The following is a 60,948-nucleotide window of genomic DNA, read 5'->3' on the forward strand; positions in this document are numbered from 1 at the left end:
AATTTGTAGAAGGTCTACTCAGCGTGGACGTCACTATTGCGGATTTTGGGGTGCTTCGGAGTAAGTACACTTGTTGACGAGAGTCTGGACTATGTGGTTCGTGACAAGATTTGTCTGTATGGAGCTCTATTTTTGTGATCGTTGTGTATAAATAGGGGTAAGGGTTACCCCAAAGAAGTGTCGAAGAGTATGTTAAGAAATTAGTCAGCTCAATAGTGTAGAGTCAGTATAACAAAAGAAGAAATTTGCCTTGGGAGAGATAATTCTCCACCGGTGTTCGTGGCAAGCCTATGAAGAGAGCAGACCAGCCAATGCAACACCATCCACTTGGCTCAGTTCTCAGAAATGCTTTTGAAAGAGTTTGTTTTCTGGACTCTCCGTAATGCGTGGCGCATAGGGTTTGAACGGTTGCGTCATGTCACCATTGACGATGTTAGAATATGCCATCAAGTTCAATAAGTTAGCCCGTCATACTCCTACTTTACTTCCTACAACCAGAGGGCGAGTCCATAGACTCATTAAAGGACTCAATTATGATCGTAAAATTTTGTATGACTCGGGAGCTACAAGCTGATACTTCATTTCTGCTAGTTGTACAAATTGCCAAGATATTAGAATGTGTTCGGGGTGAAAAAAAAGGAAACTAAGGAGACCAAGAAGTCTCAAGGTTCTAGGGGATTCAGTGGATTCTACTGTGCAAGTATAAATCATTATGGAGGGGGCTCGGGCAGTCGGCCAGCCCAGTCCACACATCGGATTACTCGGGGTGCTCCAGTAAGTTCTTTTAATGCACCACCGACATGAGTTCCTACAATGGTTATTCCAGTTATTTGGCACAGACTCAATATGAGCAGCCTAACCCGCAAAAAGGGTTGTTATGAATATGGTGATACTAGGCACATCATGAGAAAAATTGTCAAAAACTTAGAAGAGACTTATTTCATCAAAGCACTCAGGCTACGTGCCCCATTGCAGTTACTACACCACCCACACGACCAGTTAGGGGTGGAGGACAAATGGGTAAAAGGCGTCCTAGAGGTGGAGACCCAGCCGTTGATATATTTGTTTTACGGTATGGCGGAGGTCGCTACATCAGATGGTGTTGTTACAGGTACGACCTCGATTTAATATAAAGGAATAATTTTCTTAATTTGATTCGGTTCTCAATATCGAAACGAGTCTTCCTATTGTGCTCCACCTATGAGTGAGCTTCATAATTCTATAATCTACTTATGTGTTTACCCCTGATGGGAGATTTTATGGAGATAACTACGCCTATCATTTCGTGTTGGTCACTAATAAGAGCTGCGAGGCTAAATGTGGCTTTCTGTTACTCATTTCGGTAAATTTTGATGTAAATTCCGAATAATTAATTGCAAATTATGAATTATATGCCCTACCGGTGTGGGGTTCATTATGTGTTGTGATTTGGTGTAATCGAAATTATTTAAAAGGAGAAAATGGAAATTTTCAATTGGCACGATGTGCATATTACTTGTGATTCAGAACTGAGGACGACATCCTCATATTTTTATATAAATTGATATGTTTAAACCGGGCTACGAGCTGTGGTGGAAGCTATATAAGGACGAGATCCTTGTGAGGAAAATTCTTGTGTTTAAGTTCTCCCTTGTGAAATTAAATTTGTACTATAGTACTAATAGGGAGTCATGCCTGTTAGGCTTATTTGAAAATTCTTATATGAAATTCTCTATGCATAGTTGTCAAATTCGTGTTGTAATTATTAATTTTTAACCTACGAGGTAGGTGCCCGCCTAGGTAGCGTTAAATGTGACTCGTTAATTCAGGTAAATAATTATGAAATCTTCATGCCTCGCATCTAGTTATCAGTATTGTGAAGGTTTGCAACGAGATTTTTGTTAACATGAGGTTAAATGATGATTCTGTAATTGATTATGAACAACTATTAAGACCAAATTGATCCAAGAGGGTGCCCCATTTACAGGGTCAGACGAGTGTGAGTTAAGCTTTCAAAAGCTCAAGATCACTTTGACTCCGACACAAGCGTTGGTATTACTTACATGTTCAAGGTCTTATACTGTGTATTGTGACGTGTCGCGTATTGGTCTCGGCACGATGTTGATGCAAGACGGTAGGGTGATTGCCTACGCGTCCAGACAGTTAAAGGTACATGAGAAAAAGAAAAAGAAAAAAAAATTCGATCCACGGCCTTGAGTTAACAGCTATTGTTTGTGCCTTGAAGAATTTGGCGGCATTATTTGTACGGTGTCCATTGTGAGGTCTACATCGATCACCGAAGTCTACAACATCTGTTTAAACAGAAGGATCTTAATTTGCGGCAGCGAAGATGGTTGGAGTTGCTTAAGGATTATGATATCACCATTCTCTATCATCTTGGGAAGGCCAATGTATTGGCCGATGCCTTGAGTCGTAAGGCGGAGAATTGGGCAGCTTAGCATATTTACCGGTAGCAGAGAGGCCTTTGGCCTTGAATATTCAGGCCTTGGCCAACTAGTTTGTCAGATTGGATGTTTCCGAACCGAGTCGAGTTTTGGCTTGTGTGGTTTCTTAGTCTTCTCTTTATGATCGTATCAGGGAGCATCAGTATGATGACCCCCATCTGCTTGTCCTTAAGGATACAGTTCAACACGGTGATGCCAAGGAAGGCACTATTAGAGAAGACAATGTACTACGGATGCAGGGCAGGCTTTGTGTGCCTAATATGGACGGCTTGCATGAGTTGATTCTCCAGAAGGCTCACAGTTCGCGGTACTCGATTCATCCAGGTGCTGCGAAGATGTATCAGGACTTGAGACGGCACTATTGGTGGAGGCGGATGAAGAAGGACATAGTGGGGTATGTATCTCGGTGTTTAAATTGTCAACAGGTAAAATATGAGCATCAACGACCGGGTGGATTACTTCAGAAGTTAGAGATTCCAGAATGGAAATGGGAGCGGATCACTATGGATTTCGTTGTTGGGCTCCCACGGACTCAACGGAAGTTGGACGCAGTTTGGGTGATTGTGGATTGGCTGACCAAATCAGCTCATTTCATTCCGGTGATTACTACTTACTCCTCAGAGCAGCTGGCTCAGGTATATATTCGCGAGATTGTCAGACTTCACGGTGTACCAGTATCTATCATCTCTGACCAGGGTACACAGTTTACCTCACGGTTTTGGAGGGCAGTTCAACGTGAGTTGGGTACTCGGGTAGAGTTGAGTACAGCATTTCACCCTCAGACGGACAGGCAGTACGAACGCACTATTCAGATACTGGAGGATATGCTTCGTGCGTGTGTGATAGATTTTGGGGGTGCTTGGGATCAGTTCTTACCACTTGCGTAGTTTGCTTACAACAACAGTTGTTAGTCAAGCATTCAGATGGCTCTGTATGAGGCCTTGTATGGTAGGTGGTGCCAAGTCCCTAGTGGGTTGGTTCGAACCGGGTGAGGCTAGGCTATTGGGTACAGACTTGGTTCAGGATGCCTTGGAAAAGGTTAAGTTGATTCATGATTGATTTCGTACAGCCCAATCTAGACAGAAGATTTATGCGAATCGGAAGGTTCGTGATGTTGCATTCATGGTTGGTGAGCAGGTATTGCTCCGGGTTTCGCCTATAAAGGGTGTGATGAGGTTCGGGAAGAAGGGCAATTTGAGCCCTAGGTATATTGGGCCTTTTGAGATTCTTGAGAGAGTTGGAGAGGTGGCTTACAAACTTGCACCACCACCTAGTCTCTTTGCCGATCATCCGGTATTCCATATTTCCATGCTTCGGAAATATCACGGTGATCTGTCTCATGTGTTAGACTTCAGTTCGGTTCAGTTGGACAAGAATCTATCTTATGTTGAGGAACCAATGGCTATTTCGGATAGGCATGTTCGAAAGCTGAGGTCAAAGAACATTGCTTCCGTGAAGGTTCAGTGGAGGGGTCATCCGGTCGAGGAGGCAACTTGGGAGACCGAGCATGATATGCGCAGCTGTTATGCACACTTATTCACCAGCTTAGGTACTTTTCCTAACTCCGTTCGAGGACGAACGTTTGCTTTAGAGGTGGAGAATGTGATGACCCAAAATGTCATCTTTAAATTTAATAATTAATTTTGTATTCTTAGACCTCGAAAAGCACTATTTATCATTCCTCGACTTGCGTGCGCAGTCCGTAAAATTTTTTGAAAAGTTTTCAGGTGAAAAATGAATTAAAATATGAATTAGAGCTTTAAAACTCAACTGAGTTGACTTTGGTCAACATTTTGAGCAAACGGACTCGGATCAGTGTTTTGATAGTTTTGGTAGGTTCCTATCGTGATTTGGGACTTAGGCGTATGCCCGGAATCAAATTCCGAGGTCCCCAGCCCGAGATATGGAGTTTTGATGAAAAATTAAAAGTTTAAGTTCAAATAGTGATCGGATGTCAAATTATGTGCAAACGACCCCGGAATAAAATTTTGATGATTCCAACAGCTCCATATGGTGATTTTGGACTTAGGAGCATGATCGGAATTTTATTTGGAAGTCCGTAGTAGAATTAGGCTTGAAATGCCAAAAGTTAAAATTTTGGGAAGTTTGACCGGGGGTTGACTTTTTGATATCGAGGTCGAAATCTGATTCTGAAAATTTTCATAGGTCAGTTATGTCATTTATGACTTGTGTACAAAATTTGAAGTCATTCCGAATTGATTTGATACGTTTCGACACAAGATATAGAATTTGAAAGTTCAAACTTCATTGATTTTGATTTTAGGTGCGATTTGTCGTTTTGATGTTGTTTGATATAGTTTGAAGCCTCGACTAAGTTCGTATGGTATTTTGGGACATGTTGGAATAATTGGTTAAGGTCCCGAAGGTCTCGGGTGAATTTCGGAAGAGTGCTGGAAATTTCTGTTACAGAAATTTCGTGCGTGGAGCCAACTTTGGAAGCTTATATCTCGCAATTCATAAGCAATCAAAACATTTTCAAAACATGAAAGTTGTAGTCGTTTGATTATAGTTTCCATAAAGTTAAACCATTCATTATTTGGACATTTGTACAGAAAGTGATGACGGATTGATTGAAGGCTGGTAGAGCAGTTTCGCTAGAAATTTCTGATGCGTGGAGCCGATTTTGGAAGCTTATATCTCGCAATTCATAAGGAATCAGAACATTTTCAAAACATGAAAGTTGTATTCGTTGGATTATAGTTTCCAGAAAGTTAAATCATTTATCATTTGGACATTTGTACATGAAGTTATGATCAATTGAAGTAAGGCTAGTAGAGCAATTTCTTGTGGACTTTTAGTGACGGAAAATGGACTTTTAGTGACGGAAAATGGACTTTTAGTGACGGATTGGCAGAAACTTAAGGACCAAAAATGGTCATTTCATTTATTTCGTTTTGGATTTTTGGAGCACGGTTCTTGGGCGATTTTTGGGCGATTTTCACGGAAAAACATTGGGGTAAGTGTTCCTTATCCTATATTGATTATATTTCATGATTCCATACTCATTTACATCATGAATCCGTGAATTTATGGAAGAAAAATCAAGATTTTTGTAAAATCTTCCAAAAACGAAAATTTAAGATTTGGAGGTCGAGTTGTTATCGGATTTTGGTAAAATTGGTATGGGTGGACTCGTAATTGAATGGGTTGTTGGATTTTATAAGTTTCGCCGGATTCCGAGATGTGGGCCCCACGGGCAAATTTTGAGCTAATTTCGGATTTTAATGAAAATGTAATATTTTCTTATGAAATTGATTACTATAATTTTTGTTGACTGTATCGAATTAATTATGACTAGATACGAGTCGATCGGAGTCGAAAAAACGAGGAAAAAGCATAATACTTGATTAATTTAGAGCAAGTCGAGGTAAGTGACTTGTCTAACCTTGTGTGGGGGAAATTTTCCCTAGGATTGATAATTGTAATGTGTGGAAAGTCATGTACACGAGGTGACGAGTGTGTACACGTACTAAATATGAATGATTATATTTTAAATTGTGTAGATCACTATTATGCATTAATTAAATTATTTTGTTTTATTATATTCTTCATTTTTGATTTAATGTTTATATTTTAAATTTGTTTGACCTTTTCCGGCTAATTATTTTTTTTATTTAGTTGGAACTTGGTTTTTTTTATTTTGTGCATTATTTGAAGGTTGATTTTCTTTAAATTAAATATTATTAATATGAAGTATTTGACATTTTTGTAAGATTTTCGTACTCATTATGATTTTCGGTGGCTTGATACGCGTGGCTAGTAGGGGTGACTACTAGATGTCATGCGGTGTGATAAGGGTGGCTAAAATGCGGGATGCTATTTCGGGAAAAAATAGTTTTTTTAAATAAATTGTGAAGGCTCCCGCGGTGATATAAGGAAATGAGATATTGTGAAATTATTTATAACTTGGGACTACGAGGTGGTACCTCGGTAGTGCCCTTGCTGATATTGATTTATGACCATAGTTGCTTTCGATTAATTGTTGTGATTTTCATAAAGTTGAAGGAAATTCTGTTTTGATTCCACGAGATATTATTCGCAATTATTTGGTGTCATTAAATGTGACATACTATTTGATTCATTTCCAATGTCATTTTATTTTACTACATTGATAAATATTTTACCATGCCATTATTATATTCCAATAGGGCCTCACCTGACCTCGTCACTACTCTACTGAGGTTAGGCTTGGCACTTACTGGGTACCGCTGTGGTGTACTCATACTACGCTTCTACACATCTTTTTGTGCAGATCCAGGTATATTTTTACCAGCCTAGACGTCAGTGAGTTACCTGCGCACGGAGACTTCGAGGTATATCTGCCATCGTCCGCAGACTCCGGAGTTCCATTCTATCATTTTATGTTGCTTCCTTATATTTTATTTAGACCTTGACATATATAGACATTGAGAATAAATTCTTAGAAGCTTGTGACTTATTTCTACCGGGTTTTGGGAGTTAAAATTGTTTGAATTGTAGTTTATTTATTTCATATATTTATTATTATTCTGCACTGATAGACTTACCTACTCTTAGAGACTAGGTGCCATCACGACATCCTACGGAGGGAATTTGGGGTCATGACATAAAGATACTATGTTCGCTGCTCGGAATGCTAGTAAAATGCCATGGTGGTTAAGAGAATATGTTTTGGATACACTTCTTGCGAAATGGAATACCGATGAATGGAAGAAAAAGAGTGAACAAGCAAAGGCAAATCGTGCCTCCAGTAACGGTGGCTCGTTGCACACAAGAGGTTTGATTAGTTTTGCGGCCAATAAACTAAGATTGGTAATTACGTATAAAACTTTTCTTATTTTTACATATAGAACTTTACGATTGTAATGCCTAACTCATACTTTTTGTTATTAAGGAATAGGAAAGAGGGCGAGATATGAGTCGCGTTGATGTTTTCGAGGAGACGCATAAGAAAAAGAAGAAGGACAATACAAGAGAACATTGGGTGGAGACACGTGCGTCGGACACTTATGTAAAATACTAACTTCATAATTATTTATGGTTTATTAATATTAGTTTGTTTACATAATAGTTATGTTTTCATTACAGGAAGATTGTCAAAAAAGGGTGGAAGAATGACAACAAACTCAACCTCTTTCAACTCAACTAACAATTGATGATATGTCTTCGTTGTGGACAGAGGCAGCGGGTGGAGTAAACAAAGGCAGAATCTATAGACTTGGAGTACGCCGACCTACAGGTCATCCAAACCCACTCTTACCCAATTCTTCTTCTTCTCAAAATCAAGAACAGGTGGAAGATATGAGAAAAGAAATTTGTGATTTGAAGCAACAGTTGGACTCGCAATTCGGAACATTTGTTAAGATGCAGAAATTCTTGAGAAAACATGGTCATGATCTATCTGATGATGAGGATGAACAAACTGAATCTGATTTGTAGTAATTTAGGAGTATGGTTTCGGTTGATTGGTAAACTTGATTGTGAGAGACAAGTTTATGTTTTATTTTTAAACTTGAATATGGACTACTGTTTGGATGTTTTTATACCCAAAATTATTAGGTTTAATGGATTTGTTGGTTTAGATTATGTCAATGGTTGGATTTGTTGGTTTATATGTTATATTTGTTGATATTTGTTGGCGTTATTGTATTGTAATTGTTTGACAGGTGCTGTAGCTCAAAATTGAGTAGAATTCTGCTCAGTTTTATAGAAAATTCTGACTGATTTCCAACAGAAACAGTAGGACAGTTATCCATTTTTTTTCAAAAATACCTAGTTTTCCGACCAAATCGGTCAGAAATGACAAAAAATTAATTAATTTTTAACAGTTTTCGACGGATTCCGTCAGAAATTAAATAAATTTTATTTTTTAATTATTAATTTTTGATTGATTCGATCGAAAATTATATATTTTTATTATTTAATTTTAGATAAATATTTATTTTTATTTATATTATTACGAAAGATTCGGTCGAAAATTTAAAAATAATTTGGTAGTTTGATCTTTTGAACGTTCCGACTACTTTGGTCTGAAATCACCGACATATTCAGTCGGAAATCTTTTTCCGACCAACTGTTTGCCGACCGACCAATTTTGGTCGGAAAGTAGTCGGAAATTCGTGATTTCCAACCGATTTCCGACCGTTTTGGCGGTCGAAATTCAACCATTTTCTAGTAGTGTCACCATGCTTAATTGAATATCGTAATATTAATGTGTTCTTAATAGATTGATTCCATAGGAATATAGGCGTTAATCTATTTTGAATAAGGTAATCTATCGAGAGCAATTAATCTATCGAGAGCAATTACTCGATTAATTAGCTACCATGAGCGAATTGTATGAAAGGTGGAGTTAATTAGAATGTAATAGGATTGGTAAATCGATCACAACCCTGGAATGTGCATCTCTACTGAATTCTTAACAACCATTTTCTGATTGACTCGACTGAATAATAATTTTGGTGAAATTAGTAAATAGTTAATACAAGTGATGGTAGGCTATAATCTCATATTTTTGTCTCTTATTGCACTCCAATTTACTGCACATTAATTGAGTTTGAGCGTTAATTGCTAGTGTTTTGCACTAATTATGTGTTTTTGCCGTGTAGGAGTGATTTCGAGCTATGTAGATATTATGAAAATAATTTGAGCTAATTGGGGCTTTGAAGTCTGAGTAAAATCCCAAAGGAATAAGACAGAATCGTGTTCGGGGCTCGAGGATCACTTCTGGGCGTCAAAATTCAAGGAAGAATAATCTGCTGAAAAACTGCACTGATGCTACGCACCCTGCTAGGCAAAGTGAGACGCATCAATGTAAAAATCTGTCAGAAAATAGCAAACTTCAGAGACTGGGTTTTTGGGATCTGTCAGGAAAAATCACTAATGCTACGCACCCTGCTACGCACAGTGCGACACATGAAATACAATAAGTTTGCAAGTTTTCTTATTTCGGCTAGAAAAGGGAGATTTCGTTTGGGTCCGACCCTACTTGGTATAAATACATGAAAAAATGGTATTTTCTGGACTTTTGACATAATTTAAACCTAGGGAGATCACGAAGCCGCCGTGGAGGCCGGAATTCATCAGATTCCATCTTTCTTCCATCAAACTTAGTAATCTTTACTTTTTCTTGATGAATTGTGGTTTTGCTACCATGTCTATGTGGAGCTAAACTTCACGTTCTAGGGTTGTGGTTGTCATAAATATTGAAATTTATTAATTATATTACCGTTAATTCGAGTTATCATCTTTGGTTGTTTCTCTAATTCTGTGCATAATTGCTTAATTGTTTGGCCAGCAATTGAGTTCTATTTACTATCTATGTTATGCTTGGGAAAGCCGTATTTAGATTAGAGTAGAATTAGAGAGAGCTTGTTTCTGAACTCGTGGCTCGGGGAAAGATTTCGCGGTTAGGATAGGAATATACCTAAGAGTCTTGCTTAGTTGAATACTGTATTATATTCGTTCATGATAGATTCAAGACCATAGGAATATAGGGTTGATATATTATGGATAGACGGATAATATTATGGGAACATGCTATTTATATAAACGATCCAGTTAATTAGAGGCCATAGATAATCTGGATTAACGAGTGTAATTATTGAACTCAATAGGATTGATAAACCGACCAGAACCCTGCAATCTATATCTCCATGGGTTACGTGTTTAAATTTCGCAATAGTAGTTGTAATTGAAAAATGAAACTCTTGATTATCTTGGACAATTAACTGATTTTAGCTTGCCTATTTAACGGTTAATCTAAGTCTCTGTAGGTTCGACATCTGACTTTCGAGTCACTTTATTACTTGTCGGCCACGTAAACTTATGTGTACTTGGGGAACCAACAAGTGTTTGGCGCCGTTGCCGAGGACTTAGTTCTTATCTAAGTTAAGCTTTTAATTGATTTCTGTTCAAATTTTTAATTTTCCTATTTAGTTATTTTTCTAGATTAGACTTTTACTTTTATCTTTACAGGTTTTGCTTATTTTTGCTTTTTGTAAATATTTTTATTTTTATAACAATTTGATATTTCTCTTAGTGTGTTCATAGTTCTCTCAACATGACATCTGGGGATGAAATATCCGGAGGTACGGTTATTGATGAAGACTCTTGGTTGACAGAAGACTCTGGGAGGTCTGAATTTAAATATGGGAGTAAGGATTGGTATTAGGACGGATATTCACGATTAAGAGAATATGCGGAATGACGTTATCTTCTAACTAAGTTGGTGAATGATTGGTCGAAGGAGAGAGTTGATCTTGCATAAGAAATTGAGAAATTTGGCTTGGCTTTGCATAAATTGGATGCAGATTTGAGTGCAAAGGTTGATGCGTTCAACGCCCAACAATTTAATGATGAGTTGTGTGAAGCTGAAAAAAATCTTCTATACCAAATTGAGGAGCTAAAACGAGAATACCAAGCATTAGACCATATTTTTCTTGAGGATGCCAATGCTGAGAAGAGTGTTCTAGAGTCATGTGAGGAAGTGATAATATTATATTTGAAGACTCTAGTGTGTGTACATATGAGGGTGTAAATAGTGACGCACTTCTAGAATTGGGACGTGCTAGTCCTCATTCCATACATGTTTTAACATTGTGTTTGGATGATGACATGGAAATCGAGTCATCTGAGCCTTTGGAGGAGCCAATTGACGAGGAACAGGGTGCTTACATTCTTGAATTCGTCGTGCCAGAGAGACAGAATTGCATGCCTCATCCGAAGGCCAAGAAGTGTAAAATGTGATATTGGTTGCTTGGCCCAATTAAATTTGTCTCACCACCCCGGGAGCATAACATAAAGCTTGAAGCCAAATTAGGGGCTCAATTCATAAGTTCGAGATGGAGACAAGAAGTGGCTCAAGTCGTGACGCGACATTAAATCAGGCGTTTGTTGGGAGGCAACCCAGCTTTACTGCTTTCTTTTGTTTTTATTTGTATTCTATTATTTTTGTAGTGTTGTTTTATGTTGTAGGATTTTGAGAATAGGAAGCAACGCCATAGGAAGTGTGCAAGAGCGAGATAGATGGTGAGAACTAAGTGTGGGGTGCCCACACAAAGGACCATGTCTGGGAGAAGACTGAGTATCCCGTGAGCCGCTAATACTTCGGCCTTTGGCCTTTCAGGGAGTTTCTTGACCACCCTCATTATTATTTTGCTTTATTTGTGCATTAGGGACATTGCACTCCTTTAAGTGTGGGGTGAGAGAATTTATCTAGATTTTATTAGTAGTATATTAGAAAAATGTTAACTTCTTATTTTTGTTTTCGTAGTTGTGTAGTATTTTAGTAGCTCCTAAGAAAAATCGAAAAGAAAAAAAGTAGGAAAATTAGACTTTTCCCGACGATGGATCTCCTAGACAGTTTTCTTGAGGGATTTAAGTCTAAAGAAAAAGGACAAAAAGATTTTCTTTGTAGGTAGTATAGTAATTCTCCCTTTGGGTTTTTTTTGTGCCGCGGTTCTTTTCCAAGGGATTTATTTGAACTGGGTGTAGTTATTTTTATCGTTTAGGAGTAGGAGCCATTGTGCTATGAATTGAATTGAAGCAACATCTCTTAACTTTGTTATGCTTTGAGAATAGTGAGTACTTTGGTTGTGAGGCTTAGGCTCAGTTTTTTACTCTTGTATAAGTACCTTAAATTGTATAATCTTAACTTTGCTTAACTGTTTTGACTAGAGTGTCTTGATGAGTCCAATCCTGAGTGAGTTATGTGCCATGTGTGTGTGAGATTTGTGTGTTATTCTGTGCATTGCATTTGATGTCTAGAACTTGACCCGTGTATTTGCAAAGCGAAATATTAGTTTTGTTCAGTCTTGGAGTGATATAAGAGTTTCTTGGTTGAGCCAGATATGTATATTTTACCCGCCTAATTGTTATATATCGTAGTTAATCCTTTGAGCATGTAATCTTATTTCTTTGGCAATCACATTACAAGCCTTACCCATTTGTTTGAATTAACCATCTATTTGAACCTTTTCATCTCTCATGAGCACTTGAATTGTAATGAACTTTGTAAAAGTTAAAGTGTGGGGTGGTTGGTTTGGCTTTTGAGTGGAACTAATGAAATAAGGAGAAGGGTGCAATATTTTGAAAAAGTAAAAGCCACTTGAATTAAAAAAAAAAAGAAAAAAAATAGTTGTATTGTTGTGAAAAATATTGCTTGATAGTGGTGACTCTTGATGTAATTGTGCTTAAAGAAGTATGGAGTTAAGATACATTGATATGAAGGTGGAGTTATGGTTTGACATAAGTGTGGGATTTTAAATGTTAAAGTGTATGTATTAAAGTGCTTAGGGAGTTGTAGTCACTCGTATGTCTAAATATATCCTACCCGTCCCGCAGCCTACATTACAACCAAATAAAGTCCTAATTGATCCTTGACTGAATGAGCTCGATTAGTAGAGTAGTACATTACGGGAAAGCCTATGGTTCATCTTTTGTGCCATATGAATGTTGTTTCTGAGAGTGAGTGAATTTTTTCTATATTGATTTGTTAATTGTTCTTCAATTTTATGTGTGTGGGACTACTCTCTTTTGTTGTGTGAGGGTACTTGATTCATAAAGGAAAGGTAATGTCGTTGACCTCTATGTTAGAGTAAGTGAGCGGGTTATGAAAAATGCGTGGTGCTTATGAGACAAATCTTGAGGTGAGGATGTTACACTATTATGCTTAGTCTATTTTACATATTCTTGGTATGACATAAGTGTGGGGTTTTAAATATTAATGTGTATGTATTAAAGTGCTTAGGGAGGTGTAGTCACTCTTATATCCAAATGTATCCTACCCGACCCACAACCTACATTACAATCAATTAAAGTCCTACTTGATCCTAGACTAAATGAAATCGATTAGTAGAGTAGTACACTACGAGCAAGCCTATGGTGTATCTTTTGTGGCATATGAATGTTATTTCTGAGAGTGAATAAATTCTTTCTATCTTGAGTTTCTAGTTATTCTTAAATTTTATTGTGTGGAACCTACTCTCTTTTGTTGTGTGAGGGCATGTGATTCATAAAGGAAAGGTAATTTCATTGACCTCTATGTTAGAGTAAGTGAGTGAGTTCTGAATAATGCATGGTACTTGTGAGTCAAATCTTGAGGTGAAGATGTTACATTCTTGTGCTTAGTTTATTTGAAAAGATTCTTGGTGTGATGAGTTAGGAGAATTATTTAAAAAAGTCGTGTCTATATAAAGTGTAGTTTGATTGCTCGAGGACGAGCAATGGCTTTTTGTGTTCCATTGCTGTCAATTCCAACCCATCGGTGTTTGGTTTTGCTGGCAAATCGGATCTCCACTGGTGTCAATAAATTAATAGTATTATTCATAGCGCCCTCCACTTCCAACCAAAAGGTTGTGAGTTCGAGTCACCCCAAGAGTAAGGTGGGAGTTCTTGGAGGGAAGGATGCCGAGGGTCTATTGGAAAAAGCCTCTTTACCCTAGGGTAGGGGTAAGGTCTGCGTACACACTACCCTACCCAAACCTCACTAGTGGGATTATATTGGGTTGTTGTTGTTGTCGTAGTATTATTCATCCGTGTGAATACTGAGCGCGGGTAAGTATGTTTACTCGAGCATAAGCCTTTAATTTGCCCTTCTGTAGCGTATTCCTTCTTTCCTTTTTATTTGCTTGATGATAGTTTAGGAATCCTGGAAGAAGTTATATATATAGCTTGACTAGTATCCAAAGTTATTCAGATTCCTACTTCAACTATGAAAAAGAATATCCACTCTAAAGTTATAGCGATAATCCATATTCAAGTAGGAGAGGGACAAGTTTCTACTTTAATATATTGTCTACTTCAAGTAGTATTCCGTTAAATATATTTTTCTATTTCAAATGCTGTTTGTATACTTCACAACTAGCTTACACTAAGATATTTATTGTTGAAAAGGTAATTACTTTACAAATAAATTATTAAATAATCAAATAATTTTCCCTCCAATTTATGGCTTTTTCTTTTTTATCTACTAGTTGGGATATGTTTTAGACTTTGTAAGAGAATTGGAATCACATTCGAGCCCTCGGAAACAAAAGCATACTTAGCAATTCCAATGCTACGTCTAAACCACTGGGCTACCTCTCCTACATAATAATTATGAGCGATCCTGCCCTATTTTTATTTCTGTTCCTGCAGGAGATGTATCGTTAGTTATTACCTAATGCCAAAAACTCATGGATGGGGTGACCAACTCAATGTAAAGTAGTTCAAAGTCAACGAGAAATTCGGGCTTCTTCCCCTTTCCTTCGATTTTTTATTCAGAACCCTGCCGTGCTGAGTGTACTTGGCACCACAAAGCCAGCATACTAGGAAACAGATTTAACCCAACTTATCCAATAACAAGTTTAAGTCACATAAAGTTCTTTAAGGTTAAAAATAAAAAATAAAAAAGAAGAGCAATATCTTAAGTGCCAAAAAGACTAACTGTCAGGTAAACCATAATTGACTTATCTACACTAGATGGGACTTTGAGGCATTGGTTAATCATGGATGCATTCTTAAGAAGAAATAAAGTGTCATGATTATCAAATCATATGGCTTAAAATGAGGCATCTCTATAATTAAACTTCATGTAGGCGTGAAACATATAACTGCACACTAAATAGGTGCAAGGAGTGGCATAATATTCACTACTGCTCTTGCAATATCTAGCTAAGAACTACACCAGTTATGTAATTCAAAAACTGAAATATCTAATAATTTTTGCAAGTATCGCCTAGAGGCATACGTATTATAAATAACGTGCCATAGTAATATACAAGGTTTCGACAAAAAAATTTACAAGGAAAACACAAAATAGTAGAGACAAGGCTTCTTTGAAGTTTCTACATTCGTCCAACTTCTTTTTTTTTCCCCAACTTGTAGCACATCAGTGGAAGTGGAATAAAGATGAGCTTACGGGAGCCCATAATTGGTGCTAATAGGAGGAGGTGAAGGCTTGGGAATATAAGGCATAAGAGGAGTACCATGCTCAACTGGTCCTGGTCTTATAGAAGCTTTTGTGCTAGGAACTGGATCTATCGGGCGATAATCTTCCAGATCTAAGTTGCTTGGACCGAAGCCATTGCCCTGAGAGTGGGAAATAGTGGAGAAAAAGATGTTTTTAGTAAGAATTTAACTTTTATACAGGTGACTACCGATAAAAATGGAATTAGTAACCTGAAAAATATGGCAAGTAATCTTCTATAGTAGGTTAAACGGCACTGATAGTGTAAATTTTCATTACAATGTTAGTGGATTATAAGTTAAATCCTTTTAGTGATACATCAAACACAACTGGAATAGTTACGAGTAAACACTATTTCTGCATTTACCTTATACTAGGTTGCAATGAAACAACTAACAAGCCAAAGATGGTTGATCAAGTGAAAGTACCTGCAGCTTTCTGCTTCTTATAGTCATCACCATATCATTACTTTGCCATTTGACGGACATTCCTGTGGTTCATTTATGAGAAGGCTAAGTCAATACCCTTGTGTGAATACAGCTATCCGCTTAATTCTGTTGTTTTAGCCTCAGTATCTCGCTAGGTACATGTCTCATATGATTCCTCTAACAGCAGCAGAGTGCATATTAACAAACTGAAATGAATTTACCACAGAGAAGAAGCTGAGCGCAAAAGGGACTGCTATTGGCTTCGTCAATAATCCTCGGATAACAACTTTGATGAATAACTTAAGTAGCTGAATAACAGTAAGATGCCTCAACACGTGCAAGCATAAACACAGAAAGAATTAAATAGGCAGGCTTCTCTTCTAACTGTAACTGTTAGTTTACTGCTTCCATTGATAACAAATCTGATCCTCAATCAATTGAATCTTTTGGAAAGAGAAAGATATATTACAAAGTTTAAGTTTCTACAACATTCATTATTCAGATTAACCACTCATATACCTTCTTTTCCTTCTCATTCAGCAAATTTAGGCACACATTCTAAAAGAGAGATGCAATATACAAAGAACTTTAATAAATAAACAACGTTAAAAGCGAATGAATATATAGAGTATAGAAGTCATTTCTAGCGTTATATTTCCCAACCTGATCATTTAGCAAATCCTTAGACTTCAAATGTCATGTCAGGACCAAATAACATATAGTATAAAGTACCAATCACTTTTGTTTGTGGAGTTCTAGCTTAAATATGTTCACTTTTATGTGTATCATATATATATAGTACAAGACTTGTGACAAGAGAGAACCATTCGTGGTCCAATCCATTTGTCAAAGATTAGAGTGAACTAGAAGTATAAGGAATATAAAACCACTTAGGAAAAGAAGTAGAATAAATTGTTGGCGAGTGAAAGTCTTTTATGGAGAGCAACCAAGAAGGTTAATTTGCACGGACGAGTAGTGGTGACAGGGTGAACAATCATAAGCTATATAAGGGATTATTCCCAGGTGATACCAACTACAAATGAGTGAAAGTTTGATTATATCTCAAAGGTAGGGAAAATGAAGTTAAAATATAAACTACCGGTGAAAATACTTTCAAATCCCTCCATTTGAGAAAAAATCCTTCGTTAGATTAATAAAATTCTCCGACAAGTCAATCAATCAACTATTCCTCAGTCTGAAACTAGTTTGGGTCGGTTATATCAAACCTCTGTATAAGTTCACTCTATAAGGAACCATTCTTTCAAATACTCAATAATTTCTCTTTAAGGGGTTCTTTAAGTAAGACTAGCCCTTACATGTTTCCATCTTTTACAATTACACAATACAAAAGGAATTGAATAAACTGAAGTAACAAACTAAAGCATATTATAAGAACTTAAGTTCAATAATGGAAAAATTCAATGTCACAGAAAAAATAGCATGAGTCCAAGGCCAAAATAAGAGGTACCTCCAGTGCTGAAGCAATTAAAGGACACAAAAGCTGTCCCCATCACCAAGAACAGAACAAAGAAACCAAAAGCCTTCATACTGCAAGTACAAATATTCACCAACTGACAAAGTAAGATTGATATTTGATTTTTTTCTTCACACCCTTTTCAAGAAAAGTGAAGTTTTTGAATAAAATCAACCCATTTGAAACGTTTGTTCAGAACCCGCCTTTCGTAGATGAAAAAGAAGAAGAACAATGACTCATTCAAGCCCATGTTGGAGTATATAATAAAGAGAAGCATTAGAATAATAAAGAAATGATATAGTGAGGATGAGTCATGGAGAAGATAATGTGGGGTGGCATTGTAGTAACAATGCAATGTGTATAGGGGACAGTAAATGAAAGAGAGTTATTAATGCACTTTGTTAGAGTAGTTTTGTTTTTGAGTTGCAGAAACAGTGGGGAATGAAGCCAATTGAATGCTTAACATGGTGGAAAACGAGCCTTTGCAGCCTTTCATCTTAGAACATTGGTTTCCCGATCACCGCAAAAGAGAGCTTTTTGGCTTCTTGTAAGTTGTAACATGTGGGAATATTATGATAAAAAAGAATTAATACCGGATTTAGAATTTAAATGTCACGAATTCTAAATTGGAAATTGAGAGTGTAAATTCTAAAATATATATGGTATAAATTTCATTAATATAGTCAAACCTCTCTGTAACTGTTTACCCGTAAAACGTTATGATATTTGGCTATAATTATATAATTTTAGTGCATTACTTACCTTACATTTAGGTGCTTTAATGGTAAATTGTATTATATGTGTGTTTAATTGGGCTTATTTTATATGTAGGTACGTTGGAAATAAATTGGGAGCAACTAAAAATTTTATGTGTATTTTATACATTATAAGAATGAATTTATGATTATTTAATTATGGAATATATAAGGATTAAAGTTAACAAATAAAGGAAGAGAAAATAAACAAATGCAAAGAATTGAAAAGAAAGGAAAAGAAGAGAAAACGTGAAATGCAGAAGTTAGGCACAAATTGGTAAATGAAGCAGCAGCAGGCGACGCGAGGGTATAAGCTCGCGTTAGAGCAGGCGAAGCGAGACCATTTCCGGGAGTTTTGCCTCGCGACGCGAGGGGTGCAGCGAGGTTCACCGCGCGTTTTGCCTCGCGACGCGCGGTCTATCGCGAGGGTATTCCTGGTTTCAGGCCTATTTTGTCAACTATTTAGTTTTGGACTTGGTTATTTCGTCTAGGTTTTTCTCTACACATATAAATAGTCATTAAACATCATTTTGAGAGGGTATTTGACCTAAGGAGGCAAGAACACACTACGAGCAAGGCGGAGAATTCTTCTACGAGTTTTTCACTTCCTTCTTCCTATTTCCACTATTGGTTATGAATTCTAGTATTGTAGTTTTGCATACTATTATGAATAGCTAATTTGTTATCTAGAGTTTTGATAGAACCTTTTGTAGGATAAATTCTCGTTATGTTTCTATATAATTGAGTCGTTGGATTTCTCTACTTGTTCAACTACGTGTTTATTGTTATTAATTGAATGGTCATCAATTGACTGTGCCTATTTAGTATGTATTGCTTGGAAAATGGTATATATTTAGATAGTTGTTGAACAACATCACTCCTGATGTATGTGAGGAATCAATACGAAGGGTTTAAAGGTGGGATTAGGAATAACGAAACCTTGGTGCGATCTTAGTGAGCAGTAAACTAGTGCCAGCTAGCGTAGTTCGGAAGAATATGTCTAGCAAATTGTGGTAGTTTTTCGGAAGAGAATTATGACACCCGAAGTACTCATAATTGATAGAAAATACTTAGGTGAAATTATAGAAGGCATGGCGGGAAGGATTCCGACAATTGAAAAAATCATAACTCTAGACCTCCTTAGTCTTGTCTCAAATTTCATCCTTGTTAGTTGATAATTTTACTGCTTTATAATAGTTGTTAGTAAATTAGTTAGAAATAAATATTATAATCTCTATAATTAGGAAATTGTTTGGACTTGTGTTTCTTAGCAATATTGAACAGCTGTAGCTAAGCCTTAGTTCTCTTTGGGATTCGACTCCGGACTTGTAAATCGAATTATATTTGCAACGACCGCTTAGTCCTTTTTATAAGGCATAGTTGGGCGTGATCAAATTTTGGTGCCGTTGCCGGGGAACTAACGGTATAGCTGTAGGTGTAGGTTTCAAGTTTGAACTTTATTTTGTTTTATTTTATTCTACTTGTTGATTTGAGAAACATGACATCTTGGAATTCTGGGAGTTTAGGTGTTGGTAATTTTACTATTGATCTTTATGCATATTGTGGAGAAAACCACCCATTGCAAAATTATCAAAATATTTTCGAGAGCGAATTTTGTGCACCAATTTAATCTTATGTGTGGAATGTGTGTGATATGTGTGGTAGTCAAGATGGTCACTTTTATGGTCGTGTTTATATGTCTTATCCTCCCCTAACCCCTTACTTTGATGGTTCGTCGTTTTCTTGTGAAGTTTATAGGAACAAAGAACCCAGGGATGATGACCTGAAAGAGATCAAGGATATGCTAAAGTGCCTTGTGGAACAAAATAATGAGAAACAACTGCACATACAAAGGCAAGATACTGCTATTCGCAACCTGGAGGCACAAGTGAGTCAAATAGTTGAAGCATGTAATGCTCAACAAGCTAATATTATGGATAGTAGCCAAGAGAAGCATGCATTAGATAACGAAATTGAGGTTCTAATGGAGGAGGTCAAAGTAGAACACCAACAATCTATCCAATTAGATGTTGAAGATGTCGTTGTTGTAGAAAAGATACTAGAGTCAACCAAGGATATTGAGGATACATATTTAGTTGACTCTAGTGTCATTGGTATTGAGGGTGTAGACAGTCCCAATGTTCATGTAGTTGAGCGCATTGGTCCACACTCCAAGCATTTTTTCACATTGTGTTTGGATGATGATATAGAAATAGAGTCATTCGAGCCACTTGAGGAGTCAAGGAATGAGGAACAAGGTGCCTATATTCTGGAATTCTTCTTGCCAGAAAGTCGGAATTACACACCTCATCTAAAAGGCCAAGAAGTGCATAATACTACATTGTTTCCTTGGGCCAGTTAGATTCGCTCCACCACCCCAGGAGCATAATCATAAGCTTGAATCAAAACTTGGGGTTCAATTCATAAGCTCGAGGTGGAGGCAAAAAGTGATTCATGTCATGCCGCGACGTTAAATCAAGCGCTTATTGGAACGCAACCCAACTTTATTTTTTTATTATTATTATTATCATTATTTTATTTATTATTGTATTATTCTTGTAGTGTCAATTTTTAATTTTCTAGGAGCATGAAAAGCATATCCATTGGAAAGATGCAACAGCAAACCAGATGGTTGGAACTAAGTGTGAGGTACCCGCACGAAGGACCAAGCCTGAGAGAAGTCCGATTACCCTATGATTTGCTAGTGCTTGGGTCTTTGGCCTACCAGGGAGTTTCTGTTAACCTCTTGTATTTATGGGTGTGCATTGGGGACAATACACAATTTTAAATGTGGGGTGAGGAGATTGTCTGGGTGACTTTCTATGTTATTTTAGTTGTGTTAGTTTAATTCATTAAAAGAATTCGAAAAATAGAAAAGATTGGACTTTTCCCGATGATGGATCTCCTAGACAGCTTTCTTGAGGTATTTAAGTCTAAAAAAAAAGATTTTCATTGTAGGTACTGTAATAATCCCCCGTGATTTTTCTTTGTGCCTCGGTTCTTTTCCATGGGATGTAGTTTGAATCGGGTCATAGTTTTTTATTTTTAGAGTAGAATAGGATTTAGGGAATAAAAGAAGGAAGATGAAATTCCTAGGCGCTTTTTAACTTGTTTGATAGTAGAATATTTAGGCTCTAGCATGTGTATTACCTTCCCTATAGTTTGAAATTACTTATGATGCCTTATTGAGTCGGATAGCATGTCTATTGATGCATATGTCTCATTTTCTTGGCTCGTATTCACTTTGTGCTTAATGCTTAATATTTTGTGGCTCCGTGAACACTTGCAATTATTTAAGAATCGGAATGGAACCGTCCTTAATGAGTCATGTGCCATATGTGGTGAGAAATTGTATAGTCCGTGTTATTGCATTAGAGTCTAGAACTTGCCCGGCATGTGAGTTGAAGCGAAATTTTAGGTTTTGCCTGATTTAAAAAATGATTTTAGGCTTTATTTGATTCTTTTGAACTTAACGCTTACCACGAATAAAAATTATCCATAGTCAACCCTTTTGAGCTTATAGACTTTTATCTGGCAACCACATTACAATCATATACCCCTTTGTTCTAAATTTTTATTATTTTGATCTTTTTACCTCTTAAAGCACTTTAATTGTGAAATGAGCGCTAGAAGAAGTAAGGGCTAAGTGTGGGGTAGCTTTCGAGTGGAACCAATTAAAGAAAGAATGGTGCACTTATTTTTTTAAAGTAATACACCACTAGCGAAAACTGAAAAAGGAAAAACAAGAGTAGAAAAGAAAAGAGAAGAAAAGAAGGAAAAATATAGATGAATAAATTATTGTCTTGTTCTTGCTAGTAGGATATAAAGTAAAGTAGTGCTTAAAGAAAGATGAAATATTTTTTGGGTGTGATCTTGTTTGTGAAATTGAAATGGATTGAGGAATTTGCGCTTAAAGTTATTATGTGATGTGTTAAAGTGCTTGGGAGGATGAACCACTAATCCAACATATATCTTAACATTCCCTTAGCCCACGTTACAACTATGAAAAAGTCCTAAATGATTTTAGATTGAGCAAGCCTACATTAGTGGAGGTTTACATAATGGGCAAACCTATGGTACTTTGTGCATGCATGTGACTTCTTTGTGAGAGTGGGGAATTTATTTAATTTATCTGAATCCTTAAAATATATTTGAGCATTTGATTCGAATGTGTGGATTCAATTTATTCATTTGTTCTTATTGTGAGGGCACATGATTTCGCGAGGGATAGGTGACGTTATTAGACTTCTCTCAATGATGTTGGGTGTTCAAGCCATGAGTGCATTATGACTTTTGAGTCGGTTTTTGAGGCTAGGATTGTTATGAGCATGCTGTCTTTGTTGTGAATATTTGTGAAGTATGGTATAAGAAAAGGGAAGTGTATGTGATTACATATGCTAAAGTTGAATTGTTGCAATTAACCATGGTCATTGGTGTAGTCTGCATCAATTGTGTAAAAACAAAGTGCTCAAGGATAGTGTGAATTGTTAGTTGACTCGAGGACGAGCAACGTTTAAGTGTGGGGTAGTGATGTTTGGCTATAATTATATAATTTTAGTGCATTACTTACCTTACATTTAGGTGCTTTAATGGTAAATTGTATTATATGTGTGTTTAATTGGGTTTATTTTATATGTAGGTACGTTGGAAATAAATTGGGAGCAACTAAAAATTTTATGTGTATTTTATATATTACAGAAATATATTTATGATTATTTAATTATGGAATATATAAGGATTAAAGTTAACAAATAAAGGAAGAGAAAATAAACAAATGCAAAGAAAGGAAAAGAAAACGTGAAATGCAGATGTTAGGCAGCAAATTGGTAAATGAAGCAGCAGCAGGCGACGCGAGGGTATAAGCTCGCGTTAGAGCAGGCGAAGCGAGACCATTTCCTGGAGTTTTGCCTCGCGACTCGAGGGGTGCAGCGAGGTTCACCGCGCGTTTTGCCTCGCGACGCGCGGTCTATCGCGAGGGTGTTCCGGGTTTCAGGCCTATTTTGTCAACTATTTGATTTTGGACTTGGTTATTTCATCTAGGTTTTTCTCTACACATATAAATAGTCATTAAACACCATTTTGAGAGGGGATTTGACCTAAGGAGGCAAGAACACACTAGGAGCAAGGCGGGGAATTCTTCTACGAGTGTTTCACTTCCTTCTTCCTATTTACATTATTGGTTATAAATTCTAGTATTGTAGTTTTGCATACTATTATGAATAGCTAATTTGTTATCTAGAGTTTTGATAGAACCTTTTGTAGATAAATTCTCGTTATGTTTCTATATAATTGAGTCGTTGGATTTCTCTACTTGTTCAACTACGTGTTTATTGTTATTGATTGAATGGTCATCAATTGACTGTGCCTATTTAGTATGTATTGCTTGGAAAAGGGTATATATTTAGATAGTTGTTGAACAACATCACTCCTGATGTATGTGAGGAATCAATACGAAGGGTTTAAAGATGGGATTAGGAATAACGAAACCTTGGTGCGATCTTAGTGAGCAGTAAACTAGTGCCAGCTAGCGTAGTTCGGAAGAATATGTCTAGCAAATTGTGGTAGTTTTTCGGAAGAGAATTATGACACTCGAAGTACTCACAATTGGTAGAAAATACTTAGGTGAAATTATAGAAGGCATGGCGGGAAGGATTCCGACAATTGAAAAAATCATAACTCTAGACCTCCTTAGTCTTGTCTCAAATTTCATCCTTGTTAGTTGATAATTTTACTGCTTTATAATAGTTGTTAGTAAATTAGTTAGAAATAAATATTATAATCTCTATAATTAGGAAATTGTTTGGACTTGTGTTTCTTAGCAATATTGAACAGCTGTACCTAAGCCTTAGTTCTCTGTGGGATTCGACTCCGGACTTGTAAATCGAATTATATTTGCAACGACCGCTTAGTCCTTTTTATAAGGCATAGTTGGGCGTGATCAAATTTTGGTGCCGTTTCCGGGGAACTAACGGTATAGCTGTAGGTGTAGGTTTTAAGTTTGAACTTTATTTTATTTTATTTTATTCTACTTGTTGATTTGAGAAACATGACATCTTGAAATTTTGGGAGTTTAGGTGTTGGTAATTCTACTATTGATCTTTATGCATATTGTGGAGAAAACCACCAATTGCAAAATTATTAAAATATTTTCGAGAGCGAATTTTGTGCACCAATTCAATCTTATGTGTGGAATGTGTGTGATATGTGTGGTGGTCAAGATGGTCACTTTCATGGTCGTGTTTATATGTCTTATCCTCCCCTAACCCCTTACTTTGATGGTTCGTCATTTTCTTGTGAAGTTTATAGGAACAAAGAACCCAGGGATGATGACCTGAAAGAGATCAAGGATATGCTAAAGTGCCTTGTGGAACAAAATAATGAGAAACAACTGCACATACAAAGGCAAGATACTGCTATTCGCAACCTGGAGGCACAAGTGAGTCAACTAGTTGAAGCATGTAATGCTCAACAAGCTAATATTGTGGATAGTAGCCAAGAGAAGCATGCATTAGATAACGAAATTGAGGTTCTAATGGAGGAGGTCAAAGTAGAACACCAACAATCTATCCAATTAGATGTTGAAGATGTCGTTGTTGTAGAAAAGATACTAGAGTCAACCAAGGATATTGAGGATACATATTTAGTTGACTCTAGTGTCATTGGTATTGAGGGTGTAGACAGTCCCAATGTTCATGTAGTTGAGCGCATTGGTCCACACTCCAAGCATTTTTCCACATTGTGTTTGGATGATGATATAGAAATAGAGTCATTCGAGCCACTTGAGGAGTCAAGGAATGAGGAACAAGGTGCCTACATTCTGGAATTCTTCTTGCCAGAAAGTCGAAATTACACACCTCATCTAAAAGGCCAAGAAGTGCATAATACTACATTGTTTTCTTGGGCCAGTTAGATTCGTTCCACCACCCCAGGAGCATAATCATACGCTTATCAAAACTTGGGGTTCAATTCACAAGCTCGGGGTGGAGGCAAAAAGTAGTTCATGTCGTGCCGCGACGTTAAATCAAGCGCTTGTTGGGATGCAACCCAACTTTTTTTATTATTATTATTATTATTTTATTTATTATTGTATTATTCTTGTAGTGTCGATTTTTAATTTTCTAGGAGCATGGAAAGCAAATCCATTGGAAGGATGCAACAGCAAACCAGATGGTTGAAACTAAGTGTGAGGTACCCGCACGAAGGACCAAGCCTGAGAGAAGTCTGAGTACCCCATGAGCTGCTAGTGCTTGGGTCTTTGGCCTACCAGGGAGTTTCTGTTAACCTCTTATATTTATGAGTGTGCATTGGGGACAATACACAATTTTAAGTGTGGGGTGAGGAGATTGTCTGGGTGACTTTCTATGCTATTTTAGTTGTGTTAGTTTAATTCATTAAAAAAAAATCAAAAAATAGAAAAGATTGAACTTTTCCCGACGATGGATCTCCTAGACAACTTTCTTGAGGTATTTAAGTCTAAAAAAAAGAATTTTGTTGTAGGTAGCGTAATAATCCCCCGTGATTTTTCTTTGTGCCTCGGTTCTTTTTCATGGGATGTAGTTTGAACCGGGTCATAGTTTTTTATTTTTAGAGTAGAATAGGATTTAGAGAATAAAAGAAGGAAGATGAAATTCCTAGGCGCTTTTTGACTTGTTTGATAGTAGCATATTTAGGCTCTAGCATGTGTATTACCTTCCCTATAGCTTGAAACTGCTTATGATGCCTTATTGAGTCGGATAGCAGGTCTATTAATGCCTATGTCTCATTTTCTTGGCTCGTATTCACTTTGTGCTTAATACTTAATATTTTGTGGCTCCGTGAATACTTATAATTATTTAAGAATCGGAATGGAACCGTACTTAATGAGTCATGTGCCATGTGTGGTGAGAAATTGTATAGTCCGTGTCATTGCATTAGAGTCTAGAACTTTCCCGGCATGTGAGTTGAAGCGAAATTTTAGGTTTTGCTCGATTTGAAAAATGATTTTAGGCTTTATTTGATTCTTTTGAACTTAATGCTTACCACGAATAAAAATTATCCATAGTCAATCCTTTTGAGCTTATAGACTTTTATTTGGCAACCACATTACAATCATATACCCCTTTGTTCTAAATTTTTATTATTTTGATCTTTTTACCTCTTAAAGCACTTTAATTGTGAAATGAGCGCTAGAAGAAGTAAGGACTAAGTGTGGGGTGGCTTTCGAATGGAACCAATTAAAGAAAGAATGGTGCACTTATTTTTTTAAAGTAATACACCACTAGCGGAAACTGAAAAAGGAAAAACAAGAGTAGAAAAGAAAAGAGAAGAAAAGAAGGAAAAATATAGATGAATAAATTATTGTCTTGTTCTTGCTAGTAGGATATAAAGTAAAGTAGTGCTTAAAGAAAGAGGGAATATTTTTTGGGTGTGATCTTGTTTGTGAAATTGAAGTGGATTAAGGAATTTGCGCTTAAAGTTATTATGTGATGTGTTAAAGTGCTTGGGAGGATGAACCACTAATCCAACATATATCTTAACATTCCCTTAGCCCACGTTACAACTATGAAAAAGTCCTAACTGATTTTAGATTGAGCAAGCCTACATTAGTGGAGGTTTACATAATGGGCAAGCCTATGGTACTTTTTGCATGCATGTGACTTCTTTGTGAGAGTGGGGAATTTATTTAATTTATCTGAATCTTTAAAATATATTTGAGCATTTGATTCGAATGTGTGGATTCAATTTACTCATTTGTTCTTGTTGTGAGGGCACATGATTTCGCGAGGGATAGGTGACGTTATTAGACTTCTCTAAATGATATTGGGTGTTCAAGCCATGAGTGCATTGTGACTTTTGAGCCGATTTTTGAGGCTAGGATTGTTATGAGCATGTTGTCTTTATTTTGAATATTTGTGAAGTATGGTATAAGAAAAGGGAAGTGTATGTGATTACATATGCTAAAGTTGAATTGGTGCAATTAACCATGGTCATTGGTGTAGTCTGCCTCAATTGTGTAAAAACAAAGTGCTCAAGGATAGTGTGAATTGTTAGTTGACTCGAGGACGAGCAACGTTTAAGTGTGGGGTAGAGATATTTGGCTATAATTATATAATTTTAGTGCATTACTTACCTTACATTTAGGTGCTTTAATGCTAATTTGTATTAAATGTGTGCTTAATTGAGTTTATTTTATATGTAAGTACGTTGGAAATGAAATTGGGAGCAACTAAAGATTTTATGTGTATTTTATACATTACAAGAATATATTTATGATTATTTAATTATGAAATATATAAGGATTAAAGTTAACAAATAAAGGAAGAGAAAATAAGCAAATGCAAAGAAAGGAAAAGAAGGGAAAACGTGAAATGCAGAAGTTAGGCAGCAAATTGGTAAATGAAGCAGCAGCAGGCGACCCCAGGGTATAAGCTCGCGTTAGAGCAGGCGAAGCGAGACCATTTCCTGGAGTTTTGCCTCACGACGCGAGGGGTGCAGCGAGGTTCTCCGCGCATTTTGCCTCGCGACGCGCGGTCTATCGCGAGGGTGTTCCGGATTTCAGGCCTATTTTGTCAACTATTTGGTTTTGGACTTGGTTATTTCGTCTAGATTTTTTCCCTACACATATAAATAGTCTTTAAACACCATTTTGAAAGGGGATTTGACCAAAGGAGGCAAGAACACACTAGGAGCAAGGCGGGGAATTCTTCTATGAGTTTTTCACTTCCTTCTTCCTATTTCCATTGTTGGTTATGAATTCTAGTATAATAGTTTTGCATACTATTATGAATAGCTAATTTGTTATCTAGAGTTTTGATAGAACCTTTTGTAGGATAAATTCTTGTTATGTTTCTATATAATTGAGTCGTTGGATTTCTCTACTTATTCAACTATGTATTTATTATTGTTGATTGAATGGCCATCAATTGATTGTGCCTATTTAATATGTATTTCTTGAAAAAGGATACATATTTAGGTAGTTGTTGAACAACATCACTCCTGACGTATGTGAGGAATCAATACGAAGGATTTAAAGGTGGGATTAGGAATAACGAAACCTTGGTGCGATCTTAGTGAGCAGTAAACTAGTGCCAGCTAGCGTAGTTCGGAAGAATATGTCTAGTAAATTGTGGTAGTTTTTCGGAAGAGAATTATGATACCCGAAGTACTCACAATTGGTAGAAAATACTTAGGCGAAATTATAGAAGGCATAGCGGGAAGGATTCCGACAATTGGGATAATCATAACTCTAGACCTCCTTAGTCTCGTCTCAAATTTTATCTTTGTTAGTTGATAATTTTACTGCTTTATAATAGTTGTTAGTTAATTAGTTAGAAATAAATATTATAATCTCTATAATTAGGAAATTATTTGGACTTGTATTTCTTAGAAATATTAAACAGCTGTAGCTAAGTCTTAGTTCTCTGTGGGATTCAACTCCGGACTTGTAAACCGGATTATATTTGCAACGACCGCTTAGTCCTTTTTATAAGGCATAGTTGGGCGTGATCACGGTACAGTTAAATTTATAATGTGATTTATAAACACTTGAATTAGTTTGATCCAAAAATATGAAATCAACAAGAACATAAATAAGATTATAAAATAAACTTAAAGGAAATACAAGCCCGGCTATGAACTTAATTAGCCTCTCTGGAAGCAGAAGCGAGAACAATATTAGTAATAAAGTCAAAGAATAGTGTTATATAATGAGAGTTGATTCAAACTTTTGTATACAGAATATTTCGTATCCTACAATAGATATCAATACTCATATTTATAGCTTTATTTTAGGAGACAAGATCCCTAAATCAAACTCCTCTTGAATGAGAATAAAACTGACACTGGTGACTGCATAACGGTTGGGTATAAATACAGATATTCTCTATAACGGTTGTTCATTGAATGTTATCCGATATCAGTTCTTCAAATATTTATTATTGGTTACCCTGCCTTCGAAATTTATCAGGCACCGATCGCATGCCTCCAACCGGTATTAACTACTTGCAGACTCACATTTTACCTGTCTTCAGCTCCACGTGTCATCTCCTCATTCGTCCAACTGTCACTAATCAATTTTACCGCATACAGATAGTCCCCTTACTTTTCGGTGGTAATACTTTAGTGTTACCGAGAAGTAGATAAAACCCTCTTTCCTTAGCGGGAAACAGTTTCTGACACTTGAAAGGATGCACGTCTCTTCGCATTTAATGACCCAAACACGTGTTACCCCACGATTTGGTAAATAATTTCGTCAGCTTTTGAAGTAATCATGACTATGATTTTGCCGTCTATAAACTTCTCCACTACTCATCATTTTTACTTTCTACCGTTACAACTTCTTCTTCTTCGATTTATTTTAGAACCCTACTTGCAAAATTCAACTTTCGCAATAAAAGCTTTCTTCATAAATTTCTTACCATCATGTCTTCTAACATTTCTGCCCTCGGAAACTCTGGCCTTCTCTTTGGTGGAGGCCCAAAAAATAACAAAACAAATGAGGTTGGTGTCGAGTCTAAACCTCCTACCGTGAACTCCAGCATACCCCTTCATCTTAACACTAAATCTTACCTTCAAGAACAAAAAGAACTCATTAATCCCAAAAGTGACAGACACTGACCCGTTCGAAGATACCCTTCTTCCATTCGTCTTTCTACCATCCCTATTGTGAAGGAAGACTGTGAATGGAACAATATTGAAATCTTCGCCCCTAATGAAGTATAAAGGGTCACCTTCTCCAAACCAGGGTTCGTGTATGTTTATACACACTCTTTCACTTTGAAAGTGGGTAAAGAAATCGACCTAATAATTTTGAATTTTGCCACCGGTACCAAATATGTTTGGCACAAGCAGGCCCGTCAGTTTGACGTACAATGGCCTGCCTCCACCAATTGTGCTCTGAGACCGAAAAAATCCTAACTCTTACTCACATGATGAATCTTTACTCCCTAAAGGTCTTCCGTGAGGGCGTGCTAAAACTTAGCAAATGCGGTCATCATGTCCTCCTTACCAACGTTGACGATGATAACGACCGTGAATAGATTGAACAGTTCGTTGTTATTGCCACTAGGGACATCCTCCCGACCACAACACCTTCTTTTCCTGAATCAGGGAATCTTCTTTATAAGTCTTCCGATATTTTTCCTTTCCATGTTTGAAAAAGAATTTCCTCATTTGTTAACTTTGCATTTTCCTTATTTTAGTTGCTCATTCGGAACCACCACTGGTTCAGAACCTGGCCCAATGGATACATAAAAGTTTGGACATTACTATGCCGGAATCCCAAAAGTGAAAAGAAATGGCTCCCATCTATGGGTGGAAAACCAAAAATTATAGTAAACAAAAGTTCTTTCTTCCTTCTTTCAATCTTTCAATATAACTTATAAACAATTTGTTAACTTTTTTTTTGCACCACACAGGACTTCCGAAGGGATCCGTTATTTGCCCCGACATCAAGGCTCTAGATGACCTGGAGGAAGCTCAACAGGTGTTATAAAGTGCCCTTAACCGGAGGAGAGCGCGTGAATCTACTCTTACTTCCGGTGAAGGCGCCTCTTCATGGAGTCCCCAGCCCAAAAAATAAGAAACCAAAGAGAAAATGTACCTCTTCGGCTGGGACTCGGGAGAAGAAATTGAAAAGAACACCAACCGGACCAGCCATAGTGATCCTCGATGACGAAGAGACCGATGATGAAGTGGTTGCCCTTCAGAAAAGAAAAATACCTTCATCAACTCAACCGGATGCTTAACCGAGAGAGCTTCGAATACCACCACTGGGGGAAGTTTAGAGATTCTTTAAGGAAATGAATTTGGGTTAAAATGACGATTCCCATTTTTGGGCTCCTGTCAATGCCTACGGTCAAAGGAGTTCAAGCCCTGACCTTCCTCCACCACTAACTTCTGAGCTGATAACAACCGTTTCTACTTCTACACCAGCTGCCACCTCTCCACCGGTATCATCCGAATAGATGGAAGATGCTCCTTCCCACGGTTACCCGACCATGGAAATTAAGAAATACTTACTCGGCACCCACTCAAGACCCTAATGGAAAATGAAGCGTCATCCTTACGGTTTCGAATGAGTACCATATATTTTCCAAGCTGGTAGAGCTTGCTAATTATCTAAAGTCGCTGGCAACAGAAAATGATTGGAGAAAAATGGACTCTCTTTCTGCGGAGTGTCTATTAAACAACATTATGCACTGCTCGGCGCATGTATCAATATGATCATCTCCCATCACTCTTCATTTGTTATATTTTGAATCAATAACCTAAGATTTAACCACTTCAATCCAACCTTCTTGCTTCTGAAGGCCTGTAAAGGTTAATTTTGGATAAATAGGCACCTACTACAGAACGAGATTAACTTTTGGCTAAACGGAATAAGCTTGTCGTGCGCCTCCCGATGCTAGAAGAAAAAATTGCTCAAATGGATGATCTTGAGGCTCAGTTAGAGCAATATGAGCAAGATAGAATTGCTCACAGGCAGGAAGCCGCTCAGTTACAAGAAGACCTTAAAGATGCAAAGGCTAAGTGGGCTGAACGACATGATACCGTAATTACTGTTGCCGAGCGCGAGTCTGCCTTCATAGATCAAGTCAATAACTTGAAGGCTAGCTTACATTCCAAAATTGAGAAAGCCAATGTTGTCAATGAGAAGAGAACAAAGATGGAGGAAAGGCTAAAGAGGGTCATGGAGCATAATCAACTTCATTCAACCACCAATGTTGAGCTTGATTCCAAAATCAGCATTATGAAAGCTGAAAATGATAAGCTCAAATCTAAGATTGAAAACTCCAAGTTAAACTCCAAGACCAGGAAGATTTTATCCTCTTCGAGAAGACTTATGCCATATATCACACGAACAGGAAGACTTTGAAGGATGCCAAGGAAGGCATTGCTAACATCGGTGAATGCATTGCCAAAGCTCGGTAGCTGGAGACAACTGCTCTCAAAAACCTCCTTGCTCGGTCCACTGCCTCTGACTCCTCGAATACTAACTTTGAGTATTCAGTAACTGAAGAGAAAAACAAAGAGGAAACTGAAGAAGATGGAGATAAAGATGAAGGCCCCGAACCGGAAGCGGGACCGCCTTCTCCTGATAAAGAAAACAAAGACTTTTCTCTCCCTTCGGGTTCTAGTAAGCAAGAATTAATGTATATATTTTTCTTTTCTTTTGTAACTATGCCAAAACTTCTTTAAGTTTGGCATTTTAATGAAAGAAATTCTTTGCTTAAGTATTGTGCAAAAATACTCTTTTTCATTTAACTGATAAAGCTTCGGGAATTCTTTTCACATTCGATAGCTTTTGATTTCGGGCATTAATACTTTCGGAATCTACCCTTTGACTATGAGGGTTTCATAAGAGAGAGACTTTAGGACGTCTCATGTTCATTCCGGCACAAGCATTTGAAGCTTTTGTTAACTTTCAAATGAAAAAATTAACTTATCATTCAGATAAGAAATAAGATAAAAATAAAAGGACTTTGATTTATTTTCTCTATCTTTAAAAGTGCATTTACATAAATATTCTTTTGCTTAAGTAAATAAAGTTGTCAATTCATATGGCTAACTTGTATCACTTATTTCTACAGGGCTGATCATGCAGTGCCCGGTCCTAATAAGACATTGATCCCGGTTCTTACAGTCCACGATCTTCTTAACATATTTAGTGCCTTCATACATAATGGTTCCCCCACCCCCAGTGTTCGGATGGTAAGTAAGAGAATTCGAACACTGAAAGTCTTATTTTTGTTGATGATCCTTTCTTCATACTATGCTTTACATTGTTGCCTCATTAAAAACCATGCCAGAAAAACCCAATTAGGACAAAAACTAGACGAAGGGAAAAAGAGTACAGCATATACTTTTAGTACCAGCAAGGATCTTTAGCAATAATACCTTTTGAGGTGAGTCACATTTCAATTGCTTGTCAATTTAACTCCATCTTGATTTTTCAACTGATATGAGCCTTTACCAGTTATAGCTGAAACCCGGTAAGGTCCTTCATGTGTTGGTCCCAGCTTCCCGAGTATTTTGAGTTACCTTCCTCAAAACCAAATCCCCGACTTTGAAGTATCGAAGATTTGCTCTACGGTTGTAATACCTTTCCATTCTTTACTGTTGTGCCACCATCCTTACATATGCCAGATTCCGGTGCTCTTCAAGTAAATCTAGTTTAACCAGCAATGCTTCATTACTTGTCTCCTCGTTTGCTCGGGAAGACCTTAGGGTTGGTTCCCCCACTTTTACCGAAATCAAAGCCTCTGAACTGTATGCAAGTGAGAAAGGTGCTTCACCCATAATCGACTTCATTGTGGTCTGATATGCCCACAATACACCCAGTAACTCATCTGGCCACTTGCCTTTAGCATCTTCTAACTTCTTTTTAAGGTTTTGAATTATTATCTTGTTTGTTGACTCTGCATGTCCATTAGCACTCGGATGGTATGGTGATGATATAATTTGTTTGATCTTCAATCCTTCCAAAAACTTTGCGACTTTGGAACCTATAAACGGTGGCCTATTGTCATAAGCGATTCTTTTGGTATTCCAAACCGACAAACGATGTGATCCCATATAAAGTCAATCACTTCTCGTTCTCCGATCTTTTGGTAAGAACTTACTTCAACGCATTTAGTAAAATAGTTAGTTAAAACAAAAAGAAATTTTACCTTTCCGGGACCTTGTGGTAAGGGACTGACTATGTCCATCACTCATTTCATGAATGGCCAAGGTGACACCACCAAATGTAAAAGTTCTGCCGGTTGATGCACTAAATGTGCATGACGCTGATATTTATCACATTTTTATACAAATTCCTTTGAGTCTTGCTCAATCAGGGACCAATAGTAGCCAGCCCTTATTAGCTTAAGAACTAATATATCTGCACCAGAATGGTTCCCGCATACTCCTTCGTGGACTTCCCCCATCACCTAGTCAGACACCGATGCCCCTAAACACCAAACTAATGGTCCTTGGAACGACCTCCTGTACAATTTACCGTCAACAAGACAATAACGAGATGCCTTAGTCCGAAGTGCTCGGGATGCTTTTGGGTCTTCGGGAAGTTTTCCATGACTTAGATAGTCTATGAACCCTTTCTCCAATCCCAAATTTAGTTGGTTGAGTTAACTTTACTATAATCGTCCACATCCAACACCAAATGTAACAATTGAACTACCGCACCGGAATCGGACCATTTCATTTCTGTGGACGAGCCCAAATTGGCAAATGCGTATGCCTACACATTTTCCTCCCTTGGAATGTGAATGCTTGACCACTCCCTAAACGGGGAAAATAATACTTGAACCTTGTTCAAGAACTGTTGCATGGGCTCCTCCTTGGTGTCGAAAATTCCATATACTTGGTTTAGCACCAATTGGGAGTCGCACTTTATTTCGATGACCTCGGAACCTAGTCCCCGAGCTAGTTCAAGTCCTACCACCAAAGCCTCATACTCGGTTTCATTGTTAGTTATTGGTACAGTTCTAATGGCTTGCCTCAAAGTTTCCCCGAATGAGTGATTAATACTACCCCGAGATCAGACCCTTTTACGTTAGAGGCTCCATACGTAAACAAGGTCCAAACACCTGATTCAATTCACGATACCAACATTGCTTCTTTAGCAGCTAAAGGCATTAATCCCGGGCTAAAGTCAGCCACGAAGTCGGCCAAAACTTATGACTTGATTGCAGTCCTGGGCTTGTACTCAATGTCAAATTCACTAACTTTGACTACCCATTTAGACAAACGACCCGATAACTCGATCTTATGAATAATATTCCTCAAGGAAAAGGTTGTCACAACGGCTATAAGATGACATTGAAAATAGGTCCTAAGCTTTCGAGAGGTGACTACAATATCTAGGGCCAATTTTTCAAGGTGCGGATAACGTGTCTCCGCTCCTGATAGAACTTTACTAACATAATAAATAGGAAATTGCGTACCTTATTCCTCCCGGACCAGAACAACACTTACCGCTACCTCCGAGACTACTAAATAGATTAAAAATTTCTCACTTTCTACCAGTTTTGACAGCAACGAAGGGCTAGACAGGTACCTTTTTAGATCTTTCAATTCCTGCTGGCATTCCGGAGTCCATATGAAATCATTCTTCTTTTCTAAAGTGAAAAGAAGTGATTGCACTTTTCTAAAGACCTCGAGATGAACCTGCTTAGAGCCGCCAATCTACTGGTCAACCTCTATACTTCTTTCACACTTGTTAACTGGTTCGGGATATCCTCGATGGCTTTGATTTTATCGGAGTTGACTTTGGTTTCCCTTTGAGAGACCAGAAACCCCAAAAACTTACCGGAACCAACTCCGAAGGCGCACTTCTCCGGGTTGACCTTCATGTTGTATTTCCTCAGAATGTCAAATGTTTTTTGAAGATGTTTCAAATGGTCTCCTGTATTAAGAGACTTAACTAACATGTCGTCAATATAAACTTCCATTGTTACCTATCTGTTTTTCAAATATTTTGTTAACAAGCCTCTGATAAGTGGCTCTGCATTCTTAAGCCCAAAAGGCATCACATTATAGCAGTATGTGCCAAAATTTGTGATAAAAGAAGTCTTCTCTTGATCTTCCGGGTCCATCCTAATTTGATTATACTCGGAATAAGCATCAAGAAAATTCATTAACTCATGCCCGACCGTAGCGTCAATCATTTGATCGATGTTTGGCAACGGGAAAGAGTCTTTAGGGCATGTATTATTTAAATCTTTATAATCTACACACATTATAAATTTATTATTATTTTTAGGCACTAGCACTATTTTAGCTAGCCAATCGGGGTAATTTACCTCTCGAATTGAACCTATATTTAGTAATCGGGTTACCTTTTTCTTTACAAACCTGTTTCTGACCTTTGCAATCACCTTACCGGAGGAAAGTTAGGATCCAAACTCAGCTTGTGGACAACTACTTCCAATGGAATACTTGTCATATCTAAATATGACCATGCAAAAAATCAACGTTAGATTTTAGAAAATCCATAATTTTTAACTTGAGTTTGGGACTCAGACCCGTTCCTAAGTGAAATTTTCATTCTAAGAACTCCTCGAACAAAGCCACTTGTTCGAGCTCTTCTGCGGTTGATTTAGTCGCATTTGTTTCCTCTAGTACCTGGAAAGACCTCGGTACCTGATAAAATTATGATGACTCATCTTCTTTATCATCTACAGTCGAGGTGGAAGAAGACATCGGTTCCTGTAATTGCTATTTGCTCGTTTCTTTGCCCTTGCTACTGGAAACGGTCACTATGTTCAGCTACCTTGCAACCGGTTGATCTCTTTTGATATGCTTGATCCCTTCTGGTGTGGGAAATTTCAACAGTTGATGGTATGTTGAAGGTACAACCTTCATTTCATGTATCCATGTCCTTCCAAGGATTACATTATATCTCATGACGCCATCTACCACTTCGAACAGGGTGGTCTTCATTACTCATTCGGCATGTGTGGGCACTAAAATTTCTCCTCGGGTTGTAACACTTGTTAAGCTGAACCCAGCTAAAAGCTTTGTTAACGGAACTATGTTTCCGATTAACTTCGCTTGCTCCAAAATACTCCCTTGTATAATGTTGGTTGAACTTCTTGGATCAACCAAAATATGCTTAATTTTGAAATCTAAAACATTAAGAGAAATTACCAAAGCATCGTTGTGTGGTAGAAAAAGTCCATCAGCATCCTCTTCTGTAAAGGTAATGTTATCTTTTGAGAATTCTCGGATTCTCTTGCCATGGGTTTCCAATATCTTAGTCTTCTTTGCTACCAAAAATGTCACCCCATTTACTTCGTCTCCACCGAAGATCATGTTTATTGTCATACGAGGTGACCCTATAGCTGGTTTTTATGGTTCTGTGACATTTTAATTTTTCCCATAGTTTCTCTTAGCCCGGTCGCTTAAAAACTCTTTGAGGTGACCATTCTTCAGCAAAGTTGCTACCTCTTCACGAAGGTGTCGACAGTCCCTAGTCTTGCGGCCGTGAGTTTCATGGAACTCACACCATAGATTAGGATCCGATCATATTGGTTTCGGGAACCTAGATTCTTTAATATTCCTCATAATCGACACCAGTTCTACCAAATTGATGTTAAAGTTGTAGTCGGATAACCTTGGATATGTTAAATCTCGGGACCTCATCGCCTCTTTCTCCTACAATGATCTACTACTTCGACCACGATTCGCCCTTCTATCAGAAGTGAACCTATCAGATGACTTAAAACCTTTATTTCCACACCCATCGGCCCTCTCGTAAGGTTGAAAATGACTCTGAGGACCACCGATCTGCATCAAAATCATTTTTGAACTTATCTTGATTCCGATCACAATTTCGTCCTTTGGGAGATATCAAAGAACCCAATTGATCATCTTCTATTCTGATCTTTGACTCGTAGCGATTGTGAACGTCTGCTCATGTGGTTGCCTAAAATTCAAGCAAGACTTTCTTCAATTTTGGGGAGGCATCGAAACTCAACGGGTTGAGACACTTTACAAATGCCTTCGCTGCCCACTCATTCGGTACTGCCGGTAACAACATCCTTTTCTTTTTTGAAACCGGATCATGAACTCTCGCAATAGTTCGGATTCTCCTTAAGATATTCTGAATTTATCTACCTTCCTTGATTGGACCTTTCTTGCTCCAGTATGAGCTTTGATAGACGAATTTACAAGCATTTCAAAAGAATCAATAGAATACTCAGGTAAAAGGGAATACCAAGTTAAGGCACCCTTCTTCCGGGTTTCGCCAAACTTCTTCAATAAGAAAGATTCAATATCATGTTGGGCCATGTCATTTCCCTTTACAATCATAGTGTAGGTTGTGATATGTTCATGTGGATCCAAAGTCCCATCATACTTCGAAATATCTGGCATCTTAAACCTTTTTCAAAATTAACTCTAGAGACGCACTTGGTTTGAACGGCAACTGCGTATACTTTTGGAATTCGGTCCCTTTAACACCGGCAGCGCTCCCGGGATCTGATCCATCCGAGCATGAAATTCCTTTGTATTTTGGTCCATTCCTTCGTTCATTTTCCTCATGAATCTGATGAGCTCGATTTTGAAATAGTCGTTTGCGTTGTTGTCATTCCCAAATCCACTACCTATACCTCCTACCTCGTTAAAACCAAACTCCTTCCTTGGAGCGTCGTTACCAGTTCTTTGAACTATTTGATTTACAGGGACGCTGAGTGGAATGTGAGCTCTTCCGTTAGAAGTATTGGAAGCACCTGATAACGCCTGTTTCAACTATGTTATCACCTGATCTTGTCTTGAGAGGTGATCTATAATTGAACTTTGTTTCCCTCTCATGATTTTGACCATTTCAACAACGTGTTCATCATCCGCATCATCAGGAGTTGGACTCCTTACATATGAGGATTTTGACCTTCGCGAATTGGAGTTGTATCATCTCCTTCATTACGGGTTTCGCTGGTTGAATCATCACGTTGAAATACATCATCACGTTTATCATGTGCTCCGACATTATTGGAATTGTTGACACTATTAGCTGCCATATATTAATTTTTTTTTCTAACAAGGGAATCAAAATTTATTAGTAACAGATGAATGGATCAACGCAATTACACAATTGTCTATGCCCCACGGTGGGCGCCAAACTATTTAACTATAAAACGGCACAATTGAATTTATAGCGTGGTTTATAGCCACGTGAATTAGTTTGATCCTAAAATATGAAATCAATAAGAACAGAAATAAGATTATAAAATAAACTTAAAGGAAATACAAACCTGGCTATGAACTTAGCCTCTCTGGTAACAGAAGCGAGAACAATATTAGGAATAAAGTCAAAGAATAGTGTTATAGAATAAGAGCTGATTCAAGCTTTTGTGTACAGAATATTTTATGTCCTACAATGGATACTAATACTCCTATTTATAGCTCTATTTAGGGAGACAAGATCCCAAAATCAAGCTCCTCTTGAATGAGAATAAAACTCACATTGGTGGCTGCATAACGGTTGACTATAAATGCAGATATTCTCTGTAATGGTTGTTTCATTAAATGCTATCCGATATCAGTTCTTCAAATCTTTATTATCGGTTACCCTGCCTATGGAATTTACCCAGCACTGATCACATGCTTGCAACCGGTAATAACTACTTGCTGACTCACATCTTGCTTGTCTTCAGCTCTATGTGTCATCTCCTCATTCGTCCAACTACCACTAACCAATTTTACCGCATACAATAACAGCTTCATTTGTTCTGATACTTTTTAGCTTTTATAGTGAATGGTTGTTATACACCTATACATAATTTGCCGTTCAAATATATTTTGGTTGTTATAAACAAAAATTATCCAAAAATTATAGTATTTTTTAATATTACATTTAAAAGATAAAAAATTATTTAAATATAAATACTCAAAAAGATATGTAAATTTTACTAATTAAATATTAAAAAAGCCAACACATTATTAATAAATTCGTGACTAAATGTATAAAGATTTAGACTCTAAAGCATATATTTTAAAGTACTAGAAGATTAAATTATTTCAAGATTGATGAAAAACTCTGTAATTGTAGCTTGTTCCATAGATTTCAGTCTCTTACTAGCGATATAACGCTTGAATTAGCGAAAATTTGTGTCCAAACTTTAAGCAAAAGGATATCTAATAGTTTTTCCTTGAAAGCAATCTAAGAGGTTAACAATTGAATCATCTATCTCGGTTCAAGTAGCAGTAGGTTGAGGTCAAAATTCTACATGGATGTAATAGAGGGTAATTTTGCAAAGAGCGTACTGCTATAAAGATGAATATTACTTTTATAGGTAAAAAGCTGTTATAGAGAGGTAAAATAGGAGTATAACATAAAAAAAATTGGTTTCGAGAAAAACTTGTTTCAAACGTTTAATAATTTATTAATGGTTAGTGATGTTTCTCAAATCCAAATCTCTGTTTACCCTAATACTACTTATTGAATGTAAAAGGCATTACGTATAAGTTTAAACCGTTAGAGATTATACTTTTATGTTTTTGTTGTAGTCTACAACAAAATAAAGTGTTATACTTTATCTGTGTAGGTGAGAGGTAAGAGGTATCTCAAGAGATTAGTCTATCATTAGTGATCAAATTGAGGAATACCTTAAATTGAATTCATGGTAAAATAGTCTATTGCTAGTCATTTTGGTCACAGGCTTCTCCTGACATTTGAAATTAGAAAAAAAAGACAACTATGTCAAGTTAGCATGGCTAATAGACGACATGAAAATGTATACCAAATAGATATCAACAGTACTACAAACTGCTGAGTCCATAAATGCACCCAGACCTGAATAGAAGCATGATGCTTCTCTACAGCATTCTCGAATTTGTTTTAATTTATTTGATGTATAGAAAATCTAAGGAAAAAAAATTATTTTTGAAACATATGGTCATAAAAGTTTAAATGATAAAAATTTTGTGGAGTCATAATATTTATGTAGCTATAAAAACTTCTCATTAAAGGTAAAATAGGTAAAATTAAAAAGTTTAAAGTCAAATTGTTTTCAAATATAGAAATATGTCCTTTGCTGAACGGACTAATAAGGAAAGTGTGTCGCATAAATTGAAACGGATCGAGTACAAAAGGAGGAAGTGAAGACCTAGAACTGGAAGTCCGGAAGTGCCATAAGCGGAAGACGAACAAGCAGTATGCATGCTTGCAACTCCTCATACTTTGCTCGATTAAAAACATCACGTCAAATTACAAATGTTTACTAATGAAAAGTTCAAAAAAAAAATTGAAAAAGTTATGTAAAATGACATACAGTGTAATGCAAAGACTATGAAATGCAACTTTTTACAAGTAACAGACGTGGAATATTCTTAACGACTCTCCTTCATCAATACAGTGCAAATTTAAAATAACGGAAATAAATGTAAGAATGAATCAAAATCTACTCTAGACCCTGTTTTTTTCCTTCTGCTATCATTGCTGAGAATCAAAATCCACTCTAGACCCTGTTTTTTTTCCTTCTGCTATCATTGTTTTTTTCCTCAATATGCAGCGCTTATCGGCAATCATTTTCTCTTAAATTCTATCCTTGCGCGCTTCGAGACTTCCAGAGCAGAGCAGGGCTTACAAACTAAACAGCAACAGCTTTCTTCAAACTTGCCACATACGTCAAATATATCGACCATGCATATGCGAATGCACTATTGGCCAATGGCTGCCAAAGAGCATTACCAAAAACATTAAACCTCATGAATGTTTAAAATACCAGGTTCAGAATAGTTGGAGGAGTGAATTGAGCAATTTAGATAAATGTGAAATTGATGAAAACGTAGAGTAATATATGCTCCCCAGAAGGGCAGGTAGCCAGACCCCAGAAACTGTGGATCATCTCATTAAAGATAATGCACTAGCTGTCATTAGAAAAACCGAGTATTATAAAGTACCTGCAAATGGACAGGGATTACTTTATATGTCAGGAAATCACAAAACGGCCAGTACATTAGGCCATTCATCATTGTTGGGAGCAGGTCACGCTTCAACCTTGCAGCGATTTCCTCCCCATTCTCACCTGAATGTGACAAATGAGAATAGTCAAAGTTGTACATCATCAAATAAAAATCGAGTAAATCATGTTGAGCCAATGAGACAGTAAGCGAAAAGGCATATGCAATAATCAGACTTGGTGAAGCGGACAAATAATCCTATATCACATATGCAGATTTCCTACAGAGAACTTCTAACTCTATGAGGCAAAAAAAAATAGCTTCCTATATAATTGATAGTATAGTCATGAAACTCTCCGGGTTCGAGCCGTGGAATCAGCCTCTTGCAGAAATACAGGGTAAGGCTGCGTACAATAGAACCCTTGTGGTCCGGCCCTTCTCAAGACCCAGCTCATAGCGGGAGCTTAGTGCACTGGGCTGCCCTTTTTTAATAGTCATGAAACTCTCATAAAGTTTCGTTAGTGATGGATCCTTAGCTTCACATCTATAGCACTGCCAACAGCTAAGAATGATGCCAAAGCTCTGTTTGATGGTAGAAAGCAGAAGCTAACCATCTTATCCTCTTTAATCATATTTACAAATATGTATTGGCAGAGATTCAAAAGAGATGATACCTTAAGAACAAACAGATCCATTAGTGTAATATTCAGAAGCTCAGCCGTGTACGTGGTAAATTTAGATGATACCATTCAACTAGTCCCACAACTTAAACATCTTGATAGAATAATATGCATGCAGTTAAGAAGATTGTTGCAACAATGCTACATGCATCAGCGGGCAAAAATATGTTTCCTTAGTTCAGGTGGAAAGACGCACCAAGAATAGCAAAAAAGAAATCACAACTAGAATATAACATCCCTATTGTGCCAATCAAGTTTTAGGCCAGATCAATGTATCTTCTTAAGTTTCTCAAGAGATCAAATCTGATGATTGATAATCAGAGTCTACTTATATTGAATGGATAAGAGCTGAATGTCCAGCCAACCCTTTAGTATTAGTAACTCAATGGCAAGAAATAGATATACTCCAGTCAAAGGTCCTTCCATTTTTAATTGGGAAAAAGGCCAAATTTACCCCCATCATATCTGATTGGTCTTATAGATACCCTCTGTTAACCTACTGGGTTATCAGAGCCTATACGTTTTCGTTTGACTTAAAATTGCCCCTACGCTGTATTTGTAATAACTAGTCTTGAATTTTAAATGGTGATGGAAAAGAACCATAACTATGTAACCCAATTCCTAACACATTGACCCCTTTGTTCGAGTATGTAAATAAATTGCAAATACGATCCAAGTAATAAATGCCCAAGTCTCTTTTGTGTCCCAATTCCAATATGATCTCTTGCTACATTAGCAAATACCACTCATGAAAGGATTCCTATGGTTAAAAGAGTAAATCCTAAACTAATAAACCATTACTCCAATAATTCAATTGTTGAATCGATTTAGACCTGTAAAAAGTTTAGCAGGAAAAAAAGTATTTTGTAAAACATTTTCACCCAAGAAAAATCACTCGTTTAAAAAAACCATTGCTCTTATAAAAAGGTTTTCTGAGGAATTTTTTTTTAATCTTTTCCCTCTTCAAAATTATTCTCCAATGAATGACTTTTAGAGTGATTCGGATATAGCTTTTGTCCATTTACAATTTACTTAATTGGCTGTTCACACTTCAACCAACCCTCCATGAATCAAGATTGAGAACCACAAGATACAGAATGAACATTTTCCTCCTCAACCTCTCACGAACCCACTCCCCTAGCCCCAATCATTAGCAACTTCTTTCTGGCCACAGAACTCTCTTGCAGTCATGCTTCAACTTCCTGCCTGTGTTTACCCATGACAATTGTCTCTAAGCCCCCTCAATCTTCTACAAGACCCCACCCCCTTCACCTCCACCCTCACCCGGTTTCCTTTTTAGCGATCTCAAGATTTCAGTTAAGATGGCAGAAGATTGCCTTTACTATGTTTAGATGAAGAATATTACGGCTTTTCTTTCAATAATTAGAAAGAGTTACAATAGGTATAATTGCACTTTTGATCCCTCAAATTCCGAGTTTGTTCTTGTGATGTCAAAAATAAGGACATTTAACCTTCAATTAATCTAAGTGTTTGCTTTGGTCCTTTGACCTAATGCACATCCACAACTTTAACGAACTAGCCACTAAACAATGTGACTGCCCGTATACAATTTTTAGTAAGAATTAAATTGGTACTTTTACCTTTTATTTTAAAGGGGTTATTTGAATTATGATAATTTTTTAAACTATATCATCCACAAAATATGGAGTAAATGTACTAGAATAAGCTCCATTTAGAAACACAGAGATAGTCACCATACTTCCGGAAAAGGCAAGTTTGAAGCACCCACATAGAGGTGTAGTGTTTATCAATGGTCTAATCGTCCTAATGCTGCTTTCTGGACTCTGAACTGCTATTCTGAACAATTCCCCACATGTTTTCCTGACTATCAGTACATTAAATTCCCCTCTTTTAGCTTTTTCAACCAACATTCTCTTATCCAATTCCTCATTGATGACCCCAGATATTGTCGCATACTCGTATGACATTTCTACTACAATTGCTTTGGCAGTCATCCACTTTCCCAATTTGAGGTGCATATTCATACTCAAGATGTATAATTATATGCCTATTAGTATGAAAAAATGCATAATCGAGAAACAAATTACCTACTTCACTACCAGAAAGCAAGAGTTAGGCAGAAAGTGAATTTAACAGAAAAGAACTTAGTGTGTACCTTGTAGGGCAGCATTGAAAGAGAAGAAAACAGAGTTAATCACAGGCCCAAAAGCAAGCTGTCCCATCAACAGTTTCTTCAACGTACTAACGATATCCCGATTTGGCAATACCCTCCCCATAAAGTTAAACCAATGATGTTGAGCTGTTCCTAAAATTAATAGTCCAAAGCCAGCCATACGCAGAGTCCTGATTATATCTAAAGAATCTGAAGGTGACATCGTAATCATCTGGCAAAATGCAAACCATATAACTCATGAGTCATGTTTAACCAATTTCATTGCATCAAAAATTCAAACTTGCCAGTTCTTTTACCTAATTAAATTAAAAATCACACTATATAGTGTGTTTGGTATGGTAAAAAAATGTTTTCTGGGAAACTGCTTTCCATGATGAAAACACTGGCAGAGCCAGGAGTTCAAATAAAAAATGCCACACCTGGAATTGAACATGCATTTCTCTTATGTTAAGGGGATTCAAAATTCCATTTAAGTAGAAAAAGATTTATTTTTACCCTATTTACGCAATATAACTTTCCGATGAAGGTGATTCAACTTGCATGTGGCTCCCCGCACGAGATGAAATGATTATCTAGTTTGGTCACTTTGAATTGTTTAAAATACTCTCTCTCAAAAGACAGGAAAATGCAAGTCCTTCTTTACATATATACCTCTCTCTTACTCTATCTCACTTGCTTCAATCATTGCTTAGACATTATCCTCAACATACAACACAAAATATCACCAAATAGACTATCTTGATATCATAACTTCCAATTTGTACCATTATCATGTATTACCTGCTTAGATATCCAATCAAACAAATATGGTCCAGAATATAGCTTCATAATCTAAAACATTTTCCACTGAATAATTTTTGTATGACGGTGGTGTTCGGGCCACCCTGTGTGCCCAGGTACATGCTACCTCCCACCGGTACCGTGTAACTCTTCCCACCGAGGCTTAAGTGAAAAGATCACTTAGTGTTTTTTGCTTCTGAGGGGATTAGTTTCCGCTGTAAAAATATTCTCTCTGGAAAACGTTTTATGTATACTATGCATTACTTAAGTCAAAAATTAGACAAAGAAAAGTGAAAAATACCTGGGAAGTTAGGTCAGCAGCAGCATAAATAATAGCAGAGGATACGCTTTTTGTAATAATTGGACGAGACTCTAAAGCTCCTAAATACCATCTCAAAAATCCCAGTTGGGTTTTTGAAGAGGCAGATGAATAGGATTTTCGAAGAATAAACAAAGATGAGAAAGAAGAAGGGGTTGTAGGAATTGTAGTTGTTTTGAAATTGTTAGTACAAGAATGAGAATCAGTCCATATTCTGGAAACTGAATTCTTGGAAGTGAAGCAGCGTTTTGAATGTTGAATTATGGTGCGTTTAGCTAAGCTTGTTAGAAAATTAAGTCCCATTTTTGGGTTTGAATGAATTGTATGATTTTGAGGTTTTGCGGATCAAACTAGTGACAAAAGTAGTGGGGTTTTAAGGGTATCGGGTATTTGGGTGAAAGGAGGGGTTTTGAGTACTTTTGATTAATGAGGCAATTGGCCCCCCAAAAGATTATGGATAGTACACATAGGTCACCGGTTTACTTCCTTCTTCTTCCTTTTTTTTTCCTCCTTTTTATTCTTTTTAAATTCCTCACATAATCTATTTTATGATTTTGAATCCACTCCTAAGGATTTATATTTATTCAAATACCAGATATTTTGTCTTTAAGACATGCCGTAGAATAGAAATGAGATCAGGTAGCCGCTTTGAGCATCCTTATTTAAAATATATTTAGTTATTAATAATTATTTAAAGTTTAACTAATTTCGGCCCTTCTTCTTCTTCCTCAAATCTTAAGTCAATTACACACCTTCGAGTATGAAGTTAGACTTTAGTGGAGCCTAACTTCAGACCTGCAATTTCAACTTCACACTCAACGATCTAAAGTTAATTTTGAGATTGACTAATATAAAAAACTTATAAATTTCGATTATTTTTTAAATAAGGGTCCTAAAAACGGCCATTTATGCACTTCCCCCAACTAAAAATTCTTTTAATCGAAGGGAAGAATTGTTTTTGTAGTTGATCACGTCCAACTCTAGTTCTAAAAAGGATAAGCGGTTGCTACAAATATAATCCGGTCTAAAAGTTTGGAGTTGAATCCCACAGAGTACTAAGGTTTAGCTACAACTGTTTACTATCACTAAGAAAACAAGTTCGAACAATTCCTAAGTTATAAATATTAAGGTTCTTGTATCTAATTAACTAACAAATTAAATTAGTAGATCAACAACTATGGATACTAAGGGTTGGAGACAAGATTAAGTAGGTCTAGAGTTATGATTTTTTCAATTGTCGGAATTCTTCCCGCTACGTCTTCTATAATTTCGCCTAAGTATTCTCTACCGATCGTGACTACTTCGGGTGTCATAATTCTCTTTCGAGCAACTACCACAATTTGCTAGATATATTCTTCCGAACTACGCTAGTTGGCACTAATTCACTGCTCACTAAGATCGCACCAAGATTTCGTTATTCCTAATCCCACCTTTAAACCCTCCGTATTGATTTCTCATATACGTTAGGAGTGATGTTGTTCAACAATTATCTAAATATGTACCCTTTTCCAAGCAATACATACTAAATAGGCACAGTCAATTGAGGGCTCTTCAATTAACTAAGATAATCACATAGTTGAACAAGAAGAGAAAATCCAATGGCAAAATCATATTAAACACAAGAGAAAATCATCCTTCAAAAGGTTCTATCAAACCCTAGATAAAAGAGTTTAGCTACTCATAACCATACTAATAATCATGATAATAATTAAAAGCATTAAAATACATATTAAGAAAGAACGGAAGAGAAAACTCTTGTGATTCGTTGCTTTCAAGTGTTCTCGTAGCCTTCTTGCCTCTCCAATAATGCCCAACCCTTTCTCAACTCGTTTGGGGAGTATTTATATGTTAGGGCCGAAATTTCTCAGTCCAAATCCGAGTTGGAGTCTTTTAACCCGCGACTTTTAATTACCTGGCTATAGACCTCGCGAGGCCAGGCTTATAGCACGGTCAGCCTGGCTACGCCTGGCCTGTAGCGTGGTCAAGCTGGCTATAGAGCAGGATTTACTTGGACTGTAGCACGGTTTGGGTACTTGATGATTTTATGCTCTTTTCTTGCATTTTTGTCTTTTTTTTGTGCAACTTTCATTCGACTCTTTCTCCTGATACTCCTACACATAAAACAACACAATTTAGATCAAATATCGCACAATTAATCACTAAACCAATAAAATATAGGGTGAGTAATGTACTAAAAGTATAGCATTTTAGCCGAACATCACCACCCCACACTTAAACGTTACTCGTCCTCGAGTCAACCACCAATTCAGATTAACCTAGAGCACTTTATTTTCTTTTAGCACATCCGAAGCACACCATACCTATGACTATGGTTGATAGCAATAATTAAGCTTTAGCATATGCTTTAACACACACTTCCCTTTACTCTATGTCATACTTCAAAAATTTATTCAACAACAAGACAACATGCTTATAACAATCCTAGCCTCACAAACCGACTCTATATCACAATGCATTAATGGCTTGAACACTTAATATTATAGAGACATCTAATAACGTCACATATCCCTTGCGAAATCATGTTCCCTCACAACAAGAACAAAAGAGTAAGTTGAATCCACACATTCGAATCAAATGCTCAAATATATTTTAAGGACTCACATATATCAATGAAATTCCTCACTCTCGTAAAGAAGTCACATGCATGCATAAAGTACCATATGCTTGCCCATTATGTAAACCTCCACTAATGTAGGTTTGCTCAATCTAAAATCAATTAAGACTTTTTCATGGTTGTAATGTGGGCTAAGGGAAGGGTAAGATATATTTTGGATTAGTGGTTCATCATCCCAAGCACTTTAACACATCACATAATAAACTTCAAGCGCAAATTCTTCAATCCACTTCAATTTCACAAAGAAGATCACCCCAAAAATATTCCTTCTTTCTTTAAGCACTACTATACTTTATACTCCACTAGCAAGAACAAGACAATAATTTATATTCATCTATATTTTGCTTTCTTTTCTTCTCTCTTTTTTTATCTACTATTATTTTTTCCTTTTCAGTTTTCGCTAGTGGTATATTATTTTACAAAATAAGTGCACCCTTTTTTTCTTTTATTGATTCCACTCGAAAGCCACTCCACACTTAGTTCGTACTTCTTCTAGCGCTCATTTCACAATTAAAGTGCTTTAAGAGGTAAAAGGATCATAATAATATCGAATAAGAACAAAAGGGATCAAAATAATGTCAAATAAGAACAAAAAGGTATAGGCTCGTAATGTGGGTGTCAAATAAAAGTCTATAGACACAAAAGGGTTTAGGGATAAATTTTATTTGTGGTAGATATTAAGTTCAAAAATATCAAAGAAAGCCTAAAATCATTTTTCAAACCAAGCACACCTAGGATTTTGCTTCAACTCACATGCCGTCCAAGTTCTAGACTTAGTTACAATGACATAGACTACACAAGAAGATCTCACCACACATGGCACATGATTCACTAAGGACGGTTCTATTTCGATTCTTAAACAATTGCACGTATTCACGGAGCCACAAAATATTAAGCATCAAGCACAAAGTAAACATGAGCCAAGAAAACGAGACATAGGCGCCAATAGACATACTATCTAACTCAACAAGGCATCATAAGCATTTTCAAACCATAGGGAATGTACTACACATGCCAGAGCTTAAATATGCTACTATCAAACTAATCAAAGGCGACTAGCAAATCTCATTCTTCCTATCCCTTTATTTCCTAAATCGTACTCTATCTAAAGATGAAAAAAAAAACTACTACCCGATTCAACTACATCCCATGAAAAAGAACCAAGGCACAAAGAAAAATCACGAGGGATTATTACTACCTAAAAGATTAAAAAGACATATTTTTGGATTTTTCTATTTTTTTATTTTTTTTTTGTGTGTTTTTAGTTAGACTTTAGACCCTCAAGAAAATTGTCTAGGATATCCATCGTCGGAAAAAGTCCAATCTTTTTCTATTTATCTAAAAAAAAGATTCTTCACTTAAACTAACACAACTAAGGTAGCATAGAAAGTCACCCAGACAATCTCCTCACCCACACTTAAAATTATGCATTGTCCCCAGTGCACACTAAAAATAACATGAGGGTGAAAGAAACTCCCTGATAGGCCAAAGACCGAAGCATCGGCAACTCATGGGATACTTAGACTTCTTTCAGGCCTGGTCCTTTGTGCGGGTACCTCACACTTAATTCCAACCATCTAGTTTATTTTTGCTTCCTTCCAATAGCTTTTTGTTCCATGCTCCTACAACATAACAAAAAAATACACTACAAAAATAACATAATTTAAAAAATAGTAAACAAATAATAAAAAAAAACAGTAAAGTTGGGTTGCCTCCCAACAAGCGCCTAATTTAATGTCACAGCACGACGTGAATCACTTTCTGCCTCCACTTCAAACTTATGAATTGGAACCCAAGTTTTGATTCTGCTCTATGATCATGCTCTTGGAGGCGATACAAATTGTTGCAAGCCAATAATTAAGTGATTCTTTATGCACCTTTTGGCTTTCAATCGAGGAGTGTCACCTTGCCTAGACGGCCTTGAAAATTTCAGAATATAGGGCTCATCTACCTCTTCCTTTGACTCTTGCATTGGCTCATACAGATCAATTTTCATACATCCTTCCGAACACAATGTCAAAAAATGATTAGAGTGAGGACCAATGCGCTCAAACTGAAAATTCAACTTGTTATCGACCTCCTCTTCTTGCCACAAACTAGAATCAATTAAAATTGTATCTGTAAAGTCCTCAGTTGACTTCAATACCACTTCTTCAACATCGACATCATCAAATTCTAGTTGGTTGGTTTGGTCATATTCTACTCTCAACTCCTCCATTATAATGGCAATTTCTGCAGCCAATTCATGCTCTTCTTGGCTACTATCCACAATGTAAGCTTGTTGTGCTTTACAAGGTTCAATTAGTTTATTCGTTAGAGCCTCCAAGTTGTGAATAGTTGCCTCTTGCCTTTGTATCTGCAGTGGTTTCTTATCATATTATTCCACAAGGCACTTCAACTTATCTTTGATCTCCTTCAAGTCAGCTTTCCCGGGTTCTTTGTTCCTATTACTTTTACATGAAAATGTAGAACCATCATAATAAGGGGTTGTGGGAGGATAATAAATACAAGCACAATCATAAAAGTGACCATCTTGACCACCACAAATATCATATATATTCCACACATAAGATTGAGTTGGTGCACAAAACTCGCTCTCGAAAATATTTTGATAATTTTGCCAAAGGTGATTTTCTTCACAATATATATAAGGATCAATAGTAGAATTACTCCCATAATTCCAAGATGTCATGTTTCTCAAATCAACAAGTAAAATAAAATAAAATAAAAAATAAAATAAAACAAAACAAAATAAAGTTCAAACTTGAAACTTAGCAATATGTACTCCTACAGCTACACTGTTAGTTCCCCGGCAACGGCGCCATAATTTTATCACGTCCAACTCTAGTTCTAAAAAAGATAAGTGGTCGCTGCAAATATAATTCTTAAATCCCACAAAGAACTAAGGTTTAGCTACAGTTGTTTACTATCACTAAGAAGACAAGTTTGAACAATTCATAAGTTATAAATATTAAGATTCTTGTATCTAATTAACTAACAAATTAAATTAGTAGATTAACAACTAGGGATACTAAGGGTTAGAAACAAGATTAAGGGGGTCCAAAGTTATGATTTTCCCAGTTGTCAGAATCCTTCCTGCTACGTCTTCTATAATTTCGCCTAAGTATTCTCTACTGATCGTGAGTACTTCGAGTGTCGTAATTCTCTTTCGGGCAATTACCATAATTTACTAGACATATTCTTCCGAACTACACTAGCTGACACTAATTCACCGCTCACTAAGATCGCACCAAGATTTCATTATTCCTAATATCACCTTTAAAACCTCCGTATTGATTTCTCACATACGTTAGGAGTGATATTGTTCAACAACTATTTAAATATGTACCCTTTTCCAAGCAATACACACTAAATAGGTACAATCAATTAAGGGTCCTTCAATTAACTACGATAATCACGTAGTTGAACAAGAAGAGAAAATCCAATGGCAAAATCATATTAAACGCAAGAGAAAATCATCCTTCAAAAGGTTCCATCAAACCCTAGATAAAAGAGTTTAGCTACTCGTAACCATACTAATAATCAGGATAATAATTGAAAGCATTTAAATACAGATTAAGAAATAATGGAAGAGAAAACTCTTGTAATTCGTTTCTTCCAAGTGTTCTCGTAGCCTTCTTGCCTCTCCAATAATGTCCAACCCTTTCTCAACTCGTTTGGAGAGTATTTATATGCTAGGGCCAAAATCCCTCAGTCCAAATCCGGATTGGACTCTTTCAACCCGCGACTTTTAATTACCGGGTTATAGACCTCCCGTAAGGGTGGCAAGTGGGCCGGTCCCGAGCCTAAGTGGGCTAAGTGGGCCGGTCCAAACGGTCCCAGGCCGGTCCCAATTTAAACGGGCCAAACGGTCCCGGTCCTGACGGTCTTTTTGTAAGAACAGGTCCGGGACCGGGCCCACGAACTAATGGTCCCGGGCTAAACGGTCCCGAACCGCGGGCAAAGTGGGCCCAATAGATACTTTTTAAAATTTTCTTTATAGAAATTAGAGAAAAATAGATGTTAATAAAAATATCTGAGGCAATCCTTGTAAATTTTATTATAGAATTGTGATCTAAATTTTTAATTCAAATTTAAAGACAAAAATATTGTAAAGAGATATTCAAAATAATGCATTATAATTTTATTATAGCATTAAAAAAATATGACAATATCTTTCTTAGTCTTCCTCCCCCCTATGGAATGAGCACAACAAGGTGCTAATACCACCATTGAGAAAAAAAAGAAACTAATCAAGATGTGCCAAAATATAAGTTATATAATACATACTAATTTTTGTTTATACAAGTTACATGGTATCTCTTTCAAACTTCATAAATCCATCAAGGTCCGGAGGAATTTTCGTTGGTGGTGGCGGAAAAGAAGCTTGGTCATCACCGCTTCCGGACGAAGCAGTATCCTCTGCAAGTTCAGCTAGCATTTCTTCGTAAGCTTCGTCTACCTCTGGTTGTGATTCAGCAAGTCCAAAATTTCTTCTTTCCGAACGGATCCAATCTCTGAAAAGTACTGATTTTTCCAACCTCTCCCTCATAGACGCTCTATAATCACCGAGTTGAAGTCTTGCTTGACTGAAAGCGCTCTCCGGTGCCACTGTTGAAGCTTGAATAGTTAAAATATCTCGGGCCATCCTTGAAAGAATCAGAAAGTATTTTTCTTTGTCCTTCCACCATTCCAAAAGATTAAAGGAGTCATCGGGATTCACTTCCTTAATTCCCTGTGACAAATAAACTTCAAGCTTATTTAGTTGTGAAAAAACACTACTACTAGAACTTTGAGAATCCCTAAACCCTGCCCAAGCACTAAGTGCTCTTACTCCCGCAGTTCTTTTAGATGATTGAGAATCAGAAAAAGAACGAGTTATAACATTTGGTTTAGCATGATCTAATGCAACTTGATAAGCATTATAAATAGTTTGAGCACTTATTCTAATTGAGGCTATTGCTTCCGGAAGTTTAGACAACTCCTCATCTTTAAGTGTTAAACCTTTATAAACAGTTTCATACCAAAATTGAGGACCTCCTAATTTCATACAAGGATTTAACAAAGCAGCAACACCATAAATAGGAAAAATATGGAAAAAATATTTTTTAAACTTTTTTCTCATAGAATCAATAGCAAGTTTATAAATTTCTCCACCCTCTGAAAAATGAACAAACAAATTTGCAAGTTATGCAATATAAATTTAACAGTTAGAAATAGTAGGATAATATTGCCCAGAAAATTCATTTGTAGAAATATAAAATTTTTCTAAAAAATCTACAAGCATTTAACATTAGTCCAATCCGTATTTGTAAGGTGCTCATCATCATCACTTACATGAGCATTAAACGTTGAGTTTATGGGGTTTCTATATTCATATGCAACAACTAAACTTTCATACATGTAATTCCATCTAGTTGGACAAGGTTTAGGAACCTTTCTTTCTCTTAGGCCAAATTCATCGCATCTTTTAAAATATTCTCTAAGTCTACTTCTACGGTTTGAATAAAAAAGCCAATTAAGAGCCATTTTAACCTTTTCAATTTCAACATTTAAAATTCGCATACCATCACCCACAATTAAATGGTAAATATGACAAATACATCTAACATGAAAAATGTTACTAAATGCAGGACTTAGTGTAGTGGTAAGCAAGGCTATAACATTTGCGTTACTAGTAGCATTATCCATTGAAACTGATATTATTTTATCACTAATGCAAAAATATCTACAAATATCACATGCTAGCAATAAATTGCCCTGTGTGACATGAATTAATTATTCTATAAGCAATAATGCGCTTTTGAATTATCTAATCCTTATCAATCCAATGATTGGTAACAGTAAGGTAATCACAGTCGTTACCACTTCTACCAATATCAGTTGTAATAGCAACGATAATTTATATGAGTAAATAAATAGCACAAATATTATTCATATTCATGTTTATATTTATAAATATCGCTCTTTACGGTTGTGCGAGGAAAACCTTTATAAGTAGGATTAAAATAATTTCTAATATAATGCACAAAGTTAGGGTCAGAAGGAAAAATATAGGGTAAGCACATAACGGTAACCATTTTTGCCAATTCTTCTCGATCTTTTTTGGATCATAATATAAAATACTACCGGTAACATTGTTAATTCCCGATTGAAATTGATTTGACCTAGTACTAGGGTCAGCCTGACTAGGAGTAAGTACACTTGTCCCCTCGGTCAAAACTTTGGAATGAAGATATTTGACTTTATCTTGAGGGTGTATCAATATGTGTCTAGCCAAAGTCCTCCTCCCCCTCCCCCCCCCCCCCCCGCGCTATCCAAAATATTTTAAAGCTAACTCCTTGCCATAAGTTTTACACTTAGCCTTATTTTGTGGAATTAGTTGAGTAAAAAATGGCCAAACAAGAGATGTTTTCGTCCGTTTCGTACGTTGTCTAGAAAAAGTAGGGGCATTAATAGGAGTATCAGACGGGGCATCATTTGGATTATCACTAGTTGGGTTAACTTCTGGAGCAGGACTAGTGAGTGTATCGTCATCCGGTTGAGTTTCATCAAAATGTATTTCCTTCTCATCATTTTCATCAATAGTTGGATTAGAATAAAGAGCATTCATTAATTCATGCAATTGTTCACCAGCTCCAACATTATGGCAAAATTGACTCTTAGTAAATTATAATAAACTATTATCGCTATCAAGAATAGCAGGTGTAGGACGGATATGGGGTTTGGGTCGGGGAACCGGGGGAAGTGGAGGAGGAATAAATTGGCCACTAGATTCGCCATTCTTGGATTTTCTCTTATTTTTACTAAAAAGTTTTTTTTAAGGAAGCCATCTTAATTAATCAAATAATAGAAAATAAATAAAATAAATAAAACTATAATATTAAAAATTATGAGTTGGAAAGAATTTACCGAATTGACGAATAACTTGTTGAAAATTGATTATCGTTGAAGACTTGAAGACTTCAATTCACCAACTTCACAATTTTTTCACAAATTGTAATAATAATGTAAGCAATAGTAGCAATTATAAAAGAAAATTAGAGAGATTGAGAGAGATTGATGATTTTGTGAGAAAAATAAAAGAATGAGGGGGTATTTATAATTGAAAATAGAGAAAAAGTGTAATTATAAAAAGTTTGGGGTTAAAATAAAGTTGGGGGGGTTAAATGACTATTTTGTAAATAGCCAACGACTATTTTTTAAAGGCCAACGGCCAGATTTATCAAAGCCCAATAGGCAAGTTTTATTTTTTGAATTTTGACTGTTGGGACCGTTTGGGACCGCCAAGGACCGGTCCGGTCCCAAATGGTCCCGAGCCTAGCGGTCCTAAAGTGAAGAATCGGCTCGGAAGACCGGACCAGGCCCACATACATGGTTCTAATCGGTTCAGGCCCGTTTAGGCCCAGAAGACTGTTTGGTCCGTGGTCCCGAGACTGGACCGCCCCACTTGCCACCCTTAACCTCGCGAGGCCAGGCTTATAGCGCGGTCAGCCTGGCTACAGAGCTGGCTACGCCTGACCTGTAGCGCGGTCAAGCTGGCTATAGAGTTGGCTTTACTTGGTCGGTAGCACGGTAAGGCAGGCTATAGAGCTGGCTTTACTTGGTGTGTAGCACGATTTGGGTACTTGATGCTTTTATGCTCTTTTCTTGTATTTTTGTCCTCTTTTTGTGCAACTTTCATTCGACTCTTTCTTCCGATGCTCCTATACATAAAACAACACAATTTAGCTCAAATGTCGCACAATTAATCACTAAACCAACAAAATATAGGGCGAGTAATATACTAAAAGTATAGTATTTTGACCGAACATCATTAGTCCACTATAAAGGTTATTTTAGTGATATAATCTTTCACAAGAGTTTAGGAAAAACAATAATAGAAGAAATTTCTAAATAAAATACATAAGATCTTTGCTGGATTATTTCTTTCGATTCAAATTATAAATGGATTATGAGTCATTTCCTCTCATCTCACACTTGTGCCTACATGTACATGTTCAATTACTTATACCATAGTAAAATTCAATGGGAAAATAACGCCCAGTCCCTATCGGTCGGCAAATTTCCAGGTAATTAGTAGCTGGTTAGTCGATCAATTCAGTATGTCATGTAATTTATTTCTGTAGCATGTTACTAGTTTAGAGTTTAAGACTTTGTGCCTTTATTTCCGTTAGTTACTTGTTACAAGCTAGAAAATCTTCGGACTTTTGACAGATGCATAGAAAAGTCCAGTATAAAGTGCAGTAAGGGACGGATTTGTTAAATTTATGATCGGTAATTCTATAGTCACATGATTTGAGTTATGTTTGTAGAACTTCTTTTTATTATGAAGTAGTAGTATATAGTGAATTATATCCTTTATTACAAAAAATCAACAAATGCAATCTTAAGTTGCTTTTTCATTTAACATTAACGCTCTAATATCAATCACCCTACATCCTGTATTTAAAAATGCTTGCGCTGGTCACATAACACATAAGGTTAGTCTCCAGAAGAAAAATATTTCTTCTAATTCGATGCATACATTATATCATACTAATTTATCATAATTATAAGTTAAATAGAGATAAATATACATATTAGTGAACTATGATTAAATAATAAACCATACTACTATATGTTTTCTTGTTTTGTTTTGGTGTTCCATCTTACTTCCGGTAATCGCATTGAAGTCTCAGTTAATTTGAGTTCGCATAGTATAAAATTCATTAAAGGGGTAGGATTTTTTTATTTTCAAAAAAAATATATAAAAATGTATAGGTAGTGCATTTTGAAGAAACTTAGTAGGCGTTTGGACATAATAACTGTAAGTTTTGGAAAAAAAATAGTATTTGGAGTTAAGCTGAAAAATGGTATTTGAAAATTAAAAATTATGTTTGGACATGCATTTCACTTGAAAAAGTGTTGCAGTTTTGTGAGTGGGAAAAAAGAGTTTTCTGATTTTTTTTAAAAAGTGATTAAAGTTTTTTCAAAAACTTGCAAAATTTAATGGACAAACACATTTTGAAAAAAAATTGAAAAAAATGAACAAACGGGTCCTTATAATGTGGTCTTTACACAAATAGCCGGTCATATTTACTGTTTACTTTTTCAAGCCATATATATAGGTTATACATTGATTATACATAATTATACACATATAATATATAAATTATGCATATATTATACTATTACCGGCTAATTTAGTTTAAGCAATTGAGTAAGCGGCTATTTGGGTTAATTCTTCCCTTATAATCTCCAAAATACGAAAGTGCACGTCTTTATATTTTTGGACTGTCAAAATATGGGGAAAGTACATAAATAACCAATTTAAACTCAAACTTACCAACCTCTAGTCGAAAATTCGAGATACACGCAAGGAAGGATTCTTCCATTCGAGAATCACGCTAAAGATCTTCCTTCCTTCTTTGTTTTTCAAGCGTATCAATTTCATAGAGACATACATTTTGTAAATCATGACATTATCACCCAAAAAATTCTCAAAAGGAGTTCCAAATTTCACTCAAAAATCGATCAATTTCACTGTAGAAGCAACAATTTCCTTTCGTGAATTCTCTGTAGATACAGCTTTGATGAAGGAACTACGAACTACAATCAAAATCAATCAAGGAATTAGTGAGTTTTGACCTAATTTCAGCTACTTCAATGGCAAATTTACCAGTTTTTATTCAGTATGGTGGCCGATGGAATGTTGACAACTGTTTTGTGATTACAATGTCGATGTTGTAATAGTTACTCCAAAAATATAAGTTTTGAAGATTTTGTAGACGTGATTTTGAAACAACTTATGATAGATACTTCATTGAATGTTATTGAAATCAAATACACTGTCCAAAACGGTTCTCCACCAATAGTGATACATAATAATATGGGTGTATGTGTATATCTTGACCTGAAAAAAGCTTGGAATTTACAATGTATCCCCTTTGTATAATATCAAGTGAAAAGGATATGGATATGATCTGTTGCAATTCAAATTGTGTTGTGATTTCCTCAGAGTGTGCACAAAGCTCAATTATACAGGAGAGATAAAATGGCGATACAATTAATATGATTGAGTTTGGGGATGGAGAAGACTAGCAGGATACAGAATCTGATGAAAATACAATAATAACTGACCCTCAACACATAGATGTAGAAGAAGGTCAAACTTATAAAGATAAGGCTACGATAGTCAAAGTCATGAATCACTTGGCAATAAAGGAAAACTTCCAATTTAAGGTGCATAGATCAAGTGAAAGCAGGTATCAGAATATTTACTGTATAATTATGTATGTCAATGTATATCATAGTTGATGTTAGAAGCATAATTATGCAGAAAATAAGTTGTTGCTTGTAAGTTTGTGGCTGTACACTTTTAAGTTGTGGTTGTCACCATGTAGTACTGTATAATCGTTGTATTTTTTTCATCTAGTATTGCTGATGGCAGTGTGTATCACTATATATCATTATATTTTATGTCGCTCTGTTTATTGATGAAAAAGTTTATATCCTTGTCGTAGGTACTGCCTAGTGTGCATCAACAACAACTGTGATTGGTATTTTAAGTCTTCGAGCTTGAAAAAAGCAAAACTTTTCAAGGTCAGAAATTTCAGCAAGCTGCACTCATGCCCGCTGAAAGACAGATCTTACGCACAATGTCAAGCTACTGCAAAACTCATCGGCAGTCTTCTGATAGACAAGTATAAAGATCCAAAAATAATATATACTCCTAATGACATAATTGGAGACATGAACAAGCAGTATGGTATTTAAATGACATATATGCAAGCATGAAGATCGAAGGAATATGCAGTTCAACTACTGAGAGGGAACCCGAGCAAATCATATGAAAAGCTGCCAAGCTACTTTTATATGTTGGTTCTTACAAATCCTATGTCGCTGGTAAGTTTGAAAAAAATAGAGGAAGACTTGTTCATGTATGCTTTCGTTGCACTATATCCGTTTATAAAATGATGGCAGTATTGCAAACCGGTTGTTGTTGTAGATGGAACCTTTCTTAAATCGACATACAGAAGAACATTATTGATAGCATCCACACAAGATCCAACAGGTAAAAATAAGAATAATAATAATATATATATATATATATATATATATATATATATATATATATATATATATATATATATATATATATATATATATATATATACATATATATATATATATATATATATATATATATATATATATATATATATATATATATATATATATATATATATATATATATATGCTTATATATGTTTTAATTTATTAGGTAGTATCCTACCACTCGCATATGCCATAGTAGATTCAGAGAATAATGCTTCATGGGAATGGTTTTTCGCGAGGTTCAAGGATGAATTTGGGGAAAGGGAGGGAATGTGCATAGTCTCGGACAGGCATGAAGGCATAGAAAATGCAGCGGCAACATTGTATCCACAAGTATTTCACTGTGTCTGCATATGGCATCTATGAAATAATGTAAAAACAAATTATAAGAAGAACCATTTGCAGCTCAAAGACATATTATTTGATATTGCCAAAGCATACACGGTTAAGAAGTTTGACTACCACATGGCAGAGGTGGAGAGAATTGATAAGAGGGTCAAATATTACTTAATCAACGTTGGGTATGAAAGATGGTCCAGAGCACATTCTACTGTCAACAGAACATTGACAATGACTTCAAACATAGCAGAGTCGATCAATGCAGTGCTCAAGGCTGCTAGGGAACTCCTAGTACTACCTTTGCTGGAGTACATAAGGCAATTGATCGGACGATGGAATATTACAAACCAAAAGAATGCAATAGAGTCATTTACTGATCTTGGAAAAAAATATGATACAATGCTGATGGACAATCTAGAATTGTCACATCGGATAAAGGTATGACTAGAATCTGTAGATACTTGTGCATATAATATGTAATCATGTCGAATTCACGGATCTGTTATATCTTGAACCCTTTATGTGATTATGTTAAACTAGTATCCACTTGCATGGCACAGGGAAACCAAATTGATTAAAGTTAATGTTTTCTAATATTCATTGTTTGCACAAAGGCAATATTATAGTGTTCAAGTAATAGAGGGTCTTATCTCTATTACTCGAGGCTTCAGGTTTTCTGTTTCTTTTCAAAGTTGGTTGGTCTACCTCTATTCTCTGTTTCTTCTGGGGCATGCAAGAAATTAGTCATTATGTAAGCAGATTGTTCAACTTTTAGGCGACCACCAACATGTATATAAGGCTTTCAATTTAATGTAGCATCTATGCCTACCCTACTGCTGAAATATTAGTTAGTTTGACATGATATTAAGCTATTTTGAATCTTGTAGGCTCTCCAGTATATGTGTTCTGAGGGCATATTCTTTGTCACCACTAATGATAGTTGATAAATTTTGTAGGTGACCCCTTTGACGAGTTACTTATATTCAGTACTTGACAAGGGTAAGCAGAGAATGGTGTTCCTAAAAGATCGAACTTGCGGCTGTAGAAGGTTTCAGTTAGATGAGCTGCCACGTGCATATGCTTGGGAAGTGTTAAAAATACAAATACATTGATCACATTAAGTATTGCTCGGTGTACTACACTAGAAATTACCTATTGAAGACCTCTGAAATTCTAATTTATCCGATTCCTGATGAAAGCACAAGGAAAATTCCTGCAGAAGTTCTAGATGAAAAAGTCTTGGCACCAGACGTGACTAAATCAATAGGAAGGCCAAGGAAGGGGAGGTGCAAGCCAATATCTGAAAGGGAACGAAAAAGGTCGATCATGTGGACAGTGTGGAGAACAAGGTCAGAACAGGAAAACTTGTAGAAATAATCCAAAGAGAGGATGAAATATGTCAAACTTAGAATTACTTGTTATTTTACTTTACTGAATATCATAGAGATTTAGAAGAATCCAATATATCAAGAACTGTATCAATGCAGAATGTCATTTGAATTTTA

At 36.4% G+C, this 60,948-nt stretch overlaps 6 protein-coding genes across 6 annotated transcripts; 3 read left to right on the forward strand and 3 right to left on the reverse strand.

Moving 5' to 3' along the window:
* Positions 1-15,136: 15,136 nt before the first annotated feature.
* LOC104092599 (uncharacterized) lies at positions 15,137-17,538 on the reverse strand. The gene is made up of 3 exons (XM_009598234.4): positions 17,290-17,538; positions 15,822-15,883; positions 15,137-15,515 (listed from the first exon to the last, which is right to left on the reverse strand). The coding sequence occupies exons 1-3, from the start codon at positions 17,366-17,368 to the stop codon at positions 15,342-15,344; spliced, it is 315 nt and encodes a 104-aa protein (XP_009596529.1). The 5' UTR covers positions 17,369-17,538; the 3' UTR covers positions 15,137-15,341.
* Positions 17,539-19,704: 2,166 nt separating this feature from the next.
* Positions 19,705-30,522, forward strand: LOC138903058 (uncharacterized). Its single transcript, XM_070190972.1, has 3 exons — positions 19,705-20,164; positions 24,350-24,712; positions 30,446-30,522. Exons 1-3 carry the CDS (start codon positions 19,705-19,707, stop codon positions 30,520-30,522), a joined length of 900 nt encoding a protein of 299 aa, XP_070047073.1.
* A 933-nt stretch (positions 30,523-31,455) lies between these two features.
* On the forward strand, positions 31,456-31,905 carry LOC138903059 (uncharacterized). The gene has a single exon (XM_070190973.1). The coding sequence runs from the start codon at positions 31,456-31,458 to the stop codon at positions 31,903-31,905; it is 450 nt and encodes a 149-aa protein (XP_070047074.1).
* Positions 31,906-33,143: 1,238 nt separating this feature from the next.
* Positions 33,144-33,605, reverse strand: LOC104084944 (uncharacterized). Its single transcript, XM_009588907.2, has one exon. It carries the CDS (start codon positions 33,603-33,605, stop codon positions 33,144-33,146), a length of 462 nt encoding a protein of 153 aa, XP_009587202.2.
* Positions 33,606-40,777: 7,172 nt separating this feature from the next.
* Positions 40,778-45,828, reverse strand: LOC104084942 (protein SYM1-like). Its single transcript, XM_009588905.4, has 4 exons — positions 45,352-45,828; positions 44,253-44,481; positions 41,436-41,560; positions 40,778-41,206 (listed from the first exon to the last, which is right to left on the reverse strand). Exons 1-4 carry the CDS (start codon positions 45,670-45,672, stop codon positions 41,123-41,125), a joined length of 759 nt encoding a protein of 252 aa, XP_009587200.1. The 5' UTR covers positions 45,673-45,828; the 3' UTR covers positions 40,778-41,122.
* A 13,741-nt stretch (positions 45,829-59,569) lies between these two features.
* On the forward strand, positions 59,570-60,387 carry LOC104084943 (uncharacterized). Its single transcript, XM_070190974.1, has 2 exons — positions 59,570-59,881; positions 60,331-60,387. The coding sequence occupies exons 1-2, from the start codon at positions 59,570-59,572 to the stop codon at positions 60,385-60,387; spliced, it is 369 nt and encodes a 122-aa protein (XP_070047075.1).
* The last annotated feature ends 561 nt before the right edge of the window (positions 60,388-60,948 follow it).

The sequence above is a fragment of the Nicotiana tomentosiformis genome, chromosome 12 (assembly GCF_000390325.3).
Source record: "Nicotiana tomentosiformis chromosome 12, ASM39032v3, whole genome shotgun sequence".
Taxonomy (NCBI): Eukaryota; Viridiplantae; Streptophyta; class Magnoliopsida; order Solanales; family Solanaceae; genus Nicotiana; species Nicotiana tomentosiformis.

What these genes read in the sequence shown, in the direction of transcription:
- LOC104092599 (XM_009598234.4), bottom strand. Translation starts at nt 17,368, where the DNA reads ATGAAGGCTTTTGGTTTCTTTGTTCTGTTCTTGGTGATGGGGACAGCT. An exon ending in TAATTGCTTCAGCACTGGAG is followed by an intron (nt 15,884 to 17,289) that starts GTACCTCTTATT and finishes AATGAACCACAG; the next exon opens with GAATGTCCGTCAAATGGCAA. An exon ending in TAAGAAGCAGAAAGCTGCAG is followed by an intron (nt 15,516 to 15,821) that starts GTACTTTCACTT and finishes TCCCACTCTCAG; the next exon opens with GGCAATGGCTTCGGTCCAAG.
- LOC138903058 (XM_070190972.1), top strand. Translation starts at nt 19,705, where the DNA reads ATGTGTGGTAGTCAAGATGGTCACTTTTATGGTCGTGTTTATATGTCT. An exon ending in AGTTGACTCTAGTGTCATTG is followed by an intron (nt 20,165 to 24,349) that starts GTATTGAGGGTG and finishes TTTCTTGTGAAG; the next exon opens with TTTATAGGAACAAAGAACCC. An exon ending in AGTTGACTCTAGTGTCATTG is followed by an intron (nt 24,713 to 30,445) that starts GTATTGAGGGTG and finishes TGCACCACACAG; the next exon opens with GACTTCCGAAGGGATCCGTT.
- LOC138903059 (XM_070190973.1), top strand. Translation starts at nt 31,456, where the DNA reads ATGGATGATCTTGAGGCTCAGTTAGAGCAATATGAGCAAGATAGAATT.
- LOC104084944 (XM_009588907.2), bottom strand. Translation starts at nt 33,605, where the DNA reads ATGGGATCACATCGTTTGTCGGTTTGGAATACCAAAAGAATCGCTTAT.
- LOC104084942 (XM_009588905.4), bottom strand. Translation starts at nt 45,672, where the DNA reads ATGGGACTTAATTTTCTAACAAGCTTAGCTAAACGCACCATAATTCAA. An exon ending in CTGCTGACCTAACTTCCCAG is followed by an intron (nt 44,482 to 45,351) that starts GTATTTTTCACT and finishes GCATTTTGCCAG; the next exon opens with ATGATTACGATGTCACCTTC. An exon ending in TTTCAATGCTGCCCTACAAG is followed by an intron (nt 41,561 to 44,252) that starts GTACACACTAAG and finishes TGTCACATTCAG; the next exon opens with GTGAGAATGGGGAGGAAATC.
- LOC104084943 (XM_070190974.1), top strand. Translation starts at nt 59,570, where the DNA reads ATGGCAGAGGTGGAGAGAATTGATAAGAGGGTCAAATATTACTTAATC. An exon ending in AATTGTCACATCGGATAAAG is followed by an intron (nt 59,882 to 60,330) that starts GTATGACTAGAA and finishes TGAATCTTGTAG; the next exon opens with GCTCTCCAGTATATGTGTTC.